Below are 72089 nucleotides of genomic sequence, written 5' to 3' on the forward strand. Positions count from 1 at the left end.
TTAAGCCTTTTCCTTTAAGACAGGGATGTTTTTCTTACAATCTTCTTTAGAATATGTAAAGAAGAAAATGGAAGATAATGTAGTTGGATCAGCCCCGTTATATCATTCAGATTGCAGCCCAGTTCTTTGAGGAATTAAAAATAACTGACTTGTCTTACAAATTGAGTGTTTTTTTAAAAAATATGTTTTTATTTATTTTAGAGAGAGTGAGGAAGGGAGAGGGACAGACAAAGAAAAACATCAATCAGCTGTCTCCTGCATGCCTCCTACCGGGAATTGAGCCTGAAACCTGGCATGTTCCCTGACCAGGAATCAAACCATTGACCTCTCAGTGCATAGGACGATGTTCAACCAGCTGAACCTCCTCCGCCAGGGCACAAATTAAGCCTTTACAAGAATAGAAATGCACCTTTAGAAGCAATTCAAAGCCATCTATTCTTTTTACTAGTCCCAAAACCTCCTCTATTCATCCCCAAAAGTTTGTAGATATAAAAGATCTAGAGTTAGAAAAGAAAATCCTTCTTGGAGAAACTTACATCCTTTCTTTGTACTTTTGAGATGCAAATATTCTATCTGGTCTTCTCTAGGAACCCAGAGCAATCTTTAGTCACTTGAGTCGGTAATCTTAACTTATTCCGTCTGACAGAAAAACAATTTGGATCCAACGGTTCTTTTATAAACTAGTGAGTTTTGCATATTGTAGCATACCTGTCTCATGGCTAAAATGGGTTTTTGTTGTTGTTTGTTTTCTTATTTATTTTTTTATCCTCACCACAGGATATTTTTTCCATATCTCTGAGGATATTTTCAGAGAGAGTGGAAGGGAGAGAGAGATAGAGAGAGAAACATCGATGTGAGAGAGACGCATCAATTGGTTGCTTCCTGCACATGCCCGGATTGGAGCTGGAGATCGAGCCTGCAACTGAGGTACGTGCCCTTGGCCGGAATCGAACCTTGGACCCTCCAGTCCACAGGCCGATTCTCTAACCCTGATCCAAATCTGCTAGGTCTAAAATTTTTTTAAAATATGTTTTTATTGATTTTTTTTTTTTTTTTTTTAGAGAGAGAAAAAGGGAGATGGGTGGAGAGAGAGAAACATCGATGAGAGAGCAACATCATTGGTCAGCTGCCTCCTGCATGCCCCCTACTGGGGATCCAGCCCCAAACCTGGGCATGTGTCCTGACCAGGAATCAAATCCTGACCTCCAGGTTCATGGGTAGATGCTCAACCACTGAGCCAAACACACTGGTCATAGCTAAAAAATTTTAAACTACACCAGAGCAGAGATGACAAAACTCATTGTTATTGTTTTCCAATCCCAGAAGTTTCCCTGCTTTGCTCTCTCCTGCCTCCCTAATCTACCAGCAACGGATTTCATGTAACCCCCTTATGCCTCCTGCTTTGACTGTAGTGTATAAAATATGCTGCAAAACTGTCATTCTCTGGAGCATTTTCCCAATCCATTGAGATTTTGCTTCCCAGCAATTGCCATCATTTTGGCTCAAATAAACTTATAAAAATTCTTACAGGTTTGGACGTTTCTTACATTGACATAATAAAGGAAATAACTATATGCCAAAAAAAGATGTGTTCTTGCTAAAAAGAATGGAAATGCATTTTTTTAAAGGGAAAAGAAAGTAATTTTGTCCTAAAGTAGAACAACTGCCCATTTCAGAACGGGAAAGAGGAGGATAAAGGACAAACTAAATAGACATATAAATTTGGGAAGTAAAAGGGAGAGAGAGAAAGAGAGATCTTCGTTCAGTCAAGCTGGCTAAAGTTGACTGAATTTATTATAAGGATTTTAATTTTTTTCAAATATATCTTTATTGATTTCAGAGAAAGAAAGGGAGAGGGAGATAGAAACATCAATGATGAGAGAGTCATTGATCGGCTGCCTCCTGCCCACCCCCAACTGGGACTCGAGCCCACAACCCGGGCATAGTGCCCTGACCGGGAATTGAATCCTTATCGCCTGGATCCTAGATCCACGCTCAACCGCTGAGCCACGCCCGGCCGGGCTATAAAGAATTTAAAAATAAGCTTTAAGAGGAGCCGCGGGCTTGGGTGCAGAGATGTCCAAGTCCAAGAACCACACCATGCACAACCAGTCTCGAAAATGGCACAGAAATGGCATCAAGAAACCCCGATCACAAAGATACGAATGTCTTAAGGGGAAGACCCCAAGTTCCTGGAACATGCACTTTGCCAAGAAGCACAACAAGAAGGGCCTGAAGAAGATGCAGGCCAACAACGCCAAGGCGACGCGGGCAGGGACCAAGGCTATCAAGGCCCTGGTAAAGCCCAAGGAGGTCAAGCCCAGGATCCCAAAGGGCGGCAGCCACAAGCTCAGTCGACTTGCCTACATCGCTCACCCCAGGCTTGGAAAACATGCTCGTGCCCGCATCGCCAAGGGCCTCAGGCTGTGCTGGCCAAAGGCCAAGGCCAAGGCTCCAATCCAGCCCCAGGCTGCGGGTGCAGGTGCAGCCCCAGCTTCGGCTCAGGTTCCAGCTCCCAAAAGTGCCCAGGCTCCAGCTCCCAAAGGTGCCCAGGCCCCCAAGAAGTCTCCACAGTAGAGGCCTCTGTCTGCGGATGTGAGGACAGAAGGACTGGTGCAACCCAGGGCTGCTGTCTGCATGGAGCTGGTGTCCTCCTGTGCTATTTATACAAATAAACCTGAGTCAGGAAAAAAAAAAAAAAAAGCTTTAATAATAATACTATAGTTATGTAAAACTAAAAATTTCTTTCATCTGCTAAAGAGACAAAGTATTCTTGGACTATTGATCTGTTCTGTTTGCTTTTAAAAAAAATATGTTATTGACTTTTTAGAGAGAGAGTGCCAGAAGCCGTTCCATCCTTGTTGCTTGACACAGTCCTTCAAGGAGGAGACATCTGCACAGCAAATGCTCCATGGGGCTTGATGTATGGCGTATCCCTCTTTGTATGCTTGTTCCCCTTCCTGACACTCTGTGTCCTTACCCGAGTCACTTCACCAGAAAAAGGCATTGCCCTAGCTGGAAACTTTTCCCTAGCAGGGGAGTCAGATAGAACTGGAAAAGACAATGATTCAGTAAAAGCCCCAAGTATTACAAAGATATCATATGGCACCTATAAGGAACTTAGATTCAGACTGTCAGCAGAAAAGTTAGGACTTGTTAGGCCCACTACCCCGGGGACCTTCCCACCAGGGAAGAGGCCTGGGTTGGGACCCCTGCTGACTCGGCGGCAAAGGGCAATCCACAGGGAGTCCACCAGTGTGTTCCCACTAAGGAATGTATTACTAGGGGATGTTTATATTAATGGAAAACTCTGGGAATCCCCACAAGGAAAGAGCAGTCTAGGAAAGAGATTATTTCAATCTACACCTGAACCCTTATCATACACAGAATATTACAATGAGGACGGACTGCTGCAGGGAATGTAAACGGAGAGACTAAGGCAGGTGCCAGACAGGCTGTCAAACACCACAGCTAAAAACAATCACGGGCAAGCTGCGGAGCCCTTACTTAGGACTTGCATAACCTTTACATAAGAAAAGCTGGCTTAGTTATTCTCCTTTTAGCTATATGGTAGAGCAATAAAATAGTAACTCCAGAATATAAATAACAAACTGGATATTAACCTGTAGAATAGCCTATAGAAATATAAACAATAGGTAAGACTAAAATTAACATACCTAAACAGATGTAAATTCTTTTGCAAAGGTCAGATAAGAAGGCATATTCATTAACTGTGAAAGGCCAAAACAGAAACCAGAACAAAGCATGAGGTCATGTTGTTTAAGCAGCAATAAAATCAAATAGTATATAAATGCAGTTGTAACAAGGCAATAAAAAGAGAAGGTGATTGTCCTGCTGCTCTGAACGCTGTCTCTGTGTCCTACATTCTTTGCCAACGCCATCCACACCTTTGGGGACCCCTGGACCGCTGGGGCTGGACCCTTGCAGGTTGGGGCCCAGACAGGGACCCTTAGGTAAGTCCCCTCCCCGCATTCGGAATGGCTAGGACTCCACCGTAGGGTGCTACAGACCCCCATACAGAGGATAGGTAGGGTGAGAGGGTGGATAGTACAGAACTTAAACGCTGTCTCCGTGTCCTTCATTTTCCCCCGACGCCGTCCACACCTTTGGGGATCCCTGGACCACTGGGGCTGGATCCCTGCAAGAGAGGAAGGGAGAGGAAGAGAGAGAGAAACATTGAATGGATGCCACCTGCACGCCCCCTACTGGGGACTGAGCCCACAACCCAGGCATATGCCCTGACCAGGAATCAAACAGGCGACCTTTCAGTGCATGGGATGACACTCAGCCAACTGAGCCACACCAGCCAGGGCATATTGGTCTGTTTATGAAAATAAGAGATTGTTACAGGGTTTTTGTTTGTTTGCTTGCTGCCTTTTAAGTAATCTGTCTAGAAAGCAAAGATTTTTTGTCTTACCAAAATAATTTCCTGTGCTTCATGTCGTGTTTACCATCAGGTCTTTGATTACTTAAGCAAACCCGGACTTCTCAACATTAAAAGAGCTAAGTTTTGCTCATAACTATGTAACCTTCTGTATTTCCTTTTGAAATCTTTTATTGCTACTTTGATTAAATAGGTAATTAAGTATTGTTTCATAATGATCTGTGATCCTATTTAGTCAAGTGTCCAAACCTTTCGATATTTTTGACAAACTAACCCAAATGAATTTCTAAATGAAGTCTTTTTGACTTTTAACTAACTTTGAGATTTTTCTGGAGAAGGTTCCTGAAACATGCCAAAATCATTTCTTCTCTTTCCTCATAAAGAGAGTGATATTAAACTAATTAGGCATCTTTGATATGTTAAATTACATGAAAAGCATTGTTAAGTAAGAAGTAATACAAAACCTCAAGTTATATTTGTATGGATATATGTTATTAATGTAAGTATTCCAGAAATTATATAAAATTCCTAAAAAATCTAATTAATATGTCTTTGTATGTTATCAGTTGTGATTCTAGTTATTATCTTAAAATGTTGCATGTCAACGAAATCACCAAGTACTGTATTCTTGTCAATTGTATTATAATAACTCTCATTGTATCTTTAAGTCTTTTCTCATCATTTTAAAGTCTGTTGTCATTTATAAAAGTTATTGTTATATTCTGATGCGTTTGCAAAAATGCTTCATCTTTAAAGAGATTCCTTGGAGAGAAAGAAGATAGAAGGACAGACGGAAAAGCCAGACACTGGAAGATGCTACATTTCTGTCCTTGAAAAGACAAGGAAATGTATTTTTCCCTACAGTCTCCAGAGAAACACAGCCTTGCCAGCAACCTGGATTTTAGGACTCCTGACCTCCCAAACTGTAAGATAATAAGTTTGTGTTGTTTCAAGCCAAGAGGGAGAGAGAAAAAGATTCCTTGGAAAGGACTCTGACAAGTACAGGTTTCTCATAACTTTCAGATTATACTATTGAACTGGGTAAGAATTCATAAAAACTCTAATGGAGGCACTGATGGATTCATAAAACTGCTAACAGAAGCTCAAGATACACAAGAATCAATTACATGGGACTGAATGAACTGATGAAGATAATTATAATTTTGTATGTCTGTTTGTTTGAAACACTGCTGATTATTTAATGTTTTGGGGTTTTTTTTTTTTTTTCAGATTTAGGAAACCTCTCTTAAGCTGTCTATAACTTGCAGCAATTTGGTAAATTATATCTTTGTAAACAGAATTAAAACACTTATCTTTTTCTCCTTACCATATCCCTCCAGAATTATGAAATTCTTATTGAGTATTCTTATTTTCATGGCAATATATTTCTTTGCATATATTCAATAAGAGTGTGTTCTCCATGTAACAGGACACAATTGGAAACATTAGTCATATTGCCAAGGCTTTGACTAAAATGTCATATTTGAGAATGATGTGCATAAAAACGGATAAGGCCAGACACCTTTAACAAACTAAGGTTACTTTATAGAGCCAATAAAGCACCTTAGAAAAACAGCCTGGAACCTTGATTACAGGGTTCCCATTTGCCTTACCAAGTGAGTAAGGAAGGTTATTTCCTGGCAAACCTCGGAATCTCAGAATATTCTGGGTACCTTGAAAAGAGGAAATTTCTAGGTATTGCAGGTGAAGTCTGATGGCAAGTCCTTGGCTTGGCTTTCTAGCCTTAAAAGGCTTTTAAGAGTTCAATCTGAGATTCCTAATAAAAAGTTCTAGCAAAGCAAACTTTAAAAGAGTCTACATAGTCAATTGCTATCCTTGCTGCATTTATATATGAATAATCAGGCCAAGTTTAATGAAACTAGACTTATTTTTGCAAACAAATTAGCTTTATTGTGATTATCTCTGGTAGAAATAAGAATGATTATACAGAGAAAAAATGTTTCAGAAAAAAATTATAAAATACCTTGTAGATATTAGATTCTAGTCCTATTAATTGTCTTTGAGGTTTTGTTATCTACCTGAAAACTAGACTGGATCCTGAATTTTTCTAGTTCCCTCAAATATCTAACCACAACTCTTCAAAGCACCATCTTCATTCTGTCCCTCTAACCATCTTTTTTTTTTCACTGTCAAATTTCCACATTTTAATAAATTTTTTTTTTATTTTTCAAAATATTACAGATGTCCCCTTTTTTCCCCCTTGACCCCTTCCACTCCGCACCCACTTCCTGCCCCAGGCCTCCACCACACTATTGTCTGTGTCCATGGGTTATGCATATATGCATATAAATTCTTTGGTTAATCTCTCCCCACCCACCGCCACCTTCCCTCTGAGATTCATCAGTCTGTTCCATGTTCTGATGTCACTGAATCTATTCTGTTCATCAGTTTATTATATTCTTTAGATTCCACATATAAGTGAGATCATGTGATATTTGTCTTTCTCTGCCTGGCTTATTTTGCTCAGCATAATTTTCTCTAGGTCCATCCATACTGTCCCAAAGGGTACAAGATCCTTTTTCTTTACTGCATAGTATTCCATGGTGTAAATGTCCCATAGCTTTTTTATCTTCTCATCTACTGATAGGTACTTGGGTTGTTACCAGATCTTAGCTATTGTAAATTGCTCTGCTATGAACATAGGGGTGCATAGGTTCTTTCTGATTAGTGTTTTGGAATTCTTAGGATATATTCCTACAAATGGTATCACTGGGTCAAAAGGCCCTAACCACCTTTTTGACTTGGAACAAAAACTGTTCTTTCCCAAAGCCCTGCAAGCTAACGTTGGACAACTTGATATAAATTTCAGGGAAAGCACCACAAGAGCTCACAATCTGTGTGCCTGTTACTGTGTGTGCCATTCAGTAAGTTCAGCAGAATACCTTATGACATTCCCAGAGACATTCAAATTGCAAACCAGAAAAATCTGTCAGGTGGCCACTGCCTGCCCTCACTCCATCTGAAGATGCTTTGAGCTCAACATCTAGAAAGCTTGACTGACTGGCCTCTGGACTCAAAATCCAAGTTCATAGTTTAACCATTAACCCTTGCTTTTCCTTTGTTTGATATGTCAATGTAAAAAATGTCCAAACCTGTAGAGAATTTTTATGAGTTTATTTGAGCCAAACTGATGACAGTTGTTGGAAACTAAAATCTCAACAGATTGAGAACATGCTCTGGGGAATGGCAGTTTTGCAACTTACTTTATACATTAGAATAAAAGGAGACATAAGGAGGGTTGGTTACATGAAACCTATTGGTGGTAGATTAAGGGAGAGAAAACAAAGTGGGAAATTTCTGGATTGGATAAAAAGATAAAATAGAGAAACACATACTTCTTTGATATTGGTGGGTACAAGATAGTTAATAATTAACATTTACAGCACATAGAGATGGTGTGGAGGGAACAAGATAACAATGAGGGGTTCTGTGGTCTCTGCTTGAGTTCCATGGGTGTGCCCTGAGGGGTCTGGTAAAGGAGATTACTCTGACATTTCAGAGGTACGTTATCTTAGGTGCAAAAAAGACAATAGACAGGCTCACTTAAGGTAAGATTCACCTTGTCAAGGAAGCTACAGGCCTAGAACATGACTTTCCGCCATGACCTGCTTTTAGTTAGAAATTTTTATGTTCAGACCATCCTATGTGGCTACTTTTGGTCTCTGAATTGGTAAGGCTCACCATGCAGGCGCTCCCTGAGCTTGTCAGGTTTGGTATGTGGCCCCCTTTTTTTTGTCCACACATAGAAATGCCTGTTAAATATCTGATCACTTGCACCATATAGGCCTAACTTTGGAAGCTCACCTGCATTCCTGCCCCTTGAAATGAGACACAACTCTAACTTATTCTCAGGACTGAGACCGGTGCAAACTGGTCACAGCCTCTGGATGTGAAACTTCTTGGGGAAGTTTCAAAGGTGGGAATTAAAGGTAGAATATGCCAACCCAAAATATGCCCCCTGGCATAAGGATTACTTTGAGCTCATTACTTTTGAGTGGGTGTGGACACAGGAGAATCTCTGAAAACAGTAGATTTTACCAGTTTGTAAAGGAAAGTTACATTCATAAAGAAAATCTCCATTTGTGTGTTTCACTCTCCGTAGCAGGAAGACAAGAATGACTCAATCACAAGAAGCACAAAGGAAAAGGCCATGACTTAAATCTGCATAACAACACTACCCTTGGTTTACTCTCCTCTTCTTGGTAACCTTAATCTGACTTCCTCACTCCCCAATACCTTTGTCATTAGCTACAGATGGCATTTAAGGTGGTAGTTTGGGCCATTTGGGGGAGTTTTACATAGTTTTTCTGGGTTTCTTCCATGTATACTGGAAGTATACATGTTGGTTTTTTTCTCCTGTTAATGTTTTTTTATTACAAGGAGCATTATCCATGAACCTAGTACAGTAAAAGAAAAATTATTTTTCCTCTCCTACAGTTTCATGTATATTCTTCCAGTGTTTTTGTATACAAATACAAGCTACAAGCAAATATCTATTTGTATCTGACTGAAGGTTGTTATATAAAAGGTAGCATACTGAACAGTCTTGTATGCCAGTGATCATTGTAGCAGTATTCGCAAGAGCCAAAAGGAGGAAACAACCCATGTGCCCATCAATTGATGTTGATAAACAAAATGTATATCCGTACAATAAAATATTATTCAGCTACACAAAAAAATTAAGTTCTGATACATACTACAATGTGGATCAGCCTTGAAAACATTATGCAAAGTAAAATAAGCCAGCCATAAAAGTTTAAATATTTTATGACCCCACTTATGAAGTATCTGGAGCAGGCAAATTCATAGAGACAGAATGTAGAATACAGGTTACCAGGAGTTGGGAAGAGGAAGAATGAGAAGTTATTGCTTCATGATTACTGTGTCTGAAGTGATAAAAAAGTTTGGGAATACCTAGTGGTGATGGTTGTATAATCTTGTGAATGCAATGAATGCCACTGAATTGCACTCTTAAAATGGTTAAAATGGCAAGCTTTATGTTATATATATATATTTACCACAATTTTAAAGAATTTATACTGTAATAGACTAAAAACAAGTGAATTGTATAATCTAAATGGGTAAATTGTATGATATGTAAATTACATCTCAATAAAGTTGTTTTAAAAAAATGTAGTCTATTGTTCTGCATCTTGCTTTTTTTTTTTTTTTAATCCTTACCCGAGGATATTTTTTCCATTGCTTTTCAGAGAGAGTGGAAGGGAGAGAGAAATAGAGAGAGAAACACTGATGTGAGACAGACACATCAGGTTGCCTCCTGCACATGCCCCGACAGGGGCCAGGGATCGAGCCTGCAAGAGGTACGTGCCCTTGGCTGGAATTGAATCCAGGACCCTTCAGTCCATGAGCCAATGCCCTAACCACAGAGCAAAACCGGCTAGGGCCTGCATCTTGCTTTTTAAATTTTAACAACATATCTTAGGAAACTTTCCAAATCAGGACATAGAGAACTTCTTTGTTCCTATTTATTTATTTCAGCTGAAGCTGTGTAGGTATAACATGGTTTACCAAGCAGTCTTCTAATGCTGGGCACTTGGGTTGTTTTCAGTCTTTCTCTATTCCAGATAGTGGTACAGTGGATACTCTTGTACATTCGTGTAAGGTGTCATGTCTGTTGTCACACTTATGGGCTTTAGTTAATTTGTTAAGTGAGAATTACTATGTCCAATTATTATTATTGAGGCTGAGAGGTTTTTGTGTGTTTAAAGGGCCATTTGTGTTTTTTTTTTTTTAATTTTATTTTATTATATTGATTTTTAGAGAGAGAAAGGAGAGAGAGAGAGAAACATCCATTTGTTGTTCCATGTATTTATGAATTCATTGGTTGATTCTTGTATGTGCCCTGACCAGGGATTGAACCTGCAACCTCAGTGTATCGGGACAATGCTCTAACCAACTGAGCTACCCAGTCAGGGCTATAATTCTTTTTTCTGTAAATCACCAAATGTCTGTTTGTATTCTTTTGGGGTTGTTGGTCTTTTTTAATCTACCTTTTTTTAAAAAAAAATATTTTTCAATTACAGTTGCCACGTAATACTATATTAGTTTCAGGCGTACAGTATAGTTATTAGACATTTATATACCTTAAGAAGTGATTCCGATAAGTCTAGTTCCCATCTGACACCATACATAGTTATTACAATATCATCGATCTTACATCCCTGTGACTTATTCTATAATTAGCAATTTGTACTTCTTAATCTCTTTTATCTTTTTAAGAAGCTTTTATATATTAGGGAGGTTAGTCCTTTACTTTTGATAAGAGCTGCAAATGTTATTCTCAGCTTGTAATTTGACTTTGCTTATGTTATTTTTATGCTTAAATTTTCATTTTTATATAGTCAAATTTATCAATCTTTCAGTCATTCATAAAAGACCATTGCTGTTACAAAGTCAAAAATAAATTTACTCTTGTTTTTCTTCAATTGTTTTTATTATTTCAATTTGTACATGTAGGTATTTGAGCCATTTGGAGTTTATCCCGGTACATGTTATAAAGCATGGATTTGGCTCTACTTTTTTCAGATGTCCGATATCAGACTTAGTTGTTCTGACAACAGTTTTAATACAGTCCATATTCACCTGAGTTGAGATTCTATCTTTATTATATACTCAATTCTGGTATATATTGTTTTTATTTTTTGACTTTGTATTCTGGTCCCTTTGTCTGTCCATGAACCAGTATTATACTGTTTTAATTAGTAAGTTTTAAAAAAATTATAATTTCATATGTGGTCAGGCTAGTGCTCTCTCTTTTTGGAGTTTTCCTGGCTAGCTTTACTTATTTTTAGACCCTGTATTCTTTTACCATTGTTGTAGGCAGTTAAACAGGCATGAGTAGAGTAGGAATGATAAGCTCACCAAGGCGGAAAGTCTCAGGTGCCTAGCAATGAGCAAAACTAGGCTGGAACTCACATCCTGGATGACCTTTCTTCCCCTAGCATATTGCTGGTCATGCGATTCCAACCCTGCCCTGACATTTCCTCTCCTAGAATGAGGTTTTAATTTGCATCAAATAATCTTAGGAACAAAACTTCTGATCTGTTGACCACAGAGACAGTTTTGTTCAAAGTAGAGATAATATTTAAGCCTCAATTGTGTTTCAGGCCCAGAAAATCAGCAAGGCCAGGTAGGGCAACGCCATGACTGACATCAGGACCAGCTTCGATGACTAAGGATCCCCTCTCCTGGTGCTGACCAATCAATAGAGACCATGACCCTGTTCACTGAGATCCTTTCCTGGGACCTCCTTTAAGATCCCCATCTTTAGAGAGGGGATAAAAACTCTCAGGATAGGGGACCTAAGGTGTGCTCTCTCTCTCTCTGGAGCAGGACCACACCTTTTCTCCTTCTTCCCTTGGCACATTATGTTTGCCTGTCTTTCTCCTCAGCTCCAAGGGCCTTTCTTTTGCATCTGTAAATTGTTTCCTGAGCCCACGCAGCCTAGCTGGCTCACTTCTTCCATGGCTCACTTCATCTGTGACTTTCTACATAAACTTCTGCTTGTAGTTGAGTCTTAGCTCTGAACTCTTTCTCTCTCTCTCTTTCCTTTTTTTTTTTTGGTTAATCCTCACCTGAGGATATTTTTTTCCATTGATTTTTAAAGACAGTGAAAAAGAGAGGGGGGTGGAGAGAGAGAGAGAGAGACATTGATCGGTTGTCTCCTGCATGTACGCGAACCAAGGGTGGAGAATGAACGTACAACCCAGGTATGTACCCTTGACTGGTAATCGAACCCAAGACCCTTCCACGCATGGGCTGATGCTCTAACCACTACGTGATGCTGGCCAGGGCTCTGAATTCTTTCTTAGCTAGAACTCAAGTACCGAGGCTACTGAATTGAGGTTCAGTAATATTCTGGTGCCATTTCACTGCTAACACCACTACCTTATAAACCATTTAGTTCAGCCTACATGAAGTTAATGCCAAAGAGCTAGAATCAAGTCTGCAATGTAATCCATTCCAGCTTATCAAGTCTTTATGCATTTTTAGCAGAAATTAAATAAATCAGTTCCATCAAAACTATAAATACAATTTAGTATATATTTTTTCTTTAATTTAAGCACTTTCCAGTTAGTACAGTCTTTTCAAACATAACATTCCATAATTTCCATCTATCGTTGGACACTTTTCATTTTCCCTTATTGTTTCTATTCTTCTTCATTATGAAAAACAGAACAAAACACCCTGTAATGAATCTGTAGCTGCTTACACTCCAACAAGCTAGTGTATGCAATTTCAACTTTACCACACTTTGCTCATCAGCAATTGATTTTCTCAATCCTTTGAAGAGTCACTTAGAGTGTTTTAAGTTGTGCAAATGTAGGGTTAGTGGGCTCCATTGTGTTGGGATTAGGGTGAAATAATACCATTTAGAAAATACATTTTGCACAAATTTTCTCCCTCTTGGAATGCTGGTATGGTCTGCTAAGGAGTAGACTGATTTGTATAATGGCCTAGGTGTCCTCTGGGGGTTAATGATTACCAGCCTCTCTTGTCTCCCTCCAAAAAATACTTCTGGAGATATGAATTATGAACATTTATAGGTGTGGATTGGGGTGGCTCAGTAGCTTAAACAAACTAAAAGTCTTGAAGTTATCAGAAAAGTTAAAAGAAATGGAATTAATGAGTTAGCCTTGGCACTGAACAGGAAGAAGAGGTAAAGGTCCTTAATTTCAGAGGCTAAGAAAGCTTGGGGAGAGAGAGCTGCAAAGGTTTTTAATTTAGTCTGGCACAGGAAAACTGCTTTACCTACAAATACCATTTGTGTAGCTTTTGTGATCTTCCTAAGGGTTGAAGTTCTTGTTTTTGTATCTGTGACCCTAACTCCCAACCCCAGCTGCTTGTTAACAGCAGAATCTTGTCCATTTGGGTCTAGCTTCCAAGGCTGGACCAGTCTGAATGGGACTGGTAAGTTTTGGGGGATCCTGAAACACATGGAGTGGGTAGGGGCTGGGGAACTATATTAGTCCCCAAGGGCTGCCATAAGAAAGTATCACAGACTGGATGGCTTAAACAATAAAAATGTATTTTCCCACAGTTCTAGAGGCTGGAAGTCCAAGGTCAATGTGCTGTTAAGGTTAGTTTCTGGTGAGAGCTTTCTTCCTGGCTTGTACACTGCTGCCATGTGGGGTAGGGGTCTCTGGATTAGGGTGCCCTCCCTTATGAACTCATTTAACCATAATTACATCCTGAAAGGCCTTATCTCCAAATATAGTCACATTGAGGGAGGTTAGGGCTTCAACATATGAATATGGGGGGAGGGCACATTTTAGACCCTAACAGGAACCTTAGGAGGGTAGCTTGTGGCTCTAAAGTTCTTGCTAACATTGAGAGTTTGGTCAAGGATATGGAGAACAGCAGAATTGACTGTGGGATATTACATATAAAATTGGGAGTTGGAAGGGAGTTTAGTAATCTAATTCTTATTTTATAGTTAAGAAAGGTCCAAAGAGCTTATATGTGTCTAAATTAAACTTGAGATTGAATTTATTATACTCCCAGTGCCCTTTAAATTTCTTTCCCAGCACTAATTATAATCTGTATTTATCAATTTCACTTTCTTGCTGTAAGGTCCACAAAGACCAAAATCTTACTTATCTTGTTGATTGATCTATTCCTGACAGTGACTAGCACATTGGCTAGCCCTTTGTAAGTGCTCAATAAATATTTGCTGAATGAATAAATGACTGAATAATAAAAGTTAACCTTTAATGAATATTTATTATTGGCCATGCATTAAGCTTTTTACATGCTTGATTTTATTATCTTATTTTCAATACAAGTTTCTAATTTTTTAAAGGAGGAACCTGAAGCTCAGAAAGATTAAAACCTTTTCCAAAGACAAAGCTAGAAAAAACAGAGATGGAATTTTGAATCAAGATCTGGCTGACCCAAAAGTTCTTCCAAATCCTTAATGAGAATGTTGAACTATCTGCTTTAAATTCATCACAAGGATCATAAAGAAGGAAAGTCTTTGGGGAAAATAGAGAAAAAATATATGGAAGTTACTTTTCAAATGTGTGTTAAAGTGTGTCTGAGTGTTGTCTGGCAGAAAAGGGAGCCATTGCTTTCAGAGATAGAGCATGAACCAAGTAATAAAGGTTGATAAAATCAACGTGTAATCAGAACACTTAAGCTCAGTGGGTGTATAAGAGAAGGAAACTGGGAGCAAGCAGGAAGCCAGAGAGTTAACCTGGGTCCAAAATGTGAAGGATTCTGTATGCCAGAGGTCAGCAAATGGACCCCCAGGTCAAATTTGCATCACATACTTAGGCTTTCTCCTGTTGCTTCTTCTATTCTAGACTTTTTGTAATTGGTAGAAGTGCAGTTCTTGGGGTGCAATGAGGAAAAGAATTTCCTGAGGCACTCGTGGGAGGATGAGGTTTCATGGAAAGCTTTATTGATGATGTAAAATTAAGGGGGTTCCCCTCCAAGGTCTCATCTCTGTCCATCTCGTCATGAAAGGAGGCCGATCTTGTTTTCAGCAGGGCCAGAATTAAGGCCACTGCCTATAATTTCTGTTTCATATTAAAGTACAGTACAGTCCAGCACCTGGCTAGCTTAGCTTGTTTTCCTAGTTGCAGTACATTGCAAGTGGGATTCCCATGGCCATGGGCCATGCAGCTGCTTAAGGCCACATGGAGAGAAAACAGGCAAACACATGGGTGAGTTCAGGTCATGGAGCAAGTGAGAGCAAGAGTGAAGCAGCAAGAACAAAAGCCAGAGAGAGGGAGCTTATGGGGATTTTAACCTTCCAAGATTTCACGCATTTCTGATGGGGTCCACCCCCTAGCCAATCCGTTGGTCTTCAGGCTAGACTGACAAGCAAATACCTTCCCTATGTCACCCCTACTTCAATGCACATGTGACCATCTCCCCCTTTGTTCGATCCCTCCCCCCAGTGATTTGCAGGGAATAGACTGGTGGTTCCTGGGGAGCATGAAGCTGTAGATTCCTGGTGAAATGGCCCCGATGACCATGTTTATAGTGTCTGGCTCCCTTTGCTCTCTTCCTTTATTAATACTAACACTAAGCTAATTACAATAACATTTTTCAGTTAAATAACAGCAGTCCTGCTTTGGTTCACTTCCGTCACTGTGATTTTTACTTCTCAGTGAATTCACACAGCCCAGAATGGCTCAGTTCTTTCCTATAATGTTTCTAGAGAGCCAAAGCAGAGCACCACCTAGGCTCTCTCCTGTTGCTTCTACCCTATGCCCTTCCTTTGTTTTACTGTCCCAGCTTTAATAAATGTACTCTCAAAATCACCTAGACTCTGTGAAATCTCTCCTGCATGAAGTCAAGAACCCACACACTAATGGCAGACCCAAGGAAGACCTACTCCAGGCCCAGGCCCTTTCAGGTAACAAGTCAACTAACACATATTTTGTATGTATGTTAAATAATACATTCTTATAATAAAGTGTTAAGAAAACGTAGAATATACATTCTTCTCAAGTGTACATGGGACATTCTCAAAGATAGACTACATGTTAGGACACAAAACAAGTCTCTACAAGTTCAAGAAGATTGAAATCATATCAAGCATCTTCTTGGACCACAATGGCATGAAATTAGAAATCAACAATAAAAACACTAATAAACATTCAAACACATGGAGATTAAATAGCATGTTTTTAAACAATGAATGGATTACCAAAGAGATAAAGAAAGAAATAAAAAACTTCTTGAAAATGAACACACAACAACTCCAAATCTATGGGATACAACGAAAGCAGTCCCGAGAGGGAAGTTCATAGCACTACAAGCCTACCTCAAAAAACAAGTGCCTAGCCAGGTGTGGCTCAGCGGTTGAGTGTCAACCTAGGATCCCAGTGATTGGGGCTCTATTCCTGGTCAGGACAAATGCCCGGGTTTCGGGCTTGATCCCCAGTTGGGGGTGCGCAGGAAGCAGCCGATCAATGACTGTCTCATCATTGATGTTTCTATCTCTCTTTCCCTCTCCTTTCCTCTCTCTGAAATCAATAAAGATATATTTAAAATAAATAAATAAAAATAAAAAAACAAAAAACAAGAAAAACTTCTAATAGACTCTCTAACCCTACAACATAAAAACTTGGAAAAAGAACAAGAAAAGCCCAGAGTAAGTAGAAGGAAGGAAATAATTAAGATCAGAGCAGAAATAAATGACATAGAGACTAGAAAAAACCATACAAAAGATCAATGAAACCAAGAGATGGTGCTTTGAAAAGATAAAAAAGATTGATGAACCCTTAGCCAGACTCATCAAAAAACAAAGAAAGAGGACCTAAATAAAGAAAATCATAAACAAAAGAGGTGAAATAACAACTGACCCAACATAAATACAAAGGATTGTAAGAAAATACTATGAACAATGATACGCTACCAAGCTGGACAACCTGGATGAAATGGACAAATTCCTAGAAAAATACAACCTTCCAAAACTCAGTCAGGAAGAGTCAGAAAACCTAAATAGGCCAATAACTGCTGATGAAGTTGAAGCAGTAATCAAAGGGATCCCAGCACACAAAAGCCCTGGCCTGGTGGCTTCACAGGGGAGTTCTACCAAACAGTCAAAGAAGAACTAACACCTATCCTCCTCAAACTTTTCCAAAAAATCCAAGAGGAAGGAACACTTCCAAGCTCTTTTTATGAGACCAGCATTAGCCTAATTCCAAAACCAGATAAAGACACTACAAAGAAAGAGAATTACAGGCCAATATCCGTGATGAACACAGACGTTAAAATCCTCAATAAAATATTAACAAATTGGATCCAGAAATATATTAAAAAGATCATACGCCATGACCAAGTGGGCTTTATTCCAGTGATGCAAGGCTGGTACAATATTCACAAATCAACAAATGTGATACATCACATAAACAAATTGAAAGACAAAAATCACATGATCATATCAATAGATGCAGAAAAAGCATTCGATAAAACCCAACACCCATTTTTGATAAAAACTCTCAGCAAAGTGGGAATAGAGGGATCACACTTCAACATAATAAAGGCCATATATGACAAACCTACAGCCAACATCATATTCAATGGGCAAAAACTAAAACCATTTCCCCTAAGAACAGGAATAAGAGAAGGGTGTCCACTTTCACCACTCTTATTCAACATAGTACTGGAAGTTCTAGCCACAGCGATTCGATAAGAAGAAAACATAAAAGGCATCCAAATTGGAACAGAGGGAGTAAAACTGTCATTTGCAGATGACACGATATTGTACATAGAAAACCTTAAAGATTCCACCAAAAAACTACTAGCTTTAATAAATGAATTTGGCAAGTTAGCAGGATACAAAATTAACACCCAGAAATCGATGGCATTTTTATACAGCAATAATGGACCCTCAGAAAGAGAAACTAAAAAAAAATCCCATTTACCATTGCAACAAAAAAATTTAGATATTTAGAAATAAACTTAACCAAGAAGGTAAAAGATCTGTACTCAGAAAACTGTAGGACGTTTCAGAAAAAGAGGAAGATATAAACAAATGGAAGAATATACCGTGTTCATGGATTGGAGGATTTAACATCACTAGAATGTTCTTACTACCCAAAGCAATCTATAAATTCAATGCAATCCCTATTAAAATACCAACAGCGTATTTCACAGATCTAGAACAAATACTTTGAAAATTTATATGGAACCAAAAAAGACCCCAAATAGCCATGGCAATTTGAGAAAGAAGAACAAAGTTGGAGGCATCACAATACCAGATATCAAGTTATACTGCAAAGCCACTGTAATCAAAACAGCCTGGTCCTGGTACAAGAACAAACATACAGATCAGTGGAACAGAACAGAGAACCCAGAAATTGATCCACACCATTATGGTCAATTAATATTTGACAAAGGAGGCAAGAACATACAATGGAGTAAAGATAGTATCTTCAATAAATGGTGCTGGGAAAATTGGACAGGTACATGCAAAAAAATGAAACTAGACCATCAACTTACTCCATACACAAAAATAAACTCAAAATGAATAAAAGACTTAAATGTAAGATGTGAAACCAAAAAATCCCAGAAGAAAATGTAGGCCGCAAAATCTCAGACACCTCTTGTAGCAATATGTTTGCCAATACATCTCCTAGGGCAAGAGAAACAAAGGAGAAAATAAACAAATGGGACTGCATCAAAATTAAAAGCTTCTGCACACCAGAAAAGAAACCATCAACAAAACAAAAAGGGAGCCCACTGTATGGGAGAACGTATTTGTCAATGACACATCTGATAAAGGGTTAATATCCAAAATATATAAGGAACACATACAACTTAACAAAAGGAAGACAATCCAATTACAAAATGGGCAAAGGACCTAAATAGACACTTCTCCAAAGAGGACATACAGATGGCCAAGAGACATGAAAAAATGCTCAGTCACTAATCATCAGAGAGATGCAAATTAAAACCACAATGAGGTATCACTTCACGCCTGTCAGAATGGCTGCCATCAACAAAGCAAGGAAGGACAAGTGCTGGGGAGGGTGTGGAGAAAAGGGATCCCTAGTACACTGCTGGTGGGAATGCAGACTGGTGGAAAGCAGTATGGAGTTTCCTCAAAAAATTAAGAATTGACCTGCCATTTGACCCAGTGATCCCACTTCTAGGGATATAACCTAAGAAACTAGAAACACCAATCAGAAAGAACTTATCCACCTGTATGTTCATAGCAGCATTATTTACAATAGCTAAGATCTGGAAACAGCCCAAGTGCCCATCAGTAGATGAGTGGATAAAAAAGCTGTGGCACATTTACACCATGGAGTACTGTGCAGCTGTAAAAAGAGGATCTCTTATCGTTTGGCACAGCGTGGAGGGAACTGGTGAGTGTTATGCTAAGTGAAATAAGCCAGTCAGAGAAAGACAAGTACCACATGATCTCACTTATATGTGGAATATAATAAAATACACTGATGAATAAAATAGATCCAGAGACATAGAAGCATAGAACAGACTAAAGGATCTCAGAGGGAAGTTGGGGATGGGGGAGTGAGTGGGGAGAGGTTAATCAAAGAATTTATATGTTTATAAGCATAACTCATGGACATAGACATTAGTATGGGGAAGGCCTGGGGGTAGGGTAGATGTAGGGTGGAGGGGATCAATGGACGTAAAAAGGGGACATCTGTAATATTTTCAACAATAAAGATAAAGAAACTTAAAAAACAAAACAAACGAAAACAACAAAAAAAAACAATGAATACCTGGACAGCCTTAAAAATAAATAAATAAATAAATAAATAAATAAAACACAGGAAAGTAAAACAAGAATTTAAATACTCATACTTACATCTTAAAAAACAAAACAAAACAAAAATATCCCAAAATTCAACCTAGTAAATTTGGAGATTTAATTGGCTTTATTAGGTGTTTCAAGAATTGGGCTACAGCGGATCAAGCAATTAGAAGGGTTCTCTGAGGGGTTGTACAAATGTGTTTTTTTTAGAAACTAGGGTGGGGCAAGGGAACTATTAACAAAAGAAAAAAAAGGACTGCTATTTTTTGGAGTGGTGACACCTTTTCTTTTGGTGAAGAGAATGAGAAGGGTTTTTATCTTGCAGATTGTCACTTTCTAGCGGGGTGGGGTGGAGAGGGCCCCAGAGACAGTTTACTTTAGTTGTGTTTGACCAGAAAATTCCAGACTGGTTGATTAAGATTATGTTTCTGGGAGAGGTTGAAACTACAATTAGAGCGTGGGCTTTTAGCTCGAGTAATGCCATTTTGGGCCTGTGGTTTTCTCTTTAACAAAAGTAAGCTAGAAAAAAGAAAATGTTAATAGTCAAACCACAAGGAAGAGAAAATACATTTACAGTATTTATTGAAAAAAATCCACGAATAAGGGGACCCATGCATTTCAAACCTTTGTTCAATGGGTGCTCCCGCCTAGGTGGTGCAAGTACAGGATAAATGGCTCTCTTCTAAACTGTGGGAGAAAAGGAAAGGGAAAAGGACAAATGCCTCTGAATTTGTTGTTCTTTTGAGTAGCTTCATGGATAGAGTGGCGTTGTTTTGGTTTTGTTGAATTTGTAGGTCATTCAAATGCAGATAGTCAGTAGGGAGTGACAGCTGGAGCCAATGAGGGAAGATTAGATTGCCCAGAGAGTGTGAAATGCTCTTCTCTTTGACGTTTTGTCTGATTTTTGTTTTTCTCAATTCTGACTAAATTGTTTTTAATAAATTAGGTTTCCAAAGACAGCAGGAAAGGTGAAGATCAGGAATAGTTTTATTACAGCTTCATTATAGTTTAAATAGAAAATGTTTTCTATTTCCAATAAATTACTCAAACTTTGGAACATTAACCCATTGAAAGTTGGGTACTACCCAAATTGTGTTTTGGTATAGTTGTAGATAAATGTGTTCATGATGAAAATATTTATTAGTACTGACTGGGGCAAAATACAATATTTAAAATGGGTATTTTTATTTTTATTTTTTTAAATCACCAGCTTGAGCCTGGCGGAGTTGCTCCGTGGTTGAGTGTAGACCCTTGAACCAGGAGATCACAGGTTTGAGCCCAATTAACCATGAGGAGACCTTTTTGGCAGGTATATTCTTCTTAGGGTCAACAGGATATATTTTGGATACAAAGTTCTATTCTTAGGCATCTTAAGGGCAGTGTTTTGTTTCCATTTTCTCCATAGCTTCTCAATAACTATTTGATTAAATACTATTGTCTTGAGAGGAAAAGTGACTTATTTCTGTACTTGGCAAATATTGCCGAAAGCATGTTAAAATGTCCTTTGGATGTCATTGACCCAGTCAACCCTACATCTTGCTCTCTCAGTTTGTAATTTTCCTTTGTCTTGTTTTTCTCCTTTCTCTTCTTTCAGTGGCCCATCATTTGCTATTTCTCTACTTGTTAGCATCTCATTAGGAGTGCGTGGACAATGGGGAGGAAGAAGTATAGAACTCAAATCTAACTTTTGGAAAAATATTTCAGTGAGGACACCTGAAGTTATGTCCCTTAAAGTTGTTTTGTTTTTGAAAAGTGAATCTTACACGAAGTAACTGTCTTTGAACACTAGATCTCCAGCCAGTCTTAGAATTGCATTTTAGGGGCCTCAGGCTAAGGAACTTCAGAGAATCAGCCCTTGCATTTAAAGCACCACGATTTGAAAAGCCAAGTGTGATTATGTAAGTCAATATTTTAAGTAATGCAATATATTTTCTTTTTTTAAAATATGTTTTTTATTGAGTTTAGAGAGGGGGGAAGGGAGAGGGATAGAGAGAAAGAAACATCCATTGGCGGCCTCCTGTACACCCTGTATTGGGGATCCAGCCTGCAACCTGAACGTGTGTGCCCTGACCAGGAATCCAATGGTGACCACCTGGTTCATGGGTCCGCGTTCAATCACTGAGCCACACTAGCCGCCAGAGACGTTTTAATTGTACAGTGAATGTAGGTGCAATGCAAATTCAAAACAAGTTTGAGGCTAGTTTATGTGAACCTGAGTTAGCTGCCTGGTGATCAACACAGTTTTTCATTCTACAGAATCCCATGGGGCTTCTAGGTGAAGAATTGGACGTCGTTCTTCTGTCAGGTTTAAATAATAAAATGATGCTAAAAATTTATGTCCTCTGGAATAACTAGTGTCAGGTTAGTTCCTAGGCATTTCTCTGCCTCCCTTGGGTTACTGGCTGGAAACCTGTGGAGAGGGAGCAGATAAAGCTTCCAAGTCTCTCAGCAGTAGAGCGTTAGAAAAAATTTCTACCCGTTGGTGAGCCCTTCCTTGCCTTCTTAGAGCAGACTGTTTTGAAACAGGGGTTCTCTTATCTCTTTTTAAAAACCTTTATTCTCAAGGGTTTAAGTTCTGGTACAGTATTCAAAATGCCAAGCTGATTTTCGCTTTATACCACCACGTGATGAACCCCTCCCCTCCAGCCCTGAAGCTCTTTAAAACAAAATAACAATTAGGTATGGAAATCCTAGGAGGTTGAAGTGTGAAGTCAGGGTTGTAAGGGTAATGGACTACAACTCCCAGAAACGCTCGCGGGGCTGCTATTTTACCTTCCCCCCCAGCCTTGCGCTCGCGCAGAAGGCCATGCATTGCGAGGAGGGGGCGGGGATAGGATAACGCACTTGGTGGAGGAGGAGGAGAAGCTGGAAAAAAGAGACCATAGACTTCCACCTCGGCCTAGAGAGGCTGTTAAAGTAGTGGCGAGAAGAGGGCGGGCGGGGACCACCTTCAATACTGGCCGCCGGCGGTATCATGGCGACCCGGAACCCCCCTCCCCAAGGTGAGCGGCTCGGGCCCGAAGTAGTATCTGAGACGTGGCTCACAACTCTCCACCTTGTTCCCGGGGCGCCTTTTCCTTCCCCTGTCCCAGGGCTCCTAGGGCTCTGTTTTTTTGAGGCTGTAGCTTTGAACACCTGTCCTAACTAGACTTTCCTTCCCCTCTCGGCGGAACGCAGGCGAAGAATGACCGCCGCCCCCAACACAGCCTACCTCCGGCCTTTCTTTTCCATCTTCAAAGGTGTTTTTCAGTCTTGACTCTGAAGTAATTTCTTCTTGCGGGGCCCCTAACCGATTCTGTCAGAGGAGGACCCTCCCCGTTCCTCCCACTAATGAAAAATGGACCCTGCTTTGGCCCTGACCCTACTGAAATTTGGGGGTGACCCTTCATGCTGTGAAACTGACCTGACCCTACTGAGATTTGAGGAGGTGACTCCTCACTGCTTTGTAACTCTGACCTGATCCTATTGAGATAGGGGTTTGGGGGCATCCCTCACTGCTGTGTATATAACTCTGACCTGGGGCGGGGAGGTCGTGGGTGACCCCTCACCGCTGTGTAACTGACCTGGTCCTGGCTTGAGCCCCCAGGCCGGCTCTGGGCCTTTGGAAAGGAGATGCTAGGCCCTTTACTCTTGAGGCCCCAGTCTCAGGGATTGGATGTAACAGACTCTTAATGTTTCCATCTGGGTATTTTTAACTGTAGTCCTAAAGTAATTGTATAGGGCGTTTCTGATTTTGGGTTGACTAAATTTATTTTTCCCATTTTGTATTTTGAAGAATATGAAAGTGATGATGATTCTTATGAGGTGTTGGATTTAACTGAGTATGCAAGAAGACACCACTGGTGGAATCGTGTTTTTGGCCACAGTTCTGGACCTATGGTAGAAAAATACTCAGTAGCCACCCAGATTGTAATGGGTGGAGTGACTGGCTGGTGAGAACAACATCTTTTTCATTACATTTCATTGGGGGAACCTGACTGCTGCCCTTTTGTACGTGCAACAGTTCCCGTGCTGGCTCAGTGGCTTCATATTGCTAATCTCCCAAAAGCTCTTCAGGCTTTTCTCTGTGATATGATTAGTGTAATCATTAGTGTTGGGTTTTGGTGATCTTCCCTGTGCCCACCACTGTTCCACTGTTCCTCCTTACCCTTCCTTTGATTCTTTACATATTTTCCCCCTTCTCAAATTTAGTAAATATAGTGGATCTGATTCAGTGATAGTAAAGAGGAAGAAATAGGTAAGAATTAATTATGCATAAATAATTTTTACTTGTTTAGTGCTAACAACTGGAAAAACTTGTGAGAACTCTCACAGTAGAACTGGTCTCCCAGGATTGTCAGCCCTGTACAGAGTAGTGTAACATTGTCAGTAAAAATTATTAATTGTGATACAGATGATTCTGTTGCTTTTTGTGAGCTAGGTTGGGTTATAATGCTTTGAAGAAGAGTTGTGGAACATTGAACCTTTGTTGGAAGGACTGATTGCCTACTCTAAAAATATTGTGGAGTACATTAAGCAGTTAATAAGCATTAACCTAACCAGTTAACATTTCAGATCACATGATTACATAATTGCTACTATAGATCTAATCCTGTTATTGTTAGAATAAAAGATTAGCCAAATAACAAGGGTCAGAAACAAGGTTGATCCTTTATTTTGAAAATGTTCATTATCATAGAGGAGTTTTGAAGTCAGTGTGGGTGCTTAACTTGTGAATAATCATTTTTCTTAGATTCTAAGTAAATTCATCTTACATTAATTTAAATACTTACATATTTAAACTTGATAAGTATAAAATTAATTTTTTAAATTTGTATTTACATGAACCTTGAAACAATGGTGTACTCCTGTATGCCTTTTTGTAAATGTCATTTTATGGTAGAAGCGCTCATTGTGAAGGTTCTGTGATGCTGAGGTGCAGCATTTATTCATGATATGTATTTATTAATGCTGCTTATGAAAAAAGCCTGCAGTTAGAAGAGATGCCTTGTCAGGGCCCTGACTGTTCAGATGATTCTCCTATTCAGATGATTCTGTACAGGCCAGTTGTACCTTGGTCCCCATAATTCAGGGTCTGGTCCTCACAATTTGGTGCCATGGGTGATTGGTTAATGTGAGTTAGGGTCTAAAGCCCCATTTTAAGAAAGACTAAAAAATAATTGAGCAATAGAATTAAATCATTGTGTATTTTCTCCTTGTAGGTCACTCATGAGAAGCCCCATTATTGGCAGAAGTTTGCTTGGAAAGCCTAGAGATAGAGCAGGGGAAGTTAGTAGGTTCATTTTAGTGGTTCATGCCATTAGGCAAAGGACAGACATGCTTGTGGAGCATACTTCCTGGGATATTGTTGAGACCTGGCTACTGCTTGCCTCCTCCACTCCCTTTTCTGAGCCTTTATTACTGACTTCTCTACTGGGGACATGGTCTTCATAGTTATAATGTACGTTTGGATAATGGGCAGGTTTCAGCCCTGGAGCTGTGTAATAGGACTGGTACTACACAAGTGATTTGTTGCAATGACTTTAGATTCAGTGTAGTAAATTTTTGCAGTTTTAGAGTATAAAACAGATGTACTATTGTAGCATACATTAAGGAAGAATGGTGAATAGGTATTAACCTAACTAGTTAACAATTCAGACCAATTCAGGACATGAGTGGGAGGCTGGGAAGATTATATTTAACTGTAGGTAGCTATAGGTTTTTGTTTGTTTGTTTGTTAAATATATCTTTATTGATTTCAGAGAGAGGAAGGGAGAGAGAGAGATAGAAACATCAAAGATGAGAGAGTTGTTGATTGGCTGCCTCCTGCACTCCCCCACTGGGGATTGAGCCGGCAACCTGGGCATGTGCCCTGACTGGGAATGGAACCACAATCTCCTGGATCCTAGGTCGATGCTCAACCACTGAGCCACTCCCGGCCGGGCTTTTAAAAAAAAATTATTATTATAAGAAATTAAAACTAATGTCAGGATGGGTAGTTGGTAAATCGATGGGAGGAGTGAAGATTAGAGGGTCTGGAAGATTACTTAGTGTGGTCTGGAAACAAGGTAATGATGCTTTTGAGAGTGGAAAGAAGACAGAGTCAAATAATATTTTGGAGGTAGAGTATATAGAATTGGTAATAAGTTGGACCCCAGAGGTGGTGAAGAAGGCAGGGTCTGAGATGAACATGAGGTGGTGAGCCTAGAGAATGGTGCTATCGCTTTCAAATTGGGACCTTTGTAACAGTTGGTTTGACTGAAAAGATAATGTTTGCTTTGGGATATTTTGAATATAGGCATACCTCAGAGATATTGCAGGTTTGGTTCAAGACCACCACAGTAAAGAGAGTCATAATCTTTTTGCTGATGGAGAGCCTTGCCTGCGTTTGTAGAAAATGCAACATCTGTGAAGCACAATAAAGTGAAGTGTAATAAAACAAGGTATGCCTGTATGTGGTTCTGGATGCTAGAGAAGCTCATCATATAATTAGAAATGTAAGTTTTCCATTTATGGAGGCATATTAGTTTCCTAGGGCTGTTTTAACAAAGTACCACAACTACGTGGCTTTAAATGAGAAATTTATTCTCTCACAGGTCTGGGGGATAGAAGTCTGAAAGGTATTGATTGGCAGGGTTGGTTTCTTCTTGGAGGCTCAGAGGGAGAATCTGATGCTTCTTGCCTAGCTTCTGGTGGTTGCCAGCAGTCCCTGGCATTCCTTGGCTTGTAGACTTACTCCAATCTCTGCCCCTGTCAGTACATGGCCATCTTCCCTCTGTGTGTCTCTGTGACATATTGGATTAAGTCATATTGAATTTAGGGCCCACGGTACTCCACTGTGACCTCATCTCAACTAATTACATCTGCAATTAACTTCCAAATAAGGTCACATTCTGAAGTTCAGGGAAGGACATGGATTTTGAGGAGACACTCTTTAACCCAGTGCAGAAGGCTAGGATTAGCAATCTGAGATTCTTTTGCACACTGTGGATCTGGGATACCAAAAGGAATATGAGCTCACTGAAGGAGAAAGTCATAAAAGTAGTATGGGTTGACATTTTTTTTTTTAAAGATTTTTAAAATTGATTTTTAGAGAGAAAGGAAGAGAGAGAGAAAAACATCAATGAGAAAGAGAGACATCTGTTGGCTCCCTCCTGCACGCCTCTGACTGGAGATGGAGCCCACAACTCAGGCATGTGCCCTGACTGGGAATCAGTTCAGAACGGGCAACCTTTAGGTGCATGGGACGACACTTAACCAACTGAGCCACAGCGGCCAGAGCAAGGGTTGACATTCTTAATGGGTAGATGAGACAAAACAGATTTAATATAGAGATAAAGATAAGGAAACCTTGAGAAATATGGGCTGAAGTGGAGTCATGAAGGTGGAACTCCAACTGGATCTTAAAGGGTAGAAAAGCTTTAGATAGGCAGAGCTAAGTGGAAACCCCTAGAAACAGGGAGATTAATAGCTTGAGCAATGGTGATGACCTATTTAGAAACTAATTGGGTTGGAGCAGAAGTTTTGGGTAGAGTGAGGGTCAGCCAGGTGTGTAGAACATCTTGACTATTAAAAAAGCAAACAAAACAAGTTATTTTTATTATGGAGAATTTCAACTTTACAAATGTAGAAGCAAGAATATGATGAACCCCTGAACACTCAACATTCAGTTCAGTTGCCAATATTTTTTTCCTATAAATTCCCCTCTTCTCTCCATTCCTGAAGCTTAGACAATTTTGATTGTGTACTATTGACTAGCTGATGAGAAACATTGAGGGTTTCTGAGTAGGTAAGGGACATGACATGATCAAAAGAAATGGGAAGACATTAAGATTTTATTAGGAAAGCAATGAAAAGTAGAAGAGGGAGAGAGTTTAATACATCATTGATCTCATTTTTTGTTATTTCATTGAAGGTGTGCAGGATTTTTGTTTCAGAAAGTTGGAAAACTTGCAGCAACTGCAGTAGGTGGTGGCTTTCTTCTCCTTCAGGTATGTCAGAGCTTTGTTTCCTAATCCCTGCTTATATATGTAGCCCTTGGGAACTGAGAAAGTCAAGTTTAGTCATTTCACTCCTGTCCATTTTAATAGAAGTTGGAATTTTTCTTTTAGACATCAGTTTATGGAAAAACTAAAATGAGTTTTGAAAGCTGGCATTCTATCATGAAAGACAATTTAAATACTTCTAAGTTTTTAAAACACAATGTAATCCCAATTATTAAAAAGACAACTATTAAAATTCATGGTGCCTCATTTTTTTTTATTTTATATTACTTACCCACATTTCCCTTGAAGCATCTCCCTAGCAAAATAAACATTTTATCAAGAATATAAACTTACTCATTTTGGCCATTTTAAACATATATTTAAAAATCATACACAATATATAATATTCAAAAGGTCTCTTTCCTTCCTAGCCATTGGTTTTCCATCTCAGAGGAAATAATTGTTAGCAATTTCTAATATGTTTTTTAAAACTAGGGAACCATAATAATATAGAAAGTAGAAAATTGGGTCTAAAAAATTATCTATAATCCTGTTTCTGAGGCAGATGGATTTGAAATTTTAGTTTTGTTCATGTTCTTCTAAGGTTTAAAAATTGTTTTGCCATTAGCGGATGTTTATCAGGATGTTATCTGGAATCCATGTCTGTTTGGCATATCATATATTTTTCCAAAAATATTATTCCCTGAAGATCAAATATAGTAAATCCTAAAAGTGAAAATCTCTGGGAATGAATGTTAGCAACAATTTTAAAGATACAGAGGACTTTCAGTTGTACTAGATTTTAAAAATGATTGATGGTCACAGCAGCCCAAATCTTACTTCAGCACCTTAAGCCATTGATTGTATAATAACCAGTGTTGTTGCCTGAAGTACAAAGGGACTGGATTCGTATGTGTTAAGCACAGATTTTGAGTTGTTTACCAAACAGCCTTTATTTTTTTTATTTTATTTTTTATTTTTTTAATCCTCACCCGAGGATATTTTTTCCATTGCTTTTCAGAGAAAGTGGAAGGGGGAGAGAGAGAGAGAAACATTGATGTGAGAGAGACACATCAACCGGTTGCCTCCTGCACATGCCCTGTCCGGGCCAGGGATCGAGCCTGCCAACGAGGTGCGTGCCCTTGGCTGGAATCGAACCCGGGACTCTTCAGTCCAGTCTGATGCTCTAACCACTGAGCAAAACTGGCTAGGGCCACCAAACAAGTTTTAAAAAATATTTTTTCTTTCTGTTGGTGGCATTATTTGGAGTAATTGCTTCTTACTTGTGGTAAGAGGTAAAAAGAAACGTGGTTAGTATCTAAATTTAGTCGTTTGGATGAATATGCCAGCATTTGTACAGAAGAGAATTTTATTTAAGCTGATTTTGACTTCCGTTTATGTAAATTAAGAATTAAGATCTCTAATTCTATAGCTATTTCAAAACTCAGTTGTCATTTCTGTTTAGTGGAAAGTCATTTCTGTTTACTGGACTGAAGCAGAGCTTCCTGAAATGTTCACAGAATAGAGGGAATTATACATTGTAATTCACTCTGCATTTTAGTTATTCAGAAGTCCATTTCGGTCCACTCATTATGTACCATTCAAGTCCACATTGCCACCTTCTGCTTCTCTGGGCCTAGTCCATATACTGTTTGAAGTCACTAAGCGAAGAACATGGGACTTACCTACATCAAACCAATTTTTCCCACAAATATGACTTACATTGAAAACTCAGTAGAAGGAACAAAGAGGAAATAAGAGTAACAAATGACTTTTAGGCAAATTGCCTCTTATTCTTTAGGCTCACTTCCATATTTTTGTTACCTTTACTTATATATAAATATAAATATTAATTTACTTAGAACTTAAAACTTTTCTAGTAACTCAATACTAAGTGTTTTCTGGTAGGTATTATCACACTGCGATGTTAAAATAGACAGTGGTAAATCTTTTCAATTTGTTTGTTCAGAGTGTTACATGTCCGTAACTCTAAAGGTCAAATACACGTACAAGGCTTCTTACAGATTAGAGTAGTACTCTGCCTTCCTCACTACCCTCCCATTTTCCCTCTCCTTGAGGCAACTACTTTGAACTCTTTAGCTGCCTCTTAAGGTATTTATCTTTTTTTTCCCCTAAACAAGTTAATTGGACATTTTTTGATCTTTCAGTTTCAGGTATTACCAATTGGCTTCCCATTATGTAATATGAGAATTTAGCTATCATTTATTGAACAACTCTGTGTGTCCCCCACCTCAATATCCCACACTTGCATGCTCCCCCCCATCATCTGAGTATTGTTATTTCATAATTGTGTTAGATCATTACCTGGAGTTCACAGAGATTCTTGAATCTGTAAATTTATGTCTTTAACCATGTTTGGGAAAGTTCTGGCCATTATTTCTTTAAATATTCCTTCCTATCTCTTTCCTCCTTTCAGGCATGACCCTTATTGTGTGCATGTTGGGCTTTTTGATAATATCCTGAAGTTTTGTTCATTTATTTTTTTGATCTATTCTTTTAGATTGTATAATTTCTAGTGATGTAGCTTCAAGTTCACTGACTTCTATCATCTACCTTCTGCCATTAAGCCTATCCAGCAAATTTATTTCAGCTATTGTATTTTCCAGTTCTGTGATTTTCCTTTTTTATCCTCATCAGAGGATACTTTTTCCATTGCTTTTTCAGAGAGAGTGGAAGGGGGGAAGGGGGAGAGAGAGAGAGAGAGAGAGGAGAGAGAAAGAGAAACATCTATGTGAGAGAGACACATCGAATGGTTGCCTCCTACATGCGCTGATTGAGCCTGCAACCAAGGTATGTGCCCTTGGGACTTTTCAGTCTGTGGGCTGATGCTCTAACTGCTGAGCCAAATCTGCTAGGGCTGGGATTTTCATTTGGTTCTTTTTATATTTTCTGCATCTCTGGTGAGAGTTCTTTTCATTGATTATAAACATAGTTTCCTTTACGTTGTTGAGCATAGTTATAATAGCTGCTTTAAAATCCTGATAATTTTAATATCTAGGTCATCTCAGTGTTGGCATCTGTTGATTTTCTTTTGAGACTAGGCCACATTTTTCTATTTTATGATATATCAAATAACTTTGGATTTTATCCTGGGCATTGGGAATGTTATGTTGTGGAGACTCTGGATTTTGTTTTATTCCTCTGAAGTGTGTTGATTTGATTTTTGCAAGCAGTTAATTTAGTTAGACTCAAATTGCAAACTTTATTTCACTTTTGGTGGGTAGCAGCTCAAATCCCAGTTTATGTATTTTAGCCTTAGCCAGAATACTTGCTTCTGCCCCTTGAATGTGTGGTTCAGGACTTGGGTAAAGTTTACACAGCATTTGGGACCCCTTCTCTAGCTCTCTCCTTTCTGGCAGCTGTTATTGTCCTGGGCTCTGTCTTTTGGTTCTTCAGGGTAGAAAGATGGTATATTTTCTATTGAAGTGTTTGCCACCCTGCACTGCATCCTGCTCTCAGGATAAAACTAGAAAAATGGGCAACTCACCTTATATTGGTCACCCTTCCTACAAGTTTCAGTTCCCCTTCAAAATCTGCTTACTTTTGTTAATTCTGGAGCCCTTGTATTTTAACCAGGGTTTATAGTTGCTCTCTATGGGAGAGTTCCGAAGGTTCATGATCACCTCCATCCAAATCTCTATCTCAACTACTGCCAGGAAAAACTTTCACTCGCCATTTGATTTAATCAGCAATGTTTTGCTGAAGCTGGAATTTGAAGTGAGTGATAGAAGGTGAATAAATACAGGAAGAAATACAGATAAATTCTTTGTAGTCATTCAGAGTGAAAATGGAACCTGAGATTCCCAACATATTTATATAAAATCAGATATTTTCATTTTTGAAGTATTTTATGTGTGGTTCATAGTCAAAGTGATACATTAAAAGATTACAAAAAAGCCTTAATTTGATAGAAGTGATTTATAATGGTATACCAGGCTTACTGTGTGATTCTTTATATTTTGATTTTGTTATTTGGAGGGATTAACTTACTCTACTGGCTTACACACACACTATTGTACCTGTTCAGATTTTTCAGTGTCTCAGTAGCACCGTATGAGAGTTTTTCTTATGGTTAATAGGCATTTCGCTATAGGTTTATTAAAAGGATTTATGGCATGAAACTTATGTAGAGCCTATTTCTTTTATATTCCACTTTCAAAATCCTTTACCAGAAAGTATTCTTAAGTAGAGTCAGATTTAGTGAAGAGTTTTTATCAGGCTACTTTAGATTTCTTTAGTGACCTAATAACTGATTGGTTTTTGATCCTTTATAATTAGACATCTATTTAATTAAAAGGTGCTCTTTTATTAGCTGTAGAATTTTGGTAATCTCTTCCTTTTTTCGCTAACTACCAAATTCCAAAAATTATGATAGAATTATAGTACAGTTATAATATAATTTTTGGAACCTTGCCCATCATATCCTATACTTTTCTTAGTATAGTGTTTATCACATCTAAGTAATTATTTATATTTAATATCTGTTTTCCCCAACAGACCCAAAACCTCTCTGAGGTTGGAGACTTATGTCTCCCTTGTTCTTGGCTGTAGCTTGGGGGCCTAGAATAGTGTTTAGCACTGAGTAGGTACTCATTATCTGTTAAATGAATAAAGTAGTGAATAAATTGTGATTTCTTTACCTCTAAGTTTCATATATTTCTTAAAGAATATGTTTTTATTCATGCTAGAGAGAGAGGAAGGGAGAGAGAGAGAGAGAGAGAGAGAGAGAGAGAGAAACATCGATTGGCTGCCTCCTGCACTCCCCCTACTGGGGATTGAGCCCACAACCTGGGCATGTGCTCTGACTGAGAATTGAACCAGTGACCTCTCGGTGCATGGGACTACACTCGACCAACTGAGCCACACCAGCCAGGGCAGGAAGTAACCATTTTTATTACATTTTTGTAGATTGCTAGTCACAGTGGCTATGTGCAGATTGACTGGAAGAAAGTTGAAAAAGGTGTAAACAAAGCAAAAAGACAGATTAAGAAACGAGCAAATAAAGCAGCACCTGAAATCAACAATATAATTGAAGAGGTAAGACAATGTACATTTTTGCCTCCCCTTTTTTTTTCCCCCTGCCCATCTCCCACCTGCTTTGATCTACGTGTAAAAGCTGATAACATTATTCTTCCAGAATTTTTCCTCTGCTTTTACAAATGTGTACGTGTGTGGACAAGGTCCGGGAAAACTAAAATTACCTGTATTTTTCTTGAGGTGAAATAGTTTGAAAATGTGTATATTTTATTAATGTATTAGTTTTATTAATGTTTCTATGTATGTTTTGTTTATTTTCTTCTTGTACTCTGCTTAGAATTGAATACTCCCTTGTCCTTGTTTTTGTTCTATCCTTTTACTTCTTCCAACTTTTTATTTTGAAAAATTTCAAATCAGTTGAAAAGTTAAAAGACAACTACAGTGAATACCCAAATACCCTTCATCTGCTCACCAAGATGTTTTGCAACATTCGCTTTATCTCTGTGTGTGTATGTATGTGTGTGAGATTTACGCTTTTTATTTTTGCTGAACTATTTAAGATGTCATGACTTTTTACTCTTAAGTACTTTAGCACATAGCTCCTAAGAGTACTGATATTCTATACAACTACCTTTACCCTTATTATTCCCTACAAATTTAACACGATACAATAGTGTTTCCTGATATACAGTCCATATTAAAATTTTTCCACAAAATATTTTTATTCTTAATCAAGAATTATATATTCCGGCCGGCCAGTGTTGCTCAGTGGTTGAGCGTTGACCTATGAAGCAGATCACAGTTCAATTCTTGGTTGGGGCACATGCCTGGCTGCAGGCTCAATCCCCTGTAGGGGGCATGCAGGAGGCAGCCGATCAATGACTCTCTCTTATCACTGATGCTTCTGTCTCTCCCCCTTTCCCTTCCTCTCTCTGAAATCAGTAAAGACATATTTTTAAAAATTATATATTCCATTTGGTTGTCATATGTCTGAAGTTTCCTTTAATCTTGAACAAGACCCCTCATCTGGGGTTTTTTCTTTTAATTTAAAAAAAAATGTTTTTATTGATATTAGAGAGAGGAAAGGAGAGGGAGGGAGAGAAACATCAATGTGAGAGAGAAACCAATTGGCTGCCTCCTGTATGCCCCCTACTGGGGCTCGAGCTGCAACCTGGGCATGTGCCCTGACCGGGAATCAAACCACTAACCTTTTGGTGCATGGGATGGTGCTCAACCAGCTGAACCAAACCAGCCAGGGCTGGGACTTTTTTCTTTCCCCCCCCTCTCTATCATGACACTGACATTTTCAAGCATCTGAGCAGTTTGGCTTTGTCTAATTGCTTCATCATTTTATTTGGGTTAAATATTTTATAAAGGTGGTATTTTTTTCATTCTGTACATTTTTTCTTGGCTAACTGGATTGTTAATAAACATTCATTGTGTATGCTGTGGGAATTTATTAAACAATCTGTTTTAATAACTTGATGAATGGGCCATTTACGTCTGTTCTACAGGTAGATTTCTTTTTACCTGTGAGATTATTGCTAAACTATAGCTTGAGGGCCTAGAACAGTGATTGGCACAGAGTAGGCATTCAATATCTGTTAAATTTACTTATTATCTCAGTAGCCAAGAAGCTTGCTGGGCCTAGATTGGGGCTCTAGGCTCAATAGTATCTTTAAAAATTTGAAACTTTATTTCTTCTCATTGGGATAAAATATACATAACATAAAATGGATAATTTTAACTATTTTTAAAGGCACAATTCAGTGGCATTAAGTACATTCACACTTTTGTGCCACCATTACCACTATCCTTTTCCAGAACTACTTCATCATCCCAAACAGAAACTAACCATTAAGGCGTAACTCCCACAATTAACCCCTCTCCCAGTCCTTGGTAACCTCTGTTCTACTTTCTGTCTCAGTGAATTTGACTAGTCATGTAAATGGAATCACATGACATTGGTCCTTCTGATTTCACTTAGCCTAATGTTTTTGAGGTTCACCCATTTTGTAGCATAATTAAGAGTGTTTTTGTTTAAACTTTATGTTTCAGGCAACAGAATTTGTCAAACAGAACATTGTGATATCCAGTGGATTTGTGGGAGGCTTTTTGCTAGGCCTTGCGTCTTAAGAATATGAGTGTTCTACCACAGCGGAGTCACCTATGAGAAAAGAAGTGGTGGTGACAAGGCGGTCTCACAACATTACACGCCACCCTACTCTCTAGGGCAACAAGAAACAACTAGCTGGACAATTTCAAATTCAAAAGTTAGCATATTGCCGTCTGAAGTTTGGCAAATTAGTACTGCTATAAAACCATCTATCTATATGGTATGTGTACAATAGTATTCCTGATCCAAACATGGCTGTCATTTATTTAAATCAGATGTTCTTCATTGTGCTTTATAGTATAGTGCCAATAAATGAAAATTTGTATTATAGCTGCAACATTAGGGCTTACTTTTTTTTTAAAGATATGTTTGCAATGAACTGAGCTGTAATTCCCTTTTGTGGAAGGATTTAGAAATAGAATTATTCAAGATATTAAACAGTTTTAATACCAATTTTTAGGTTTTTCCCCCTGCAATTCTTAGTTTGCTTATATAATAACTGTAGTAAATAATTTCAAGAAAAGCTCTACTAAGGAAATATTACATGTTTAAAGCTTTTTTTCCCTTTCTTCAGTGTCTGTAGTTGTAAAATATCTTCTTGTATATAAGCTTCTAATTTTTTTTTTATTAATTTATCCTAGCAGCCTAAGCAGAACTAATTAGTTTGGCGGTATGTATAGTTGGTTCACTGATATATTAACTTTGAGTGAACTTCCTTTCTTGGTTCTGAAAGTACTAATTATTATTTTGTCTTCTTCACAAGTGGTAAAAATTACCTAAAAATACTTAGTAGTACAATATGAATTTATTGTCTGAAGAACCATGATTTTCTATATAATTATGAAATTGTAGCTTAAAGAGAATTTTCTCCTTCATCTAGAGATATAAGTGCTAAGGCTTTTAAACTTTTGGTAGCATTATGTTTGTTGAACACTAGGCCATTTGACTTGATTCTCAGGGCCGACATCACACTTCCTCTGAGGCTCCTTTGCTCAGAAGAGCTTTCTGTATTTTTCATTTTGTCCACAGACTTCTAGGTTCTCGAATTGGGAAAAACCTCAGAACAACATGTGTTGGAACCTTCAGATTGGAAAGACTGCAGATATTTAGACTATCTCCTTTTGATAGCAAGTCCCCATAGTATATTTTGTGTATTGTAAAAATAAGGCATTTGATACTTTGAGGATTGGGCACAATCTGTGTGCTTTCATTATCGCAAGACTCCTTAAAATTGAATGTGAGATTGATCATGTTCTTTCTTTACTCTCATTAGTGCCTCAGATACAATGCTAAATAAAACTCAGAAATGATTTTGCTTATAAATACTTGTTTTTTTTCCTTCTTTGAGCTTTTCTCTGTTTATGCCTCGCCAAACTTTTCATTGCTGTGAAATTAAAAGAGTAAAATACAGGGTGGGGCAAAAATAAGTTTACAGTTGTATGTGAACTTCATATTCTTGTATTATTATTTATTAATTATTGTATTATTTTCCGTACAACTATAAACCTACTTTTGCCCCACCCTGTATTCTACATTAGGCAGAACCTTGGCCATGCTTCTCTGTACCATATCTGCATGATACTTTCATATGATACAGTGGGGCAGACTACTGTGGGGAGTTGTAGCTGGCTAATTGTGTTCATTTTGGAAATACTTATAGTGTCTGTTCTGTGTATGATACACTGGGAAATTAGGGAGAGGCACAAAACTGTCTACCCTCAAATAGAGGCAAATATTTCTATATGAAAGGTTATATAATTATATAGGAGAGTCCTGGCCGGTGTCGCTCTGTTGGTTGGGCGTCAACCAAAAGGTTGCTGGTTTGATTTTTGGTCAGGCACATGCTTGGGTTGGGGGCCTGATTCCCAGGAGGGGAGCGTGTAGGAGGCAGCTGATCGATGCTTTGCTCTCACATTGAAGTTTCTCCCTCTCCCTTCCTCTCTCTCTATAAAAATCAATAAAAATATTAAAAAATATAATGCACATAGTTCAAGAAGTCAAATAGTATTTGACTACAAAGAAAGCTTCTAAAAAAAGAGTACTCTGCTTTACCTCTCTCCAACTTAGTCGCTTTTTCTCCAGAGGAGTGTCAACTATATTGGTTATTTGTCTTGGTATTACCTACATAGACTTTCTATTGTGATAAATGACTTAACTTGGATTTTCTATTGTAGATACGGATTTAGTTCTAGAACACTTTCCTTTTTACATCCTTGTAGTAACAATTTATTAAGTTCCTATAAAGCTTTACACATTATTATGACAAATACTGTTTACTGTTGAAGGTCTGTAGTTCCCTTTATGTGGGTTCAGCTGGAACCTAGCTTTAGCCTGATCCTGCAAATAGCTCTGGAGCATGAAGGGTACTGTGGCTGCCAGAATAATGGCTCCCCAAAAATGTTCACATCCTAGTCCCGTGAACCTGTGAATATATTAGGTTATATGGCAAAGGAGAATGAAAGTTGCAGATGAAATTAAAGTTGCTAATCAGCCAGTCTCAGAGAGATTCTTCTGGAGTATCCTGGTGGGCTCAGAATCACAAGAGCCCTTATAAAAGGAAGAGGAGTACAGAAGAGAATCAGAAAGAGTCAGAAGAATGATCAGACAGATGCTGTGTTGTGACTTTGAAGATGGAGGAAGGGGGCCATGAGCCAAGGAATGTTGGCAGCCTCTTTAAGCTAGGAAAGGTAAGAAAACAGATTCTTCCCTGTTGTCTCCAGAAAGGAACACAGCCCTGCCAACACCTTGATTTTAGCCCAGTGAGACCCATGTTGGACTTCTTACCTCCATGCTTGTAAGATAGGAAATTTATGTTGTTTTAAGCCAGTACATTTGTGATGATTTGTTACAGGAACAATAGAAAACTAATGCTGGCATCACTAAGTTGCCCCCCCTTGTCGCAAGGGAGCTGGCTTTTTGTATCCCCATATCAGGTACTGACTGAAGTCTTCCCTTAGGGCTTGGGGTGAGTAACCTCCCAGCCAGGAAGGCACTGTCCTGCCAGAGCAATTCTCAGGAGAATAATGCAACTGTCAGCCATCAGCAGCTAATACTACTGCTTGACAGTGGATATACTGACAATAAGAGGGATCTGGGTGGAACACCAACAGTCTTCAGTACAGTAAATCTAAGCCAGAGCTGTATGTGTAAAGCAATAGTTATGGCCTCTTGGGGGTGGAAGGGCAATAAAACAAATGTAGAACTGAAATATTTGGATTTGTAATGTTAAGTCCTTGTATTGTTCCAGAACATTGATTAACCTCACATTTAAGTTGAGTATGCATGCATGCATGTTAAAATTTTAAGAGCAGTTCCCAAATGAATTACTATTGGCTGTGAACAAATATATTTCAAACATACAATAAACAATTCCATATAAATGAAGGCAGAAAAAGAAGAAAGAAACATAAATAGGAATCATAAAATAAGATGATAAAAATACATCCAAATATATCAGTAATCATACTTCAAAAGGAGAAATGAACAGAATTTACAATGTGATTTTATATCATCAATCTATATAGACTCAAGTAGTGGGATTAGAACCATAGAAAAGGAAATTCATACAATACGTCACCGTTCAGTGGAGAATTTTCCAAGCCTTGAGATGTAATAAAGCCTCTTAATTTTCCTTCTAATCTTCCACTCCTACCCCCAATCTAGGACAGACTCAGCACCTACTGTTTCTTAGATCATGTATCCTTTCTTGGATTACTTATATTTTTGGCTGAATTATTTTCTTGAGTACTTTTAGGTGTGGGAGGTAAACTTTCAAAGTTCTTGTGTGCTTAAAATACAGGGTGGGGCAAAAGTAGGCTTACAGTCGTGAGTATGCGAAACAGTTTATTCTTGGTTATTATTTATTAATTATCGTACTTCCATATGAACAACTGTAAACCTACTTTTGCCCCACCCTGTGTGTTTTGTTCAAGGTTGACAATATTATTCCCTTAGAATTTGGAAGACATTTTATTCTATCTGATGTTGCATGATGTCATCTGATTTTTTAACCTTTCTGGATAACTTTTTTTTCTTTGAAAGCCTTATAGATTTTTTTTTTCTTTTACCTTGGAGTTTTGAAATTTCCTAAATTTGTCTCTAACCATGAGTGTTATTTTAAAATATGTTTTCAGAGAGAGGAAGGGAAAGAGGGAGAGAGAGAGAAACATCAACGAGACAGAAGCATCAATTGGCTGCCTCCTGCACTGGGGATGGAGCCCACAACCTGGGCATATGCCCTGATAGGAATCGAACCAGTGACCTCCTGGTGCATGGGACGACGCTCAACCAACTGAGCCTGCCACACTGGCCAGGGCTCTAACCAGGAGTTTTTGAAAACTGAATTAGAGAACTTTAAAAATGCATGTTAGTGCCCTTTTGCTCTATGTTCTTGTCATTACAGAGAAAAACACATGGCTAACATTTAAAGTCCAAGGCCAGTGAGAGGGTCTAAACTCATTCTCTAGATTGTGAGATTGAGAGCCCCCAAATAAATGCTCAGGAAGTATGATAGGAAAGGATTTAGAATCATGGGCATGAAATACAATGTTTTCTTTCATTATACTAGCATTCTTTTGTTTCTTTCATTCTGAAGATTCATGTCTTTGCCTCAAGCAAATTGTACTTTTTTAATAGAATTTATTTTTTTTAGGACAATTTTAGGTTTACAGAAAAATTAAGCAGATAATATAGAGAATTATCAAAAATATCTCACCATACCTACACCGTTTCCCCTATTATTAACATCTTACATTAGTGTGGTACATTTGTTACAATTAATGAACCAATACTGACTCATTATTAACTAAAGTCTATATTTTATTCAGATTTAGTTTTTACCTAATATCCTCTTTTTTTTTTTTTTTTTGAATATACCTTTATTGATATTAGAGAGAGGAAAGGAGAGAGAGATGGAAACATCAATGATGAGAGTCGTCATTGATTGGCTGCCTCCTGCACACCCCGGACTGGGGATTGAGCCTGCAATCCGGGCACGTGCCCTGACCGGGAATTGAACCGCGATCTCCAGGATCCTAGGTCAATTCTCAACCGCTGAGCCACGCCTAGCCGGGCCTACTATCCTCTTTTTCCCTTTTTTTTGTCCAGGATCCCATTCCTGACATTTAGTTGTCTTGTTCCCTTAGACTCCTCTTGGTGTGACAGCTCTCAGACTTGCTTTGTTTCAGATGACCTTGACAGTTTTGAGGAGTACTGGTCAGGTATATTGTGGAATGTCCCTCCACTGGACTTTTTCTGATGTGTTTTTATTATTAGACTGGCATTATGGGCTTTGAGGAAGAAGATCACAGAGGTAAAGGGCCTTTGTCATCACATCAGATCAAAGGTACATACTATCAACATGACATCACTGTTGGTATTGACCCTGATCACCTGGCTGAGCTAGTGTTTGTCAGGTTTCTCCACTGTAGAGTTACTCTTTCCACTTTCCACTATTACACTCTCTGGAAGGAAGTCAGTATCTACAGCCCTCATTTAAGGAGGGAAGAACTATGCTGTCCCTCCTTTAGTGGGGAGTATCTACATAAATTTGGAATTCTGTACAGGAGACGTGTTTTCTCTCCCATTAATTTATTTAATCATTTATATCAATAAAGACTTGAGATTTATTTTAGTCTTTGGGCTATAATCCAGTGCTACTTCATTTTGTTGCTCTAATTTTTTGAGCTTTGTCCATTGGGAGCACTTTCTGTTGGCTCCTGTGTCCCTTTGACATATCCCATCAATGTGTTTAGGAAATTGTGTTTTAATAATAATTTTGATTATTTCTTCCCTGACATAGTGTCTATTTTCTACTTCTACATTGATTAGTTAAATGTTGGAGCCCCTAGATTTTTCCTTCATAACTTAGTATTTTCCATCTGTTTTCTTTTTACTCTGTATTCTAGGAGTGTCCTTTAATTTTACTTCCAGCCCACCAATTTGGTCTTTTAGGCTGGTTTTATCATTTAGCCTGCTAATTAAAATATTTAGGTCAATAATTATATTCATTCAATCATTTTCTAAGAACACTTTTTGTATTTCTGGTTATTTCTTTTTCATTGCAATCTCTTTGCATTTTACTTATTGTATTTTACTTTCCTGTTGTTTGATTGGTTTTTCTCAAAGATCTGGCAACTCTTGTCTTTCACTTTATGAATAAAAGGATTGCTTTGGCTGGAGTGGATTTTCTTTGCAGTCTTGCAGGTCTGCTTTCTTGACACAAGGCTCCTTTGAAGAGGAGGGCTGGGCACAGATTCTGTGGGAGAGGACAGGTAGCAGCAGGAGGCCTTCCTTGTAGGTAGGTGGGGGCAGAGAGTAGTAGGCAAGTGCACTTGGATGGAGACCTTACTGGAGAACTAGAGGGATCAAGCCCATTTTCTGTTTTGTAGTCTCTGTCCCTGGAAAAGTGCCAATTCTCCTTTCTCAGATCTTGACACCCTCATTAGGGCCAGTTTCTTTAGAGAACATTCTTGGACTTTTTCTGCAAGCAGTTCTGTTCAGGTGAGGGGAGAGGAAAGGGCCAAGTGGAGAAAAAGGACCCCAGTTGTCCCCACTTATGCCAATAAGTTTTAAAAACACATAACTTTGGGAAGGCATGTTTCCCCACCCCATTTTCTCAGGGCTGTTTTGGCAAGAACCCTTCTGATGACTTGATCTGTGGCTTCCTGTCTTCTGACTTCTCTTCTGATCTCATCTGCTTTCAGATGTCTCAAATTTCACAAAATTTTTGGTCTGTAAATGGCACTTTTGTTTTCCAGCACCTTTATGGTTTTTAAAAATGTTTTATTATGGAAATTTGTATATATAAATAGAATAGTATAGCAAAACCCCTGTATCCATCATTCAGTTTGCACAATTACCAATACATGGCCAATCTTATTTCAGTTACACTCCCCTAGTATCTTTAAAGACACCCCTCCCCCAGTTATTTTGAAATATATCCCAGATATATCATTTCACCAGGAAATGTCTATAAGATAAGGATTCTCTTTAAAAAAACACTATATTACCATTATCACACCAAATTTTTTTTACAATAATCCCTTAAATAATAGGAAATACCCTCTCAGTATTCAAATTTCTCCAATTATTTTCTTTTCTCTTTCTATTACAGTTGTTTTTAAAAAATCATTAAACAGGGTCCACACTGCTTGCTGTTAAGTTTGTTAATTCTCTTTCAATTTATCAGATCTACCTCCTTTTTTTCCCTTATAATTTATTCATTGAAGAAACCAGTTCATTTTCCTATAGAACTTGCTATATTTTGAATGTTGCTGATTGCCTTCTTGTGGTGTCATTTAACATGTTCTTTTGGCCCCTATGTTATCTGACAACTGATAGTTAAATCAACAGACATACTTACATTCAGGCTTGATTTTTTTTTTTAATTGGCAAGAACATTTCATAGGTAGTGGTGTGTATTTTCTGTTGTGTTGCAAGAGGCAACACATAATGTCTGGTTATATCTCTTTTGGAAGTGTTAAAATTGATCAGTGGGTTCAAGTGGAGTCAGCCTAAATCAACCATTATAAATCTTCCCATCAGCTTATCACTTAATGTTTTGAGCAGCCATTAATAATGACCATATAGATACATGATTTCATTAGGGGTTACAAAATAGTGATGTTTTAAGTTAATTATTTGATCTTGAACTAATAGTTTAAAAACTTGAATTCTTTTAGATAAAAGAACATTTCCTCATCAATTATTTGGTTACTTTTAGATACAGTTAGTTACAAGAAAGGCAGGATATGAAAATTTAGATGAAATGGGTTAAGTTTTCAAAAAACACAATTTACCAAAATTTACTCAAGAAATGGAGAATCTAAAAACCTGAAGATTCTCAGATCCATTAAAGAAGTTGAATGCACAATTTAAAGCCTTCTATAATGAAAAGTTAAGACCCAGATGGCTTCAGTGATGAATTCTTTCAAATATTTAAAGAAGAAATAACCCCTTTCTTACTCAAACTTTTTCAAAGAGTAGAAACAGCAGAAACACTTCAAACTTATTTTATGAGACCATCATAACTTTAATACCAAAACCTAACAAGGATATTGCTAGAGGAAAATTACAGGCTAATATCTCCCATGAACATAGTTTCCAAAATCCTAGAAAAAATATAAATCAAATCCAACAACACATAAAAAAGGACAATATATCATGACCAACTGGGATTCATTTCAGGAATGCAAGACTGGTTTAACATTTGAAAATCAATGTATTTCACCTCAAACAGAATAAAGGAAAAATCGCATTGTCATTTCATCAGCTGCAGAAAAAGCATTTAATGAAATTAAACAATTATTTATTTTAAAAAATACAGACTCTCAACAAACTAAAAAGGGAACTTTCTCAATCTGTTAAAGTGCATCTACAAAAAGTCTACATCATACTTAATGGTGAAATACTGAGATCGGGAGTGAGACCAGGAAGTAGATTTTAACCAATTCTTAATTAACTTTGTACTGGAGGCTCCAGCCAGTGTATTTTCAAACTTTTGGATTTTGCCAATCTGATAGAGGAGAAATAGTGCCCTTGTGGAACTCAATTTTCATCTTTTTATTACCACCCAGATTGAGCATCTTTTCATATGTTTAAGGACATTTGCATTTTTTTTGAAATGTGTGTTCATTTCTCTTTTTCACTTTTCTATGGGGCAGATAGCCTTTTAGTTCTCAATTTTTAAATAAATACTTAAAGGAAATTAAATCTTTATCTGTGATACAAGTTGTAATTATTCCTTATTTATTTGTCTTTTTCTTTGGTTTATGGTGTTTTTTGGCATGCAGTTTTTATGTTATTTTATGTAGTCAAATTTAGCAGTATTTTTTAAAATCTTGCTTCTGGATTTTGAATCCTAGTTAGGAAGACTTTTTACACTCTTGAGTCATAGAAGAAATCACGTATGATTTTTATTTCTTTTAGACACGTATGGTTTAATTTTTTACTTTCAAATCTCTGCTCTATTTGGAATTTATCAGATTCCATTCTAGCTTTTTTCTGTATAGCTAGCAAGTTACCCCAGTACCATTTATTAAAGTTTCATCTTTTTTCCACTGTATTGAAATGCTGCCTTTATCATATGACAAATTTCCGTTGCACGTTGGTACACTTCTGGATATTCTGCACATGTGCCAATACCGCACATTAAGTTATTGAGACTTTTATTTTTTTAATAAGCTTTAATTCATTTTTTTTTTTCTGATGGAAATGTAGGAGAATGCTTTATTATTTCAATAGAATGAGCTTCAGCAGAATGTATATACCAGAAAGGAAAAAGATGATAAATTTAACTACATCAATATATAAAAGTTTGGTGTCAGAAAGGACACCATTAAAAAGGTTTAAAATCAAGGATGTGAGAAGACATTTGACACATATAATATATAAATATTTTGAAGTCTATGAAGAACTACAAGTCAAAACACAACAAGCAACTCACTAAATAAGAAGCTGGTAAAAGTAAAAGAACATGAATATACAGAAGAGGAAGGCTTTAATGGTCAAGAAAGAGGAAAAGATAATCGACCTCACCAGCAATCGCAGAAATGCAAGTTAAAACAACTATCCATATCATATATCTACCCAGCAATTTGCAGAAAATTAAAAGTTTGGAAATAAAAATCAAGGATGCATGTGTTATTGGGGAAGGGTGAGTAGAATTCGATTTCTTAACACTGATGGTGGGGATGAAAATTACTACAAGCATTTTAAGATCAATTTGACAATATCTAGCAGAAGTTGAATTATATGACCCAACAATTCCACTTCTAAGTGCATTCTTCAGTTAGCCTGTGGCAAAGGTCACAAAGTGACATCTACAAAACTGGTTTGTATAGCATTTCTTTTAAATATCTTACAATTTTGTCAATTATAGCACAATAAAGCTGAAAAAATAAATAAAAGGAGTAACTTTCCACTTTAAAGATATTACTTAATTTCAGCACTATATATATGAACTACTATTTACATTTTGCATTTTTTAATAGACAATTTTTTAGGACAGTTTTAGATTTACAAAAAATAAATAAGTGAGACTGTATAGAAGGTTTCCACATACCCTACATCCAGTTTTTCCTATTAACACTCTACATTATTATGGTACATTTGTTAACAATTAATGAACCATTACTGATATGTTATTAACTAAAGTGCATACTTGATTCAGATCTCTTTAGTTTTTACCTAAAGAATCGCATTCAGGTTAGCATATTGAATTTAGTCATCATGTGTCTTTACGCTCCTTTTGGTGTGACAGTTTCTCAGACTTTTTTGATGAGCTCAACAGTTTTGAGGAATGCTGTTCAGCTATAGTGTAGAATGCCTATCTATTTGGGCATTTGTCTGATGTTTTTCTCATGATTAGACTGGGGTCATGAGCTTTTGGGATGATCACAGAGGCAAAGTGCCACTTTCATCACATCATATTGAGGGCACATATTATCAACATGATTTATCACTGTTGATGTTGACCTTGATCACTGGCTGAGGTAGCGCTTGTCTGATTTCTTCACTGTAAAGTTACTCTTTTTCCCTTGTTTTCCATATTGTCCTCTGTGCAGCCCACACTTAAGGAGTAGAGAGTTAGCCTCTACATCCTTGAGGGCAAAGTTTCTACATACATTAAATGGAATAATGCACAGAGATTTGTCTCATCCCCATTTATTTGTTCAAACACTTATTTATATCAGTATGAACTTGTAGATTTTTTACTTTGGGTTAATATCTAATAGGGCTAGCCCCCATCATTGTCTATCTTTTTCAGGTGTTTCTTGGCTCTTCTTGCGTGCTTGTTGTTCCTAAAGTACTTTGTAATCAATTCCAGCAAAGAAAATCTGATGATATTTTTATTGGTATTGCATTAATTGTATATACTAACTTAGAATTAATTGACTCTGTTAGGTCTGTCTATCCCAAAATATGGTATGTCTTTCCATTGTTTCAACTCTAATTTTGGTCTCTTAGAAGAATTTTGTCATTTTCCTCATATGCTTTGAATTTTTGTTAAATTTATCTCTAGCATTGTTATTTATTCTTTTAAAAATAATTTCGGTTATATCAGTGGAGTTTGGGTGTTGTGGGATCGTTATTTGTGTGTTCAGTCTTTCACAATGGACCAGAGTCCTGATCCGTTTATTTCTTTGCCCTTTTATAAAATTGATTTTTAAAAAAAATTATCTTTATTGCTGAAAGTATTACAGATGTTCTCCTTTTCCCTTTCATTGGTCCCCTCCACCCCACATCCACTCCACTCCCAGGCCTTCCCCATAACAATGTCTGTGTCCATGGGTTATGCTTATAGACATATAAGTTCTTTGATTAATCTCTCCCCACCCACTCCCCTACCCCCACCTTCCCTCTGAAATCTCTCAGTCTGTTCCATGCTTCTATGTCTCTGGATCTATTCTGTTCATCAGTTTATTGTGTTTATTACATTCCACATAGGAGTGCAATCATGTGGTACTTGTCTTTCTCTGCCTGGCTTATTTTGCTAAGCATAATACTCTCCAGTTCCATCCATGCTGTCCCAAAGGATAAGTGTTCCTTCTTTTTTACAGCTGCGTAGTATTCCGTGGTATAAATGTACCACAACTTTTTTATCCACTCATCTACTGCTGTGCACTTGAGAAGAATGTATATTCTGCAGTTTTGGGGTGGGATGTTCTGTAAATGTCAAATCCATTTGATCTAGGAGTCATTTAGGGTCACTGTTTCCTTATTGATTTTTGTGTGGAAGACCTATCCAGTGAAATCAGTGGGGTGTTTAAGTCCCCTAGTATGACTGTCTTGCTGTTGATCTCTCCCTTAAAGTCCTCTAGAAGTTTTTTATAAATTTAGATGCTTCTATATTGGGTGTATATATGTTTATCAGGGTTATATCCTCGTGTTGGATTGATCCCTTTAGAATTATGTAGTGACCTTTCTTGTCTCTTGTTATGGTCTTCATTTTGAAGTCTATTTTGTCCGATATGAGTATTGCTACCCCAGCTTTTTTTCCATTTCCATTTGCATGAAAAATTTTTTTCCATCCCTTCACTCTCATCCTTTGTGAGTCTTTTGTTCTGATGTGGGTCTCTTATAGATGGCATTTATTTGGGTCATGTTTTCTTATCCATTCAGCCACCCTATGTTTTTTAATTGGAGCATTTAATTCATTTACATTTAAGGTTATTATTGATATTTACTTATCTATTGCCATTTTAATTCTTTATGCCTGTATTTCTCTTTCTCTGTATTTCTACTTCTAATTACAGTAGTCCCTTTAACATTTCCTACAATTCTGGTTTGGTGGTGATAAACTCCTTTAGCCTTTTTTGTCTGGGAAGCTCTTTTTTTTTTTTTTTTTTAATTTTATTATTGTTTAAAATATTACAGATGTCCCTTTTTCTCCCCAATTGGGAAGCTCTTTATTTCACCATCTATCTTGAATGATAGTCTTGCTGGATAGAGTAGTCTTGATTTCAGATCCTTGTTTTGCATTACCTTGAGTACTTCATGCCATTCCCTCTGGCCTGTAGAGCTTCTAATAAGTCAGCTGATAGCCTTATGGAAGCTCTTTTGTAGGTAACAGATTGCTTTTCTCTAGCTGCCTTTAAGATTCTGTCTTTGTCTTGAATTTTTGGCATTTTCATTATGATGGGTGTCTGGGTGTGGGCCTCTTTGGATTCTTCTTGCTTGGGACTTTCTGTGCCTCCTGAACTTGTGTGACTTTTTCCTTGACCAGGTTAGGGAAATTTTCTGCTATTATTTCTTCAAACAGGTTCTCTAACCCTTACTTACTTTCAACCTCTTCTGGGGTGCCTATTGTGCAAATATTGTTACACATCATGTTGTCCCACAGCTCCCTTAAACTGTCCTTCTGTTTTTTAATTGTTTTTTTCTTTTTGGATATCTGATTGAGTGATTTTTTGTACCCTGTCTTCTAATTTGCTGATCCGACCCTCAGCTTCCTCTAATCTGCTGTTTATTCCTTCCAATGTATTCTTTATTTCTGCTATGTCATTCTTCACTTCCTTCGTAGTTTCCATATCTTTTTTCATGTTGTTGAGCATCCTTACAAGCAGTATTCTGAACTCTGTATCTGATAGATTGCTCATCTCCATTTTATTTAGCTCTTTTTCTGGAGACTTCTCTTGTTCTTTCATTTGGGGCTTGTTTTTTTGTCTCCCCATTTTGGCTCCCTGTTTGGGTTTGTTTCTATGTATTTGGTAGTTATGCTAGGACTCTCTGTATTTGGAGTGTCTCTGGTGCAGGCCAATGTCAGACGCAGTTTGTGACTGGCCCTGAGTACCCTTTTTGGAGCTATCAACAACCCGTGACTTGAGGTCTCCTCTGCTGGGGCTGGGTGTGTTTGGACAGGACCAAGATGCACACCAAAGTCTGCTTTTCTAAGGCCTGGGTCCAGAAGCAGATCAGGCAAAGACTCAAAGCACTCTGAAGTCTGCCTCTGCCTGCAGGTTAATTAATCTGATTCTCTTAGTGAGCCTCAGGCTGTACAGACTCCACAGAGTGGGGTGGCTGATTGTTATTAGTCTCTTAATGAGCCTCAGGCTGTAGAAACTCCACAGAGTGGGGCATGAGGTTTTCCAGCAGGGTGGACAATTGCTGCACCCTCAGGCAAAAGCCGCTTGAAAGGTAAATGTCTGCCTCTGCAGTATGAGGGAATGACTTGGCACAAGAATCCAGAGGGATACCCTCTGAGCTCTACCTCCAGAGCCACAACCCTAGGTTCTCCCCACACAGCTCCAGTCCACCCTGCTCTCCCTCCACTGGAGCCTAAGATGAGTGGCTGCACATGAAAATTTGTGTGTTGGCTCCTTAAGGGGGTGCCTGCATTTCCAGCCATCTCTCCCTGGCACACAGAAACCTGGCTGCTCTTTGCAGCCAGATGTTATGTGGGCACCTTTCTCAGTTCTGGTCCTCTTGGCTGGGAAGCCCGGCCTGGGGTTTAGGCCCCAGAGTCCTCAGTGGGAACCCCCACAGCTGAGATATTCCTCCAGACCTTCAGCTGCTGCCTATGGCAGCCCAGCCAGCCCTTTTGTGCCTCCACACTTCCTACCAGTCTCTATGTGGTCTCTACTTTTCCTCCTTGGTCATGAGGGTGCTCTCCAGCTCATCTTCAGTTGCAGTTGATTATTCAGGATGGTTTTTCTATATTTTAGTTGTAATTTCAGTTTGGTCCTGGGGGCATATCAGTGTAGCTTCCACTCAGTCTGCTGCCACCATTAATCTTCCTAAAATTGATTTTTTTGTCGTAAAATGTACATAACATAATATTTATTATTTTACTCTATTTGTAATTGGATGATTCATAGGCATTAAATACATTCACAGTATTGTGTACCTATCACCACTGTCTATACCCAAAGTTTTTTCATCACCACCAACATAATTTCTGTACCCATTAAATAATAACTTCCCCTCTCCTCCTTCCCCAGCTCTTGGTAATCTCTATTCTGATTTCTTTCCTTTGAATTTCTTATTCTAGGTACCTCATTTAAGTGGTATCATACAATAATACTTGTCCTGTTTCTAGCTTATTTCATTAAGTAAAAAGTTTTCAGGGTCCTTCCATGTTGTGGCATATATCAGAATTTCATTTCTTTTTATGGCTGAATAGTATTCCTTGATCCTTTTTTGTCACAAAATATATTTATAATTTTTTCACTTGGTGAATAGTAGTTCTAATTTCACCCAAATTCTTACCTGAATTTTTCTCTTTTTTAAAGAATGTCATTAACATTATTGATTCTCAGTAAATATTGAGTGGGTCAATGTTTCAGTATAATTAAAGAAGTATTGCAACATAGAACAGGTGAAAAGTTAAGGATGAGAAAGCACCCAAGAAAAAGCTTTTTCAAATTTGGAACTTTCAAGTATTTATAATGTACCAGTTAATTCAGAATCAAAACAGAATGCCCTTTCTATTTCTTTTGATTGTTAAGCCCAAGGAACGCTACTATGTTTTTCGTAAGGGAAATTTGAGTGTAGGAAAATGAAATCTATTACTGGACACAATCCATTAAACTCTTCACATTATAAAACAAAGGATAGTTATAAGTATAAAGCAATATTTAAAAAGTAGAACAAAAGGAAATGATTTAGCAGTGTCAAGGCCTGTTATGGAGTGACATGAGTGCCTTGGTTTAATTTCTTCTCAGGAAGGCTTTTGGTTTGTTTAGTGAACATCTAAATATAATTTTTTTTTTTAAAAAAAGAGAAATGATCTACCTCTTCCTAAATATACTGGTTTTAGGCAGGGGGATGGGGAGTATTAACTAGTTTAAGGAAGGTTTTGTGTCACAGGCAAGCAGCAAGTACACTAAAGTTAAGGGAATTAATAAACATCACAAGTAGCATGAGATATGTACAAACCATTTTGAAGGTTTTTTTTTGTCCTTCATTGTAGATTGTGATCTCTCATTGTGCTTAGTGGTAATACTTACTTATTTTGTTTTTGGAGGGGAAGTTATGGGGGTGGGAATATGCTGTTTGAGACTTAATGAACTCCTATAAAACTACTTTTAAGTGACTGGATCCACTTTTAAATTTGCTCTACACACCAAGTTTTTGAATAGGCTGCCAACTTTCAGAATCTCTAAGAATTCTAACAAACAATTGTTTACAAAAAGATTTAGGTACTTTAAAAGTATGTCCTATAAAAATGATAAAAAAAAATTTTCTCATAAAAATCATACATGTCCCCCCTTCTCAATGGGGAATATGCTCCAAGACCCACAGTGGATGCCTGAAACTGCAGATAGTACTGAACCCTATATAATACTATGTTTTTTCCTGTACCTTTATGCTTTTCACTTAAAGGAGGCACTTTATGACTTTTTGGCATATTCAAATTGTCAGCATCCCTACTCTTACATTTTGGGGCCATTATTAAGGAAAATAAGGGTTACTTGAACACCAGCACTGTGATAATTCACAGTTGATCTGATAACCAAGACGGTTAGAGATGGCTACTAAGTGAGTAACAGGCAGGAAGAGTCCACAGTATGGAGATGCTGGACAAAGGGATGAGTCACATCTGGGGCAGGATGGAGCAGGACAGTGCCAGATTTCAATGTGCTACTTAGAACTGTGTACCATTTAAAACTTATGAATCATTTATTTCTGGAATTTTCCATTTAATATTTTCAGACTGCTGTTGACTGTGGGTAATTGAAACTGTGGAAAGCAAAACTGTGGATAAGGGAGAACTGTAATTGTAAATTTAGAAATGGAGAAAAGTATAATGGAAACAAATCCATAATATTATTTCCCAGAGATTAGATAACCACTATTAAATTGTCTTGATGTATGTATAATGTTATTTGTTATAGCATTGTTTGTAATAGCAGAAGTTTGGAAACAACCCAAGTGTCCATTGACCAGTGACTAATTAAATAAATTATGATATATTCACATGATAGACTACTTAGCTGTAAAAATGCTTTATGTACTGAAATAAAAAATCAACAGCCTTCATTATTAAATGAGCAAAGCAAGGTAAAGAGCAGTGAATGCTACCTTTTCTGAAAGAAAAGAGTAGGGATATATGAAATATATTGATATTAGTTTGGATGTATTTAGTTAGGAAAAGGAAAATATAAATAGGTTCAGAGAAATAGAGGCATGCAACGGACTGGTGGAACTCAGAGGGAAGGGGGGAGGGGAGTGGTGGGAAGTGAATAACCAAAGAATTTATAAGCACATATGTATAACCCATGGACACAGACCATAGAGTGGCGAAGGCCTGGGGTAGGGGCAGGTGCGGGATGGAGGGGGTCAATGGAGGAAAATGGGGGACATCGGTAATACTGTCAACAATAAAGATAAGTAAATAAATAAAAGAAATAGGTAAATGTGGTCATATGGGGTGGGGGAGGATATGGAGTTAAAGGATTTACATTGAGAGTGAGATTTTTCAATATCTACACTTTTATTTTGATTTTTGAATCACGTGAATGTATAACCTGTTTTTTAAAAGTTAAACTCATGAATGCTGTGGAGCTGAAATGTAGCCTCACATTTACTGTCAAACTGAAAAAAAGGAGCATAATTCTGTATCAGAAGTACAATAACTTACTACAGCCAACATTGGGAATTTGAAGTAGTCATCCTTTTTGAATGAATGCCTTTATTTTTAACCAAGACTGGAGATGGGGTTCAGGACATGTTATCCCAAATATGGCACTTTTCATATTGAATATTTTAAGCTGAAGGAGTTTGAGAAAATAGCAGAAGCAAGAAGGTCACTCTGACCTTGCACCCATCCTTCTTCCCTGAAACAGGTCATAAAATCCTCATGGGAGAGGTGCTTTCCATTTACCCAGAGGAAAGAAGCTGCCTTATCTCTAAAGACAAAGGAACAAGGGACTCCGACAAGAATCCAAATAACAGGCCTTGCTAAGTTTCCCCCAGTTTACTACATTTACCTCATACTCCTTGACCTTCATCAAAACTAGAATAAAAATACTTATGTCTGGTTCTTCCTTTCTTCATTTCTTTATGAAGGCTCTTTGTCATATAAAACTTACAATAAATAAATTTGTATGCTTTTCTCCTGTTAATCTGTCTTTGTCAGATTTTCAGACCAAGCCAGGGACTCTATGAGGGCTGAGGAAAACTTTCCTACACTGGAGAGTATATGGTTTATGATAATCCTAGAAACAGATTGTTACCTGTTCATTTTTAGATCATGAGGAGTAGAGGTAATTTTGTTTTCTATACAGCAAGATTGAGTAGGAGTTGAGATGAAACTGAGACTCTTGGTAATAGATTCTTTTTTTTTTTTTTAAAGAGAAACTGATCAAATATGAATGAATGGGATCAGCTGGCTAATCTCTCACCCACAATCAGGGTTGTTTGAGAACATATATATGTGAGAATATTATGTAAATATTCAGTAAAACATCAGGAAAATGGCACATGAATAACAAATTTTCTGGAGAGTCTGTAGAAACAGGATTTTTATAGCTAGAGACACGTATTAAAACAAAATAACAACAAACAAAAACCCTGTCAGTTTTGGTTATTTATTGACTGAGAAGTGGCACACACACACAAAAATGACAAAAGTGCTTTTAATTTGGGAATGAACTGACCCAACGTGAGGGAGGGGGAAGGTAAGTGGGAGGAACCAAGTTCTAAAGAGCTGCAAGAGATGAGAAGATGCAGGAGTATAAAAAAAAGGAAACTACAAATATCCAGATAGATTTGCAAATCTGCTGTTTACAAGTCAGCCTATAAAATGAGAATTGGTGTTTTGGATGAAGAACTAGAAGAACTACAAGATCCTAAATTGATGAAAATTCTGTTTTCAGAATTCTGGGATTAACAAGGGAAAAAAGCAGAATTGGGAGACTTTTAAAAAGCATCAGGAAGTTGTGGTAGCTAACCTCAAAACTCTCTGATAGTTCTAAAACTGATTCTACAGTTGCAATACTCATAGAGTTACTTCTGTTGCATCAGTGAGAAAATATATCATGGAAACCAAGTAGCTCTATGGGATTGAACAATTTGTAAATAGTGGAGGGTAACAGTGGTTCTCAAAATGTGTATCTTCTCAGCATAATATTTTTGAGATGAATCAATGTATATATATATATATATATATATATATATATATATATATGTATTTAAATCCTCACCTGAGAATATTTTTTCCATTGCTTTTCAGAGAGTGGAAGAGAGAGAGAAAGAGAGAGAGAGACAGAAACCGATGTGAGAGAGACACATCCATTGGTTGCCTCCTGCACTTGCCCCTACCTGAGCTGGGGATCCAGCCTGCAACTGAGGTATGTGCCCTCGACTGGAACCGAACCTGGGACCCTTCAGTCTGCGGGCCGATGCTCTAACCACTGAGCAAAACCGACTAGGGCTCAATGCGTATATTAGTAGTTTGGTCATTGTTGTTGCCAAGGAGTATCCCACTGAATATACCCTCAGTTTATCTATTTGCCTGTTGATAGATACAAAATACTTCTGGCTTTTATGTTAAAGCTGTTATGGACATTCGTGCACAGTTCTTTGTGTAGATATATTTTTATTTATCTTGGGTAAATATCTAGACGTGAAATATCTTGGTCCTATGGAAGGTTATATTTAACTCTATTAAGAAACTGCCATGCTGTTTTCCAAAGTGGCTGTACAGTCGTGCATTCCTATCAGCAATGCATGAGCGTTCCAGTTTTGCCGCATCCTTAACAGGTATTTGAATTGTAGACATTTTAGTGGGGGTATAGTAGTATCTTACTGTGGCTTTAATTTGCATTTCTTTGATGACTTATGGCTTTAAGCATCTTTCATTCCATCCCTGCCTTTTAAAAATTTGTAAAATACTAAACTCAAAGACCCTAGCCTGTACTTGTGGAGTTATCTGATTCCAAAAGTCTTAGGATGACAACAGCACAGCCATTTCCTATTGGTATAAGTTTCTACAATTCCTGACATCTTAGGGTAGGTGCTGTACCCACAGTTTCTGGCATGGTATTTTCTTCAATAAACATTGGCTGAATTACAGCCTAATGAACTGCTTAAAGGAAACAGTTTTTCAGAAGGTGTTGCATCTGATTTAACTTGAAGATTTCAATATGTTTGATTTTATTAGACAGTGAAGCTCCTTGGGGGAAAATAGTGCTTATAATTATTTTTAAATAAAATATTCAGAATAATGACAGAATTCTTGAAACTAGAAGACTAGAAAAAGACTCCTGTGTAAAGCAGTTCTTTAAAAATACAGGGCATGCTCTCTCTTGGACTTAGTTTCTTCATTTACAAAATGGGACAGGTAGTGAATCTGAGTTCTCTTTTAGCTCTAGTTAATGCTCGCTATTTATTTATAAATGAAAAAAATTTCATTTTAAATTATAGTTCACATACAATATTATATTCATTTGAGGTGTACAACATAGTGATTCTACATTTATATAATTTATGAAGTGATCACCACACTGTCTAGTACCTATCTGACACCATACATAGTTATCGCAATGTTATTGACTCAATTCCTTATGCTGCACCTTACATTACTGTGAATTATTCTATAACTGGCAGTTTGTACTTCTTAGTCCCCTTCACCTTCTTCATCACTATTTAGAACTGACCTACACCTATTAGGTAGTTTTAAAAACGTGATTAGATTACTTAGATTTAACAACATGATTTTGGAGGGAAAAGAATATTCTCGTTAGTACTGGCAGTGAGATATTTTCCTTTTTTCTCTAAGTGAAATGAATCTATTGATTTTCTAGCTATGATAGTCAAATATACATGAATTTTCCCAAAATATTTTATTTTAATATTTTAAAAATTTGATTTTAGAGAGAGAGGGGAAGGGAGAAACATCAATCAGCTGATTCCTGCACACTCCTTACTGGGGACTGAGCCCACAACCCAGGTATCTGCTCTGACTGGGAATTGAACTGGCAACCTCTCGTGCATGGGAGGTCAACCACCCTCTTGCTCAACCAACTGAGCCACACAGGCCAGGGCTCCCCTAATATTTTATTATGAAAATTTTCAAACATACAGAAAAGTTGAAAGAATATTACAATGAACCTGTCACATATACCTGTCACTTAGATTCTACAATTAACATTTTACTATACTTATTTTATATCATATATATTCATCTATCTATTGCTGGATCCATTATTTTTTTACATATTTCAAAATAAATGATAGACACCAGTACACTTCCCCTTAAAAGCTTGTAAGTTCTTTTTTAAGGGTGGAGTCTGTGGGTATACATATGCATGGCTGCATACACATACCTGTTTTCTGGGAATAAGAGATGCTAGTGTATTTCCTAGAATAAATATCTCTAGGTATCAGCCTTTAGAACATTGGTTCTCAACCACGGGTGATTTTTCCTTCAGGGGTCATTTGGCAATGAATGGAGACATTTTTGGTTGTCATGACTAGGTTGTGTTACTGGATTTAGAGGGTAGAGTCCAGGGATGCTGTTAAACATCTTAGGATGCACAGGGTGGTCTCCCACAACAGAATAGTCCAGCCCAAAATGTCAGTAGTGCTGAGATTGAGAAACTCTGTTTTAGGAGATGGTAAACTTATCTCTAGAGTTACCTAGAAACAAATTTGAGTATAAAGTTCTTCACACTGTAGTAGAGCCTAGTAAAGCTAAGGAGGAACAAAGGCTTGAAGTAAGGTGAATGTTTTTTTCTTTTTCATTTGTACCTTAGATTTTTATTTTATTCTATTTTAAATAATTTTATTTTTCAATTACAGTTGATATACAATATTATATTAGTTTCAGGTATACAACCCAGTGATTAGACATTTATATAACTTATGAAGTGATCATCCTGATCAATCTAGTACCCATCTGACACCATACATAGTTATTACAGTATTGACTATATTCCCTATGCTGTACTTTACATCCCCATGACTATTTTGTAACTACCAATCTGTACTTCTCAATCCCTTCACCTCTTTCACCCAGTTCCCCCAACGCTCTCCCCTCTGGCAACCATCAAAATGTTCTCTGTATCTATGAGTCTGTTCTTGTTCTGCTTGTTTATTTATTTTGTTCATTTTCTCTATATAAGATGGGTTAAGAAGAAATGGGTTTAAGTAGCAGCAAGAGATTGGGGTTAGATATAAGGGAAAACAATTTTATTTTGAGGAGAGCATGAACTATTAAGGCAATTATGGGTCTATCTTGTAGCTCTTAGAGGATCATCAAATTCTCATCTTTCTGAGGCAATTTAGACACAGGTTTATCTCATGTTAGGAGACTAAGCCAAGTCACTGCTCAAAATTCCTTTCAGTATGGGTTTACCTTGTTTAAAGCAAATCCATTATCTTAAGTTCATTTGATCAAGGAAGTGTTTGGTGTAGGGGACTGGGGCAAGAAACAACAAATAGTATTTTCTCACTGTTCCGGAGGCTAAAAGTCTGAGGTCAAGTGTCAGCAAGTTTGGTTCCCTCTGAGACCTTTCCTCTTGGCTTGTAGATGGCTGTCTGCAACCTGTTTGCCCTCTGTCTTGCTGTCTGGTTTTGTAAATAAAGCTTTATTGGAACACAGCCGCACCATCCATTTGTATACATATTATCTATGGCTGCCCTTCTGCAACAACAGCAGAGCTCAAGAGTTGTCACAGACACCATATGGCCTGCAAAGCCTAAGACATTTGCTATTTTGGCCCTTTATGAATAAAGCTTGCCAATTCTTGGTTTATATTGTGATTAGATTTACAAAAATTCAATTATACACATAGTGTTTGATATGAGATACAGTTTGGTTTTACTCAATTGCACATTCCATGAAGAATTTAATTGGGGTACACTTACAGAAGATTAAATTTTCACATTAACAAAAAGTCTAAATAAAAAGTCCTCCTCTCACAGCATCTGCCTTTTTCTAGTTATGGCAGCTAAATGTAGTGCTGACTAAATCATCTACATAAATTATTTTATGTTGAATCAGATTATGTGGACATATGACAATGTTAGGATTCTGTGATTGGCTTCAGGAAGTGGTCAAATGCCATTCTCACCATAAATGAAGTAAATAGTTTTGATTATGGCATTGCTGACATGGTAAACTGCTTTAAACCAGATGACTTGACACTAAGCTGTACCACATACTGTTTCATTTTCTAATATTTTACTAATATACTGCCTTTCATTTTTTATGTCATTTTGTCAGCTTTTTAATCTGTGTTCCAATATGCTTCCTGCCATCCACCTGAGTGCAATATTCAAGGTGCCTTTTTATTTTGTTTATTGCTGTATCCTCAGAGTTTAGAACTGTGCATGGAACTTAGTAGGTGCTCAATAAATATCTATTGAATAAATGAATTAGTAAAAGAGTGAATAGTGTCTTCCGTTTCATTTCCTCAACCATGGGATCTGTGTGAATGATTGCATACATGTGTGTGAATGTGGTGGAAAGCCCCAAGAGAAAGGTCACATTTAATCCCAAATTAATGGAGTGTGGGAAAGCAGAGCCTCCAGAAATCCACAAACTACCTGAAACTGTTCAGATTAATGGAAGGAATAATAAGATAGTGGGCTAGAGACCAGATTTAAAGTCAATCTTTACCACTAACCATTTGGGCAAATATTTAACCTCTCTCAGCTTCAGGTGTATCATCTGTAAAGTGGGGGGTGGGGTTGAAATATATAATCACTGGGAAATAGTATATGCCACTCAATGGTTCTAAAATAGTTTTTTACATGTATTACCTCTGAATTCTGGGATGTAGTCTGGGCAGGTAAATCGATGTGAGAGAACACAAAACATTTTTGTGGTTGAGGTTAATTGTAATCCCTCATTGGACTCTAAGGTGGGTGGATCCCAGAAATGGAAGGCCCTTAGATTGCAGAGCAGGTGATGAGAGACAAGTTTGGACTTGTGAGAGGGCTAGACTTCTTTATAAGAATCAGCAAAGATACTTAAGGATGGGACAAAAACCTAGAGCAGAAGGTGGGAGAAGCAGAAGAATGGAGGTGACAGAACCCTACTGGGGAGGTCAGGAAGAAGCGTTCTTGTGGTGAGATGAGCAAGTGGGGCATTGAAGAGAGAACTAGCAAGAGGGATTGAACTTTCTCTACCAGGTGTGATGTAGTCCCTTCCTACATCTACCTCAGAAAATCCAAGTTGCTTCTGAATGTTTTGGCCCAACGGAATTATCTCAGGAGAAGAGAAATTAATGTGGACCCCAAGCGGAGGCTACCAGAAGGGAGGGGACAACCAGCATCTTGGCCACATGATAGGGAAAGGAGAACTCATGCTCATGTGAGCAGGGCCCTGGCCCAGAAAGGGTGGCCACCATGGGCAACCCCACCTTTTCTTGTATTGACTTCTTAGGATATGGTATTGCCCATTTTCCCCTGAATATTTGTGTCCTCCTAATATTTATATGTTGAAATTTAATCCCCAAGGTGATGGTTGTAGGAGATGGGGCCTTTGGGAGGTGATTAGGTCACCAGGGCAGAGCCCACATGAAGGGGATTAGAGCCCTTATAAAAGAGACTCCAGAGAGCTTCCTAGTCCCTTCCACCATGCAAAGATACAGAGAGAAGATGGGAATCTATGAATCAAGAACTGGGCTCTCACCAGACATCTATTCTGCTGTTGTCTTCATCTTGGACTTCCCAGTCTCCAGAACTGTGAAAAATAAAAGTTTATTGTTTATAAGCCACCCAGTCTATGGTATTCTAAGATAGTAGCCCAAACAGACGAAGACAGGGTCTTATTTATTTTTTTAGTCTCTCATTCATTTATCATGAGACACTCTACTGCCTTGAGCTCAGTAATTACTTCAAGCAGTAGGGCCTTCCTTGGCCTGATAAAACAGTCATCATGTTGAGTTATTAGGGTTGGAATTGAAGAAATCTAGAGCCTTTGCTTAGCACTTTTACTTAGCAATTAAGTTTTTGATTTTGTACACTTAGGTAAATGGAAAAGTACTTTGAACTCACTTTTGGATAATTAGCACAAAGAGTAAATGGCTTTGCAACTTACAATGTGGCATGGTTCAAACTGAGCAAATAACAAAAATCAACACTTTCATATTCATACAAACCTTCTGCCACAAAGAATTTTCATTTAATTTAAAGTGATAAATCTGGGTAATTATGTGATATGATTATTCATAAGACTGTTAATCAGACTCATATATTTTGTGGCATCTCATACATAACTCTGCAATTAGAATATTTTAGGAAAATATATTATTTGAATTTTAAAATATCACTCCATTGTAACTATTTATCAGCAAAAATGGAAAAATGTATCTTGGCTAGTTCTGTTTAGTCAGTTATTGCAATGGAAGGTGTTAGATAGTGTCTAAGAAATACAATGATAATACAATGTGTACCTGCTTTTCATGTGTACTCCCTGATAAACACCCAGCATAATGAAAGAAATAGAAATTGGGGCTAGAATGGATATGAAAAATGCTATTAAACATTTGCCATGGACAGATAAAAGAGGAAAAAAACCTTTCTCCACTTTCTTTCTTTTGTTAAATCCATACATAAGTACTTCTTGAGGGTATTTAATGTTTTTACTAGCCAGTATCTTATTCCAACATTTGCCATCAGAGATAAGAAGGTATAAATGAAACCAAAATGAAGATGGAAAGTTTACAGGTGATTTAAAAAGCTAGATGTGTTCTAAATAGCAGAACATGATTCCTAATATGTTTGAAGGAATCCACAGATTGACTTTTAGGCACTAAGCTTTGTCTATGCTCATTAAATGAAATTAATTCTCACATGGACTGGGGGAAGGCACCTTTCAAAAGCATATTCCCTTTCAGTAGCTTAGAAACTTTCATTTGCCTCACTTGGATTACCCATATTCTCTTTTGGCTCAGCAATTTCCAGCTCACTTTAGAAAGTCATTTCATCCTTGGGTAGAAGTGCGTTTCCAGATATATTGGGCACTTTTGATCCCTGTTGGCTCAGAGGCCTTCTTTGAAGATCACAGTCAGTGAAAACATTTTTTCTGTGGATGACAACAATTGACAGAATTATGGGTAACTCTTGGAGTTGGTGAAATAAACAGTTATTTTCAATTGAGGTGGTTCTCTTGCAGATTAGCAGATGGGTTGGCAGTCAAGATTAAAGGAGCATATTGAGGTTTGAAGAAAAAGAAAACTTAATTAACTTCATTCTCCTATCATGGACATTTAGGTAGTCTGCTGTTTTTTAATGTTACAAATAATGTTTCAATGATACTTGTGGGTGTTTCCTTGAACCGATGTATGAGATTTTCTGCAGAATATATTTTCAAGTGTAGAATTGCTGGGTCAAAGGGCACATACATCTTTAACTTTACTAGATATTATCACATTGTTCTCTAAAGTGCTTGTGCCAATTTATACTCCCATCAGCAGGACATGAGAATTTCTGTTACTCTATATCCTCACCAAAACTAAATATCATCAGGATTTTTATTTTTTCCAAATTTTTATTATATGCACACGGGGAATTTATATAAGCATGAAAATTCCCCTCATCTATTCTTCATAATTTTATGTCTTGTAAATAGCATCTCCTAGTTAATTAATTTTCTTTTTATTTTACCTTTTGGTGCATTTTATAGTTCAGAAGTATATAATTTTAGGATAGTTGAATTTATCGATCTTTTGTATATTAACAAATCCTTCCCTGTGTCATAGCCATGAACACGTTTTTCTAAATTTGTTCAAAATGTATAAAGCTTTATTTTTCACAACTGAAATTTATTTGTTTATTGTATGTATAGTTCTCTATTGCTTTATAACAAATTACCACAAACGTTGTGGCTTATAACAGCACAAATTTATCAGCTCATAGTTCTGTAGGTCAGAAGTCTGGCGCAAGATAGCTGAATTCTCTGCTGAGGCTCTCACAAAGTTGAACTCTAGTTGTTGACTCTGTGTACTCATCTGGAACTTGGAACCCTCTTCCAAGCTAACATGGTTGTAGCAGAATTTAGTTCCTTATAGCTATAGGACTGAAGTCTCCATTTCCTTGATGGCTGTTAGTCAGAGGCTTCTCTGATCCTATAGGCCATCCACATTCTTTGCTACATGGTCCCCCCATCTTCAAAGAAAGCACTGAAGAATCTCCACTGTGTGGAATCTCTCTCATTCTTCAATAGTGAATCGCATCAGGAAGAGTCCCATCCTTTTAACGGCTCCATGATTAGGTCAGGCCCACCCAGAATAATCTCTCTATCTTAAGGTCAACTGATTTTGGATCTTAATTACATCTGCAGAACTTCACAACACCACCTACATTAGTGCTTGATTTGAATTAATGGGAGAAGGTGTATATTTACCATAGGCTTATAATCTAGGGAATCATCTCAGAATTTTACGTGGTGTAAATTAAGGATCCATATTTTTTCCACATGGACTTCCATTTTATTTTCACTTGGGAAAATTGAAAACATATACAAAATTAGAGAAAATAGTTTCAGGAATCTCTATGTTCCCAGCACCCAGCTTTTGTAATTCCACATGGCTAATCTTGTTTCATCTATGTCCCAACTTTCTTCTCCCCACCTTCTAGATTATTTTTCAGCAAATCCAAGACATACTAGTTTATCTGTAAATGCTTCTGTATGTATCTTTAAAGACAAGGACATGTCCTTCCATGTTCTCAGTTGTAATTCCATGTCCTCAGGAATGCATTACCATGACAGTATTGATACTGTGGTAATACGTGCACAGAGTATTACCAACCCAGGAGCTCACCTGGGCTTTGGTGTCCAAACTTTTTATTGGAGTTTCATTAAATAGGAATGATTGATTGAATCATCACCCACGTGGTTGAACTCAATCTCCATCCCACCTCTACTCCCAGAAGTCGGGCTGATACCACGGGGCTCATAGCCCCAAACCTCTAATCATGAGGTCTGTCTTTCTGGCTTGGTCAGCCTTTATCCTGAGTCATCTTGTTAGTATAAACTATTGGAGTGGTCTGAAGGGCCCACAATGAATAACAAAGACACTCCTATCACTTGGGAAATTTCAAGGGTTTATAGATTACCTCCCGGGAACTGGGCCAAAGGCCAACCAAATTTTTTCTTCCTTCCTTCCTTCCTTCCTTCCTTCCTTCCTTCCTTCCTTCCTTCCTTCCTTCCTTCCTTCCTTCCTTCCTCCCTCCCTCCCTCCCTCCCTCCCTCCCTCCCTCCCTCCTTCCCTGTTTCCCTGTTTCCTTGTTTCCTTGTTCCCTCCCTCCCTCCCTCCCTCCCTCCCTCCCTCCCTCCCTCCCTCCCTCCCTTCTCTCCTTCCTTCCTTCTTTGCCACAATACCATTATCACACCTAAAAAGTAAAACAATTCCTTATTTTCAGCAAATATCCAATAAATGTTACAGTTTTTCCCATTGTCCCAACAAAACAACAGTTGATTTCTACAAATCAGTATCCTAAAAAGCTCCACACATTGCACATGGTTGATATGCATCTTTAATTTGTTCTAGCCTTTAGATTCCTATTCCTTCTTTTTTTCCTTACAATTTGTGGAAGAAAATCAGTCATTTGTTCTATAGAGTCTACCACATTATGGATTTTGCGTAAATTGTATAATCATAAAATTCACCTAGATACTGTTTATACTTGACATATTTGAACTCACTTAGCTAAAGCAGGCAGTGGAAACACACTTTGTGGTACAAATTTCACAGCTATAAGCAAGCACTCTAAAGACCTTTGTGAAATAATCACTAGTTTAGTGAACAACTTAGTGACTTGGGGAGTCTGGAACATCTGTTCTAGTCTGCCCTTGGTCCATCCTCTAAACTTAACTGCATGCCACCCTTATGTTAATGTATACTCAGTGCTTGGAAAGCTCTAGGACTTCAAAGCTTATCTCTATATGACAGACACTTCATAAAGCCTGTTACTATAACCTTGCCTAAGAGGATTTCAAAGAATTAAACAAATTGGCCTGTTTATCTGTGACTTGGAACCCCTCATAACCTCTTCCCATAAAGAGACGAAGAAGATTTGACCAATAAGGTACATGTGTATAAACCATGGAAAAACAAAACTGGAATTCTGGCTGGATTGGGCATTGGGTGTTCTGGGCCCAGATGACCTTTAAGCCAGGATGTCACAGATTTACGGAATTCAACCGTAAAAAGCTTAACTAAATAAAACTGGCTCTGTCTCAAAAACAGACATGTCTTTTAAAAAAAGGTCTCTTTGAGAAGTGCTCAGAGGGCTAAAATGAGACTTATCTAATTCTGCTTCACCATAAAAGCATTGAAATTGTCTTTTATAATATGGCATGCCATGAACAGTCCCAATCTATCCAATGCATTTTATGGTAATGGTGAAAACTGAGCCCCAAATAAATGCCTTTAAAAATCCTATCACAAAAGTCCCAAGATTGATGGATCTACATGTCTTTTCTCTAAAAGAGCTTGTTCAGAGAACTTGGCCCCCACAATGAGTACACATTTAGTGCTCAATTTATTTTCAAAGGCTCAGTCTCCCAGTTGTGGCTTTAGTCCAGGTTTTTCTCTTGTTGACCATGGTGTCATGGGATGGATACCATGACTATCCCATGGATATTCTTGTGGCCAGAAGGAGCCCTTGGCCTATGGGACTCCATGAGGTACTCTTACCAAATGCCAAGGTGTTTGGCAGATTTCAAACGCAGATCTACAAACTTATCTGCCACAGTGCTAGAACTCAAAAACACATATGTTCCCATATTCCAAAGCCAGAACTCTCTCAATCCCAAGATCTGTCTCCTCACAAACTGTCCAGCAACATAGCTATGAAGCCCAGAGCCCCTAGAAAGTTCCTTTCAAGGCTGTTAACCAAGGTGGGCTTTGGGGATGAGGTCAGTACCTTTGTTCCTTCCTGCCTCCCATCACTAGAATCTCCATTTGACCACCAAGGCCAGCTTCTGGGGAACAGAAGTTTTGTTCACCGTGGGCTTGAGACTATTCTGTGAAGGGAAGCTGTATACCTGGGAGTAAGTTTTCAGGAGAAAGTGAAGCTCTGGATTGCTATTCTTCTAGAGGAGAGCTGCTAGAAGCAACCCCATGTTGGGAGCTAGAGCCAGTAAGGGGAGCCTCGTAAGATGGTCCTGAAGAGTTGGTGGAATGTTGTTTTGCTGTGTGGCTCAGGGAAGTGGAGGGTGAAGCTGGGCTTTTATGGGGACTGTACTGGGGGCTGCAGTGCCTCCTGAAGAGGCTGCCATGGAGGAATGGATGCTGAGATTCAGAGGAGGAAGATTTTGAGTCTGGGAGGTTGTTGCCAAATACAACTAGGTGGGGTGTGGGAGTGACGTTTTGTGCTGTTCAATGCCTACACATAAGACTGACTTAGATCTGGGCTCTGAGGTGTCGAAATTTAGACTGTTGTTCTGGAAAGCTTTGCTGAAGGGAGCCTGGCAGGAGAGCTCTTTATAGCTAGAACTCATTGGCATTTTTTCCCCCTCAGTCTGCTTCAGTGCCATTCTTTATTTGGCCAGATAATTGAGGGGCTGATTACAGAGAGCTATAGAGTGATGCTCGAGAGAGTTGGGCTTTGGAAAATTCCCTTTTTACTTTCATACATAAAAACCAGGGACTTTCAGGGACATAAAGTACAGCATAGGGAATAATATTGCAATAACTATGTATGGTGCAAGCCACCTTGCACCAGTACCCACTACTGGAAATATTGAGGGGAACACTATGTAAAGTATAGGATTGTCTAACCACTATGCTATACACCTAAACCAATACAAAATAATATTGAAAGTAAACTGTAATTGAAAATAACACACCTGTGACTTTTAAAAAAATATATCTTTATTGATTTCAGAGAGAGGAAGGGAGAGGGAGAGAGAGAGATAGAAACATCAGTGATGAGAGAGTCATTGATCAGCTGCCTCCTGCATGCCCCCCACTGGGGATCGAGCCCGCAACCCGAGCATGTGCCATGACTGGGAAATGAATATCTATCTCCAGCCGCTGAGCCACACCGGCTGGACACACCTATGACTTTTATGCAAAACAATTGGGTTGCCAATTTGGGCTGATAGGATAATAACCTTTTTATGAGGCTTAGTCTGTGATTCCTTCACTTTGACTTTGAAGGACCCGTTACTTTCTTCTTGGTCAATATCCATGTCAAGGACCCATGATGTGGTCTGCTCTGCTTTCACAGAGACCTAGCCTGTACTCAGCCTTGGGGCCAGAGAGTTTGGATTTCAGTATCCAGAAAAGCTTTCACACAGTCCTCTCCAGACTGGCTCTTGTTTCTTTCCAGATCATAGCTTTCCTGATTTCAGCAGTCCATTGGAATTTCTTCTGGGCTCTGCTCCCCTGTTTTTTCTTCCTTACCAGAACACATCTGTTCTCTCAGCAACTTGTCTTTTTCCTCTTCCAGTAGCTCTACAATCTTTGCTTGTGTGTGCCTGGCATTCCTCTTGGTACTTGGCCATCTGCTCTAGTAGTGCCCTGCCAATAGCTTTTTTTAAGTTTCTGTAGAGGCTCCTTCAGATGCACCCCCACAACCAGCTCCTGAAGATGAAGTTCTTGAACAAATATGACCAGGGTGACCTTGCTGCAGGGTAGGAATCAAGTTAGATGGCCATGCACCTCAGAACCGACCCTGCTGCTCAGCTTCCAGGTTTTCACCTGCTTGCTCAATAGGGATGCTACTAATATCCTCGGTGGAGAACTTCTGTTTGCATGCTCACTGAGCCTGAGGTGTCTTCTCACTGCACATCTCCAGGGGCACTGGCAGGCCTCTGGGGATGGAAGAGAACTGTCTGAATTCCTGGTCCAATCCCACCGCACAGGAATCTTTCATTATCCATATCACAGAAGAGTTTTCTTTCTGGAGACTCACTGAGCAGCTGCTTTCAAGTCCAAATAAGTGAGAGAGACCATGGCAGTGACTTCGTGAAGCAAATTGTTGTCAGAAGCAGAGCAGAAGGTTGAAGCAAGGGTGGGAGGTGCTCCCCATTCCCACAGGCTTATGCTCCTCATGCCTGATTTTCCTGGGCCTATCTCTCTTTCTGAAATTTCTTTAGCATCTCATATCATTTAGAGCCCTAAGGACATTTTTAATTTTTCTTCTGCTTGCCAGCATTAAGTGCTATGAAGCCAGTTTGGGAAAACTTGGGTTCTGTTCATTTCTTCTCCCTGTTGAGTGTCATCTTTTTTTGTTTTTGTTTTCTCTTCTCACCACCTTCCTTTAACTTCCTCTTCTTTGGTGATTTTTCCACTTTTCTTTAATGTTGTCAGCTTTTAATGTTTGTAATAACTGTAGGGTTCTCAAGTGAATGTAAAATCCCCCATGCTTCAAGGTTAGCAAAGCAGGAACAAGCTCATCAGATGCTTCAAGTCCAAACCAGTCAGTGGAAGAATCATATTCATCATATTTAACCCCCCACCAATCAAGTTCCATATTTGGTCTTTTCTGTGATTCTTTACACCCTTATTTCAAGTTGAAGACCTCCCACTTTTTCCTGTGCACTCTTGACCAGCTATGGGTAGAAGAAAGTTGGGTGTCACTTATCATCTGGGTCCAAGAGGCGAGTGTAATATGAATGGTTGCTGTAGTCAGTTTAGAATCTCAGTGCTGTTCTGCTCTCCCAACCTCCTCTTGCCCAGATTTCTTTAAACAAATGTGAGATTCAGAGGGCCTGGGAGAGAAGTTAACTGGATTCTGGGGGATTCTGACATGACTCCAAACATGTCTTGGCAGTTGTTACTGTTTTGGGTTCTTTGTCACAAGTGTGATATCACCATGTTCCCTCGCTGGCAGGTTGGATCAGATGCACTGGCCACAGCTCTAGTTAGCAACTGGGCCCTGAAGCAAGTCTAGGAATGAGGGCCAATGCAGTTCCACTGCCCCTGTCCACAGATCAAAAAGCCCCAGTAAGGGAGAGAGAAGATGGAAGCTGAACAGGCAGACCTTTGTTGCACCTCCTCCCGGGGCCAGCCTGGAAATAAAACTAAATTGGGGAACATTCACCTGGAATTACCATCTGAGGTCCACCTGAGGAGGAGACATATATTAAGGAAGGACAGAAAACATCTGGAGACTGGTAGGAAGGCTGAGGTTGGAGAGGGGCTGACAGCTTCCATGGGCAGAAGGCCGAGAGTGAGGAGGGATCTCTTGGCCACAGGAGGGTTATTTCCCTGAGAAGACTGAGGCACAGAAACCAGGCTGGGCTCCAGAGCCCGGAGCACCAGAGCCGATACCAGTGGTCCATGTAACATTCAGCCGGGAAAGGCAACAGGCGTTCATGCTGCCTGGGAGACCACAGTCGGTAGACTGGAGCCAATCGGAGAGAAACCCTCAGCTGTTTTTTTTTGTTTTGTTTTTATTTTGTTTTTTAAACCCAGAGCACAGGAGTTTCGACTGCAGCTACTCACCTGAGGCTTTGATGGAGGGAGGTCGGTGCAGACTCGAGGTGTCTGAGGAGAGGCTGAGGGAGGGAAGCATTGGGGTGAGATGTAGAAAAGAGGCAGCTGGGAAAGTTGCATTGGGTTGTACCCCTCCAAATCCAAAAGGCCATTTTTCCTGAGAGGTACTAGTTCCTCCCAGAAGCCATAGCTCTGGAAAAGGAAAAAAAAACCCGCCCTAGGTGATACAGCCCACCCCACCCTCTGGAACCCTGCCTGCCACACCCTGCATCTTCACCTTTGCAGAGGAGACAGCAGTAGAGACAAAGCTTAGGGGTTTGAACAGGCTCAGGAAGCATCAGTCACTGGATTGGGGGTGGGACCGTCCACCCCAATAACCACTAGTCAGGTTCCTGGTATTTCCCCCAATGGGATAGCTGGTAGAAACTGCCAGTGTCCAGCTGATCCCATTGTACTGCTAACGAGGACTTCCGCCCAGCCCAAAGCAGAGTAATATTCTGGGACACTCTCTGAGGAGTAGCTCTGGGAGGGGGAAACACACCCACCACTTTCCCTGAAATCTGAATAGAACCTCCCCCTCACGGGAGACCCACAGGTCTAAACTCTCCATTCCGACTAAAGCCCTTTCAGAAACACTTTTGAGTGATTAATATTGACAGCTGGCTGGCAGGCGAAGGCAGGTAGAAGCGGAGCCTGGGGACCTGGGGAAGTTTACTGACTCAGCCTTGGGCCCCCTGCTGCTAACAAACCTGCCTTAGAGTGTAGCTTGGCCCCTCGCCAGCACAGCCAAGTCCTGTGGAGACAGTCGAAAGCTGTGTATTGCTTGGAGCTTCAAATAGTCTGCTGAAAGCCAAAGGAGGACAGTCTCTGACAGTGGTTAGCACCTAAGTACCTCCTGGGGAGCTCAGAATTGGCAGACACAACAGTCAGCCACAGTCATCAGAAGAGCAGGATACAAAGGGAGCTCCCAGGAGGCACTAAACTATGCTGAGACAAATGACACTTTACTTTTTTTCTTCTTTATCTTCCTTATCTTTCTTCTTTGATTTGTTATTATTTTAGTCTCTATTGTTTCTTTCATATATCTAATTGTTCTCTTCCCTTTTCCTACTCTATTTTCTCCCCTTTCCCCCTTGCTTTCTCATCTTTTTTCCTTTTCTTATTTTGGGTCTATCTGCTTTCTCCTCTATTTTCCTTTTCAATTTTTTTTCTTCCTCTTCTCTCTTATACCCTTTTCTTTCCCCTATTCTTTATTCTTATCTTCTTTATTAAAAAAATATATATATCTTTGTTAATTTCAGAGAGAAGAAGGGAGAGGGAGAGAGAGAGAAACAGCAATGATGAGAGTCATTGATCAGCTTCCTCCTGCACGCCCCCTACTGGGGATCAAGTCTGCAACCTGAGCATGTGCCTTGACCAGGAATTTGATCTGCTGGATCATAGATCAATGCTTAATGGCTAAGCCACGCCAGCCAGACTATTCTTATTTTCTTTATTTCATCTCTGTCCCTTCATATTCCTTTCGCTTCCTTCTTTTTTTCCTCATATTTTTTTTCTTTCTTTTCGTCTATCATTCTTGCTCTTTTCTCTTTCCTAATTCTATCTTCTTTTGTGGTTGTTTTTGTTGCTGTCATAGGGGTGTTGTGTATGTTTTTGTTCTGTTTCTATTGTTTTGTTTTGTTGTATTTTGTTCTGTTGTGTCAGCACCTCCACAACAGCTCGAACAATGTAATTGGGGGTGAGCCTCACAGTCAGCCAGGCTGGGGGGGATTCCATCCGCAAATGGGACAACAACATTCAGTATCCAGTTACAACAGGAGAACCCAAATGACTCAAACAAGAGGCATTCCTAGAGCATGCAACTCAGGAGATCTAAGAGACTGCCCCACTGGGTCCCACAAAATACCTAGTACATAAGACCACCCCAGGAAGACTGGGAGGCATAGCAGTTTGATCTGATACATAGAAACAAATACAGAGGAACAGTACAAATGGGGAGACAAAGAAACAATGAAAGAAAAGGAGTAATTGTCAGAAAGTGAACTAAATGAAATGGAGGCAAGCAATTTGTCAGATAAAGAATTCAAAGTACTGGTTATAAGGGTGCTCAAATACTTAGTGAGAGCTACGAGCAACTTAAGGAGAACATTATGGAACTTAATGAGAACTACACCAGCATAAAAAAAAGAGTTAGAAAACATGAATAAGAATCAAGCAGAAATGAAGAATGACATAGCTGAAATAAAAAGTACTCTGGAAGGAATCAATACTAGACTAGAAGAGCTGAGGACCAAATCAGAAATTAGAAAACAGGTAGAAAAAAACACCCATTCAGAGCAACAATTGGCAAAATAATTAAAAAGCAGGAGGAGAATTTGAGGGAGCTTTGGGACAACATGAAATGTAACATCTGCATCATAGGGGGGCCAGAAGGAGAATAATCTGAGCAAGGAATAGAGAACTTGTTTGAAGAAATAATGACAGAAAATTTCCCTAACCTGGTGAAGGAAAAAGTCACTAAAGTTCAGGAAACACAGAGAGTCCCATTCAAGATGAACCCCCAAAGACCAACACCTAGACATATCATAATTAAAATGGCAAACATTAAAGAAAAAGAAGGACTCTCAAAGGCTGCAAGAGAGAAACAGAAAGTTACCTACAGGGGAGCTCCCATTAAACTGTCAGCTGCTTTCTCAATAGAAACACTTCAGGTCAGAAAGGGGTGGCATGAAGTATTCAAAGTAATGAAAAGCAAGGGACTGAATCCAAGACTACTATATCCAGCAACGCTATCATTCAAAATTGAAGGGGAAATAAAGAGCTTCACAGACCAAAAAAAGGTAAAAGAGTTTATTACCAACAAACCAGTACTAAAAGAATTGCTAAAGGGAGTGTTGAAGAAGAGGAAGAAGGAGGAAGAGGAGGAGGGGGAGGAGGACAAGAAGAAGAAGGAGAAATACAGGCATAAAGAATAAAAATGGGAACAAATAAGTGCCTATCAATAATAACCTTAAATATCAATGGCTTAAATGCTCCAATCAAAAGACATAGGGTAGCTGAATGGATAAGAAAACAAGATCCAAGTATATGCTGTCTACAAGAGACCTACCTCAGAACAAAAGATGCACACAGGATGAGAGTGAAGGGATGGAAAAAAAAATTTCCATGCAAATGGCAATGAAAAAAAGCTAGGGTAGCAATACTCATATTGGACAAAATAGACTTCAAAATTAAAGCTATAACAAGAGACAAAAAAGGTGGCTACATAATAATAAAGGGATCGATCCAACAAGAGGATATAATCCTGGTAAACATATATGCACAAAATATAGGAGCGCCTAAAATTATTTTAAAAACTTCTGGATGTCTGGCCAGCATGGCTCAGCAGTTGAGCATCAACCTAGGATCCAGGAGATTGTGGATCCTAGGCACATGCCTAGGTTGTGAGCTTGATCCCCAGTAGGAACATGCAGAAGGCAGGTAATCAGTGACTCCCTCACTATTGATGTTCTTATCTCTCTCTCCCTCTCTTTTCCTCTCCCTGAAATCAATAAAGACATAATAATGTAATAAGAAATGTTAAAAAACTTCTAGAGGACTTTAAGGGGGAGATCAACAGCAGTGCAGTCATAGTAGGGAACTTGAAACTCCACTGACTTCACTTGATAGATCTTCCAGACAAAAAATCAGCAAGGAAACAGTGACCCTAAATGATGCACTAGATCAGGTGGATTTAATTGATGTTTACAGAACATTTTATCCCAGAACAGCAGAATATACATTTTTCTCAAGTGAACGTGGGACATTCTCAAAGAGACCACAAGTTAGGACACAAAACAAGTCTCTACAAGTTCAAGAAGATTGAAATCATATCAAGCATCTTTTCAGACCACATGACATGAAATTGAAAATCAATAACAGTAAAAACACTAAAAACATTCAAACATATGGAGACTAAATAACATGTTCTTAAACAATGAATGGGTTACCAATGAGATCAAGGAAGAAATAAAAAAATTCCTGGGAACAAATGAAAATGAACACACAACCCAAATTCTATGGGACACAATGAAAGCAGTCCTGAGAGGGAAGTTCATAGCACTATAGGCCTACCTGAAAAAGACAAGAAAAACTTTTAACAAACTATCTAAATCTATAACTTAAAGGCTTAGAAAGAGAACAACAATGAAAGCCCAGAGTAAGTAGAAGGAAGGAAATAATAAAGATCAGAGCAGAAATTAATGACATAGAGACTAAAAAAACAATACAAAAGATTAATGAAACCAAAAACTGGTTCTTTGAAAAGATAAACAAGATTGATGAACCTTTAGCCAGACTCATCAAGAAACAAAGAGAGAGGACCCAAATAAAATCAGTAACAGAAGAGGTAAAGTAACAACTGACACTACCGAAACACAAAGGCTTGTAAGCAAATACTATGAACAACTATATGCCAACATGCTGGACAATGTGGACA

General features: G+C 38.4%; 1 protein-coding gene and 1 pseudogene across 3 annotated transcripts; both read left to right on the forward strand.

The window, feature by feature from the left end:
• Window positions 1–2076: 2076 nt before the first annotated feature.
• LOC308551202 (large ribosomal subunit protein eL29 pseudogene) lies at window positions 2077–2577 on the forward strand (annotated as a pseudogene). Its single transcript has one exon. The product of its transcript is annotated as a large ribosomal subunit protein eL29 pseudogene (transcript).
• Window positions 2578–22482: 19905 nt separating this feature from the next.
• On the forward strand, window positions 22483–36108 carry FUNDC1 (FUN14 domain containing 1). 2 transcript variants are annotated; one of them, XM_081126542.1, is made up of 6 exons: window positions 22505–22690; window positions 22866–22927; window positions 23464–23620; window positions 27583–27658; window positions 32582–32710; window positions 34709–36086. In XM_081126542.1, the coding sequence occupies exons 2-6, from the start codon at window positions 22873–22875 to the stop codon at window positions 34784–34786; spliced, it is 495 nt and encodes a 164-aa protein (XP_080982668.1). In that variant the 5' UTR covers window positions 22505–22690; window positions 22866–22872; the 3' UTR covers window positions 34787–36086. The 2 variants fall into 2 exon arrangements, with proteins under 2 accessions (XP_080982669.1, XP_080982668.1); XM_081126543.1 differs by lacking the exon at window positions 22866–22927 and having other exon boundaries at window positions 22483–22690; window positions 34709–36108.
• The last annotated feature ends 35981 nt before the right edge of the window (window positions 36109–72089 follow it).

Source organism: Miniopterus schreibersii (assembly GCF_964146895.1).
Source record: "Miniopterus schreibersii genome assembly, chromosome: X".
Classification (NCBI taxonomy): Eukaryota; Metazoa; Chordata; class Mammalia; order Chiroptera; family Miniopteridae; genus Miniopterus; species Miniopterus schreibersii.

What these genes read in the sequence shown, in the direction of transcription:
- FUNDC1 (XM_081126542.1), top strand. Translation starts at nt 22,873, where the DNA reads ATGACCGCCGCCCCCAACACAGCCTACCTCCGGCCTTTCTTTTCCATC. An exon ending in TTTCTTTTCCATCTTCAAAG is followed by an intron (nt 22,928 to 23,463) that starts GTGTTTTTCAGT and finishes TGTATTTTGAAG; the next exon opens with AATATGAAAGTGATGATGAT. An exon ending in ATGGGTGGAGTGACTGGCTG is followed by an intron (nt 23,621 to 27,582) that starts GTGAGAACAACA and finishes ATTTCATTGAAG; the next exon opens with GTGTGCAGGATTTTTGTTTC.